This window comes from Anolis carolinensis, chromosome 3 (genome assembly GCF_035594765.1).
Source record: "Anolis carolinensis isolate JA03-04 chromosome 3, rAnoCar3.1.pri, whole genome shotgun sequence".
Taxonomy (NCBI): Eukaryota; Metazoa; Chordata; class Lepidosauria; order Squamata; family Dactyloidae; genus Anolis; species Anolis carolinensis.
The window spans coordinates 140,691,167-140,763,255 of record NC_085843.1 but is presented as its reverse complement, the minus strand read 5'-3'; the positions used below and the strand labels follow the sequence as shown (position 1 = coordinate 140,763,255).

At 39.1% G+C, this 72,089-nt stretch overlaps 2 protein-coding genes and 1 long non-coding RNA gene across 6 annotated transcripts; 1 reads left to right on the top strand and 2 right to left on the bottom strand.

The window, feature by feature from the left end:
• Positions 1-3,667: 3,667 nt before the first annotated feature.
• Positions 3,668-18,802, bottom strand: commd6 (COMM domain containing 6). 3 transcript variants are annotated; one of them, XM_003218658.3, is made up of 7 exons: positions 18,697-18,802; positions 14,325-14,383; positions 11,894-11,959; positions 11,605-11,681; positions 10,057-10,225; positions 7,606-7,758; positions 3,668-4,195 (listed from the first exon to the last, which is right to left on the bottom strand). In XM_003218658.3, the coding sequence occupies exons 1-7, from the start codon at positions 18,734-18,736 to the stop codon at positions 4,145-4,147; spliced, it is 615 nt and encodes a 204-aa protein (XP_003218706.2). In that variant the 5' UTR covers positions 18,737-18,802; the 3' UTR covers positions 3,668-4,144. The 3 variants fall into 3 exon arrangements, with proteins under 3 accessions (XP_003218706.2, XP_062831637.1, XP_062831638.1); XM_062975567.1 differs by lacking the exon at positions 18,697-18,802 and adding an exon at positions 18,564-18,639; XM_062975568.1 differs by lacking the exon at positions 18,697-18,802 and adding an exon at positions 18,337-18,355.
• A 3,187-nt stretch (positions 18,803-21,989) lies between these two features.
• LOC134297600 (uncharacterized) lies at positions 21,990-23,257 on the bottom strand. The gene is made up of 2 exons (XR_010004394.1): positions 22,404-23,257; positions 21,990-22,335 (listed from the first exon to the last, which is right to left on the bottom strand). It is a non-coding gene; the product is annotated as an uncharacterized LOC134297600 (long non-coding RNA).
• A 10,738-nt stretch (positions 23,258-33,995) lies between these two features.
• Positions 33,996-62,384, top strand: uchl3 (ubiquitin C-terminal hydrolase L3). Of its 2 annotated transcripts, XM_008106889.3 has the most exons (10): positions 33,996-34,202; positions 34,606-34,617; positions 41,138-41,266; positions 43,555-43,711; positions 44,850-44,935; positions 47,507-47,554; positions 55,836-56,045; positions 59,102-59,177; positions 61,644-61,702; positions 62,171-62,384. In XM_008106889.3, the coding sequence occupies exons 1-10, from the start codon at positions 34,161-34,163 to the stop codon at positions 62,252-62,254; spliced, it is 903 nt and encodes a 300-aa protein (XP_008105096.1). In that variant the 5' UTR covers positions 33,996-34,160; the 3' UTR covers positions 62,255-62,384. The 2 variants fall into 2 exon arrangements, with proteins under 2 accessions (XP_008105096.1, XP_003218705.1); XM_003218657.4 differs by lacking the exon at positions 55,836-56,045 and having other exon boundaries at positions 34,002-34,202.
• Positions 62,385-72,089: the final 9,705 nt, after the last annotated feature.

The window sequence follows — 72,089 nt, the reverse complement described above, 5'->3', positions numbered from 1 at the left end:
CCAATCAAATTCAGATTGCATGGACAATATAGGGCTTGAGTCGCCGAATTCGGAGTGTTGTCCTAAAGGTGATTCGCCTCAAGGCAAACATTGTCATATCTCACCCAAAGGAAAAACCAGGACACCTCAGGAAGGCGCCCTGCAGAGCCTGTCAATTATGGCTCATCACCAACCATCTCTACTTCCACCTCTGACACCCCAAGGCATATCTAAAATCTGTATACGTGACAGAAACCCGGACATCCTTGATTGCTGCCATTAATCCCTTTAGAAATCGGTCTAGCAGGAATTAATCCGATCTTTCCTGCCCTGTCACTTCATTGTTTCAATAATTCCCGCCTTCTCCTTCCTGATTGGCTCGAGTAGAGACAAAAAGCAGCTCCCTATTGGGCCAACAGAGCAAGGCGGGAAACGAAAGCCCGCCTCGTTCAACCTTCTAGCCTATCAGCGATCAGATGGGCGGGGGAGCGGGGCGGGAAATTCAAAGGGCTGTCAGACTGAAACTTTGTATAAATATGGCTTTATTTTGATTATGTGGTACCCTAGTAGACTGAATGATCACTACTAGAGTCCTCTTCAGCTGAATTGCTCAATAAAGACTCCTTGGCGGAATTTTCCTTAAACTTTGGCGGACCTTCTTCATTTCGGCTTCAGGTTGTATTGCGGCTCATATTTTCCTATTGGCTCCGCCAAGGTCCGTTCTCTCAGGACCGGGTCGGGTCTCTCCTTAAGGGCCCGATCCCCTAAAACGCGGTTGACAACAGAATCAGCCAGGCCTTGAAACTGCAAGGCTTTTCAATGCTAATCAAGGTGATTAATTGCAACTTTCACACTTGCCTCCAACAGACAAGAGTTCTTTCTCCCACCCTGGACCTTCCACAGATATATAAACCTCCTTTGCCTAGTTTCCAACAGACCTCACAACCTCTGAGGATGCCTGCCATAGGTGTGGGCAAAACATCAGGAGAGAATGCTTCTGGAACATGGCCATACAGCCCAGAAATCTCACAGCAACCCAGTGATTCCGGACATGAAAGCCTTTGACAATATAAGGAACCATTGTGCTGGATTAACCAGCATCAGAATTTTAGAAGCAGGAAGAATGAACAACTCACAGATTGTCTATAGATCCAAATGCTTTAAAACATTATTTGTCCCCTTTAAAAACCTATAATCTCAAAAAGAGTGGATCGCTTTTCTCCAGCTGGTAGCTTAATTAACAATTAATCACAATGAGAATAGGGAAAGAGAGGCAAATGAAGCTGGATACGCTACTGCTGCTGCTTTTTCTTGAAGTGTTATGGCAGATATTCCCAGATGGGATCATTTAATTGAAAGGAGTGGAATATTACCAGACACCAATCTAAGCACAAAGAACAAGTCACGCTATCTCCTTAACAGCGTATAACTAAGCCACGTGGAGACTCAACAACCCTAGCAAATAGGGAACCAATAGTCGTACTAAACAGCTATGATTTCTACTGCAGTGTTGGAGCAGAACTGGAAGTCTTTTTTCGGTATTATAAAACCCCTGGCATTTGAAGTCTAAAACAATAATTTCCTCCAGGTTCGATATTGGTATAGTGATAGACACAGGCTTGACACAAGTCCAAAATGGGCATTCGCAAGGTCATATGAATATATTTGCCTTCAGAATAACATTTGTCTTTTCATTTGAAATAAGGCATTTGCCCTGCTAAGAGGCCGAAACTGCCACTATACAATGTAAGAGTGGCTCATTTATCAGTGGGAACAATGAACGGCATTGTTAATGTACACAGACAAGAGCAGCACTGTCGACGATTTGCAGAAATAAGAAGAGGAATATGAATGCCTGACAGGAGGAAAGACTCGTACTTTTGCCTTGGAGTCTTGGCATGGGCAGCTAGCCAGTCAGAGTGGAAGGATAATTGCAGATTTTAATTGGCCCCATCCGTGCAGCCTAACAAGACTATGCGTAGCACAGCAAATTTCTACAGCAGGACAAGAGAACCCCTGTGAAGGAGAGCAGATGTATTGTTGATGCCTATACAGACACTGCACTTGTGTGACCACAACCATTGAAGGATGGGAGCATATAGGAATTGAGACATAACTCTCAAATTACAATAGTATCTCAACTTAATTGCCAGATCAGCACACATGACTCATCTCAGTCTGGAGGAAAATTATAAATCAGGAAACAAGATCAGAAGTCACCTTGACAAGGAGTCTGCAGTCAATTCAGTGCTTGGGTTGCTGTGAGTTTTTCGGGCTGTATGTCCATGTTCCAGAAGCATTCTCTCCTGATGTTTCACCCACATCTATGGCAGCATCCTCAGAGGTTGTGAAGTCTGTTGGAAACTAGTCAAGTGGGGTTTATTTGTGGAATGTTCAGGGTGGGAGAAAGAACTCTTTTCTGTTTGAGGCAGGTGTGACTGTTGCAATTGGCCAGCTTGATTAGCATTTAATGGCCTTGCAGCTTCAAAGTCTGGCTGCTTCCTGCTTGAGGAAATCCTTTGTTGGGAGATGTTAGCTGGCCCTGATCGTTTCATGTCTGAAATTCCTCTGTTTTCAGAGTGTTGTTTTTTATTTACTGTCTTGATTTTGGAGTTTGTTTTAATACTGGTAGCCAGATTTTGTTCATTTTCATGGTTTCCAACTTTCTGTTGAAATTGTCCACATGATTGTGGACAATTCAGTGCTCATTTCTAACATTTCATACATAAGCTGCCTGGTCAGAATCTGGCATGGATATTTTAGGGACTGGCCAAAAATTTCCCTTTCCAGATTCAGCCATGTAGTTCCACACTGAATGCTATTTTGACTCGAGAAGACAGGGTCCCTACATTTACAGAATTAGGTTTCCATAGAATACAGCCACCTTTAATAAAACCTGGCCTCGAGGCCAAAAAAACTAAAAAAAAACCTACAAAAACAGTCACACATGTGCCCCTTTCATGGTCAAACAAGGGTGTATAAACATAAACAAGATGTGTGGAACTCAGGATAATCGGGGCTACTGCTGGAAAGGAGGACATAATGAATATTTACACAAGTTAATTAATGGCTTCGGGCACAATGGGCATAAAATTATTAAATACAGGATGACATTTACAATACCACAAGACTAATTAAATACCACTTTATAAGAAGAGGTATTCTATGAGGAAGTAAAATTTTAAGCTACACACTTACGTTCAGGAAATACGTCTTAGATGTTATCTCCAACAGTCAAACAGGGACAAGAAATTTGATTATTACTCGGATTCCAAGAAATAGCCATCTATCACTAACAGCATGAATCCCTAAGTTTAAGAAAGTATTTAAGGCTTGAAATCTTTGCATTTCTCTGGAACTCTGAACTGTTCTTATTCTAAATGTAAGGAAAACAAAAAGGTACTATTTGACTTAATAAATGTATATGTTCCGTGCTGCTTCATTTACAGGTCAGCAGGAAGCCGTGAACTTAGTTTGAAGTATTCAGACCTGTGAAAATCTAACCACAGCCATAAATAATCCTTACACCCACTTGTGTACCTTTGAATGCCAGCCCAAATTACTGTGTGAAATACCAGTTAGCAGTAGACAGGTACATTCATATACACATGCAATTTTAATGTTACTAAGTAACATGAACCTCCCCATGAAAGGCCACAATAAATGAATGAGGATAAAGGTGCAGTAATATTTTCCAACATTTTATTTATTAGATTAAATATTCTTTAATTGTAGAATGGAATGTTGGCTCCGCAAGCTATTTTTCATAGGCAACGTATTAGTCATATGTTATGCACTCTTCATTTACTTATAAATACAGAGAGTACTAAATATTTAAAACAAGATATAAAATGGACCGTTATATCCCAACATCTATCCTGTGCAACCCATATCATTGCATTCTGGTGGAAGTTGTGTGCTCCCTATTTCTGCTGTTAAGCAACACATTCTTGAGTAATAGTTAATAAAAGGAAGTGTCTTTACAGACTGGCTGTGGATCTTCAGATATTTTTTTTCCAAATAGGTATTACATAATAGATTGTCAATATCATGAAGACAATTGGAATGGTGATCATCTTCCATATTTTTCTTCAACAAACACAATTAACTTTCATCGGTAAGACCAAAGCACTCATTTGACTCATGTGAACTATTGAGGTGCTGTTCAAACCGTCTCAAGAATGCTTGCCATCTCCTTGAATTGACTGTAGAAGTTCTAAAACAGAAAGCAGACAAGTACATATAAATATTGGCATTAACACAATGAGCTATTGTACTCTCTGTGCTTGGAATGTACATACTAGTTCAAAACTTCACTTTGGCCCATTTTACACTACAGCACATTATGCACATCAAATCTCTCTCTCTCTCTGTCCACATGTAAATTCACTCACGTTTCAGAAAGCAACCCTGGTGCAGAGTTATATGTGCATTTCATGTTATTTATTTGTCAGAAGCAAATTGAGGGTACAGTTATAATATATATATGTTTTTTAAAACACAAAAGTTAAAACTTGACATTATACTAGATTTCTTTGGACCAGAAGCTGGCCAAGAGTGCCTCTGATGTCGCGGTGAGAAGGTCCTCCATTATGTATGTGGCAGGACTCAGATTACATTGTAGTAGGTGGTCTGTGGTTTGCTCTTCTTCTCTACACTCGCATGTGGACTCCACTTTGTAGCCCCATTTCTTAAAATTAGCTCTGCATCTTGTCGCACCAGAGTGCAGTCTGTTCAGCACCTTCCAAGTTGCCCAGTCTTATGTGTGCCCAGGAGGGAGTTTCTCATCCGGTATCAGCCATGAATTGAGATTCTGGGTTTTAACCTGACACGTTTGGACTCTCGCTTGCTGGGATGTTCCTGTGAGTATCTTTGTAGATCTTAGTAAAGCTGTTTCTTGGTTTAAGGCATTGGCATGCTGGCTGGTATCCGAAGAGAGGATGGGGCGGAGATGTCAATGCCTTGGTCTTTTCATTACTGGCTGCTATTTCCAGGCAAACATCTGGTGGTGTAATGCTTCAATGGGAGTCCTTCCCAGGTAAATCTCAGGGCTCAAGATGCTTGTCTGTTCTTAAGATGAAAAGCACACATCTGTGTTTTAGATGGATTAGGAATCAGCTGGTTTTCCCTGTAAAAGGCAGTAAGAGCACCTAATGCTTTGGAGAGGTGTTCAACCATTTCAAAGCTCCCTACTTGAGTGGTGATAGTACGATTGTCAGCATAGATGAAACTCTTTGTCCCTTCTGGCGGTGGCTGGTCATTTGTGTAAATGTTAAACACTGATGAAGCAAGAACACTCTCCTGTGGCAGGCTGTTCTGTTTTCATCATTTGCTTTTTGGATCCTGGAACTCAGCAAAAAAGCTCCTATTTTGTGGCAGATTTCCTATGAAGCGGGTGAGGTGGTAGTCCTTTGTGATATTATATATTTTTCTCAGGAGAAGGTGATGATTTACAGTATCATATGCTGCTGATAGGTCTATGAAGCCACCTCCTGTAATCTGCTTCCTTTAAAACCATCTTCTATGTTCTAAGTCAAGTTCAAAACTTGTGATGTGCCCCTTCACATGTCCACATCACAAAACTTGTAATGTGCAGCTAAACATTTCATGTTTAGCTCAAGCCATTAACAATTTCTAAACTCATATCTCTTACCATGATTGAAAATTATGGTCATAACACTAAATAACACACATTTCAGTCCCTCAAATGTAAATCACAGACCACTTATTACAATGCAGTCTAAGCCCTCCTACATACACTATGGAAGAACTTCTTACACCAAACACCAGAGGCACTCCAAGAGCTATACCAATGTCATTTGGGAGGAAAAAATCCAGATTTCTTTTACAAAATTTTAGAAAAATACAACCTCTCGGTGGCCAGCTACTGGTCAAAGGACATTTAGTATAATGCCAAGTTGTTGTTGTTGTTGCTTTTAAAACTTTTTGTGTTTTCAAATACATTACAACTTGTACCCTCAGTTTGCTTCTGACATGATAAATAAATAAGTCCCTCAAATGTTAGCCCTGTTTCTGGGTATATTTGACCTGCTGATTCCAAAACTGGGCTGCTTCCCAAGGGGCGAGGCCTCAGTCCAGAGAAGTAGGCCACGAGCGCTGCTGCAGCAGCGATCGCGGGACGCTTCCTCTGGCCTCTCCCTCTCCTCTCGCAAGAAGGAAATCCCTCTCGCAAGAGGAGAGGGAGACGCAGGAGGAAGCGGCCTGCGATCGTGGCCTTCTTACCTGGGCCCAAGTGCCGAGCGGAGGGAGGAAACTTTTCCCTCAGCTCAACGCTTGGGCCTTTAGAGAAGCGCTAGGCATGTCGCTAAGCAGCAGCATGCCTCACGCTTCCCTGGGTCCAAGCGCCTGCCGGAGGGAGAAGTTTCCTCCCTCCACTAGACGCATGGGCCTATAATCGGGTTATCCGATTAATCCGGGTAACCCAAGTTGCAGTCCGCCCGTTTACATCAGATAACCGGGGTTCTACTGTATATCATTCTTTGTTCTCAGGGAGTTTCTGAGAAGATGAAGGGCAGTAAATATCTATACAAATCATGCATGTTTAACTACAGTAGAGTCTCACTTATCCAACACTCGCTTATCCAACATTCTGGATTATCCAACGCATTTTTGTAGTCAATGTTTACAATACATCGTGATATTTTGGTGCTAAATTCGTAAATACAGTAATTACTACATAGCATTACTGCGTATTGAACTACTTTTTTGTCAAATCTGTTGTATAACATGATGTTTTGGTGCTTAATTTGTAAAATCATAACCTAATTTGATGTTTAATAGGCTTTTCCTTAATGCCTCCTTCTTATCCAACATATTTGCTTATCCAACATTCTGCTGGCCCATTTATGTTCGATAAGTGAGACTCTACTGTATTAGCAAAATGACAGGTGTGAGGCAGGAGGGGTGGGGATTTACACATACTCTTATAGAGAGATCTAATATATATTATTAAAAACGGCAGATACAGATAAGGCCTGATCGAACAAACTGTAGTAATTGTTCCCAAGACTGGATACTGACCTGCCACGAATACAGACAGCACTGAGCTGCATTAAGATGGCAAGTAGCAAGTGGGAAAAAGCCACCAGGAAAAAAATGCATCATACGGTTAAGATGAGAGAAATATAACCAAATACATAAACATATTTATGTTTATGAAAAAGGTATTTCAGCAACCAGTATTTCTACTGTATTGTGTTCATACTGCTCAAATCTCCTTAGCCTTCATGTTAATTTAGAAGTTAATTCAGCTAGAAGACTGATTAATTTACCAACAATTTCTTAATATGCACCATCTGATTATTTAATAAATGTCAATGATATTTTCTGCTTCCCATAACATTTTTCTCACTGGTGGGTGATCATTACATAAAGGCTGAAATCCAACACTTAGTTCTAACTGAAGTAGACCTATTGAACTAACAGGGTTTACATAAGTGTAACCATTTAGCAATTCAATGAGTTTAGTTGGTAATAGGAATTGGATTTAGACTGGAGAATCAATTAAGCCTACACTGTGACATGTTATGCAGTTCATTTGTAACAGTGTCAGAATGAATGCCAGCCTTTGAAAGAAAGCAAGAAATATGAAAGATGACTACTAACCTGAAACTGTGAGACTGTCATTTCAAATGTTTTGCTTGTGATGTGTCCTGAAGCGTCTGCCACCTTCATTGCGATGGTAACATATGGGGATTTCAGAGATTTACAGTTGTCAGAACTGACTGCCATCCCCAGTTTCCACTGAAAATCAATAAGCTGCAAACAAAAGCAGACATTTCAGATGTTTGCTCTGGCAACTGGAATCATTTAGAATTGCTAAAATACACGGTGACATGTTGCAATTCAACACCTAACTGTTGCTTGGCATTTCATGAGTAAGACGGGCTCATTCGCTCCTCTCAGTTTCCTTTCTTCATTTACTGGATCACAGCAATCCAAGATTTGCCAGTTCAGATATTTTGTGGGCTATACCAGTGTCATTTGGGAGGAAAAAACCCAGAATTTTTTTTACAAGATTTTAGAACAATACAACCTCTCAGTTCCTGGACAGAGAAAATTTAATAGAGAAAGACCCCAAATCCTTATAAATAGTTCATTACTGAACTTTTAACTGAGCAACGGGTAACTTTGGCTATTACCCAAAGGCATTTTAGTCAAAATGGTATCCATCCTATAGAAGAGAAACAATATGACAACAATGACAAATTTCTGAGAAACCCCAAGGTCTCCTTGGGTACAGTTTTAAAGTCACTGTACATTGTTCAACATGGAAAATCTCCATTCTTCACACAATTCAAATTTTTTTTCACATTATTCAAAATGTATTTCTAAAATATGTTTGTAAAGATTAAGACGTCTGATAGTTTGTCTTCTTTTCACTAAACTATTTCCTTTGTGATCTCATCCCAGTGACTGCAATATATTTTGTAGACTATAGTGCAATTTACTTCCCATTTCTCTTTATAAAGCTCTTCCCCATCTGCAAATATATATTTGAGTGCCAGAAGACACAACCATTTAATTTAGTTGAGTTAGTAATCCTGCTGGCATAATGATTAAACAAATCTTGAAATATATGCCTTGGGTTTTAGGTCTCAAACTGAGTCCATGAACCTAGCTAGTCTATCCTCAGGCGAACATTTTGTTATGTTTTCTGAGGCAAGGAGCAATTAGAATCTGACTACACATTTGCTGCAAGTGTGTAGTAAAATGATTAAAAGCATAAACTGAATGTGTTTCATTGAGCCGCAGAGATCAAAAGCAGAAAAATTAAAAACAATATAAATCCACCCTCCATCTTGATGGTTTTAAGCATAACAGATTCTCTGTCCTGAAGTGTGTGAGTGAGTGCACAAACACACACACACACATATACAGGGTTAGGATTTAATTTTAATATATGTGGATTTCCTTTGAGGATCTTTAAAGTTCAGTGTCAGGTAAGATTCCGTTTGGATAAGGTCTGGGTTTTAGCAGAGCAGGTCAATCACCATAAATCTTGCCAACCGGAAGCTTAAGAGCTCAAAGCCTGGGTCAGGATAAGCTCCTGACCTTTAGCCCAGGTTCTGCCTACCTAGCAGTTTGAAAACAAATGTGAGTAGATAAATAGGAACCACATTAAAGCGGGCAGGTATTTAGGCTCAGTGTTTCGATCAGAAAAAGGAGGACGTTTACAAACAAAGAAAGCTCTTCGGCAGGAAGATGGAGTAACAGTACTGCCGGTAACCAGAATCGAGCACAACATCCAAAGATGCCAAATGATGGGAAAGCCTATATATAGCTCTATCTGTTGTCTGTCTTGTCATTGTTATAATCGGCATTGAATGTTTGCCATATACAGTAGAGTCTCACTTATCCAAGATAAACGGGCCAGCAGAACATTGGATAAGCGGAAATCTTGGATAATAAGGAGGGATTAAAAAAAGCCTATTAAACATAAAATTACATTATGATTTTACAAATTAAGCACCAAAACATCATGTTTTACAAGAAATTGACAGAAAAAGCAGTTCAATACACAGTAATGTTATGTAGTAATTACTGTATTTACGAATTTAGCATCCAAACATTGCAACATTTACTACAAAAACAATGACTACTAAAAGGCAAACGACCTTGGATAATACAGAACCTTGGATAAGTGAAGCTTGGATAAGTGAGACTCTACTGTATGTGTTCTGAGATCCGCCCTGAGTTCCCTTCGGGGTGAGAAGGGCAAAATATAAATACTGCAAATAAATAAATAAATAAATAAATGTCAATTTCAACAATATTTAACATACAAGTTTGAATACACTGATCAACAGACTGTTTATGAAACACAGTTTTGCTCAAACCAGAAGCAGTCAATGAATGCTTTTTAAATTTTTATCTAGCAGTTTTATTCAAATTCCAGAAAACTATAAAGTATAATCCAAGAGTAGTGATTTTTTCCCTTTAGTATAAGCAGGAAATAACTTATTGTTCAAAATGTTCAATACATCTAGATATTTTACTCCAGTGCTCTAAAAAGGGTATTCCAGGGGTAGCCTTCTATCCAAAAGAACTATTTACCTGTCCAACAGCTACCATATGTTTTGCATCTTCTGCTGCTGTGAGAGATCTTCCCTGTTCATTCCAAACATGCCGAATAACCTGTATAGCTTGTTTTGGCAGGCCACCAGCTGCACTGCTTAGCTTGGTGGACAGTTCTTCAGATGAGAGTTCACATTTTGCTGCTGTGCTATAGAACAAAATGAGAGCGGGGAGAAGGGATGGCTCTGATCAGCTTGATTTAAAATAGAAAAGATCAGCCTTTTAAAGTTTTCTTTGGTCAAGAGAGATGAACACATAATTTAGCACTTGTTAAAATATTATTACTCTAAAAAACTTTCCATCATAAAAAAACACTTTTTATCTTGATACTAAAAAATCACTATGTCTTTTTAAATACTTTTGTAGCCTAATGCAGAATGTTAAAGCAGACTTCATTGTTCAGCCTGAACAAACAGATGCATTCTATGCTACATTAAACACTTACATGCAAATACAAGTGGCGAGTAAAGATCAATTACAGAGATCAGGTGTCTTTCACAAAAGCTTTTAGGTAATTATAGACCTTCTTCTTGAAATAATTCAGTTTTGACACCATTGCCTCAGTTTATCAGCTGTCTAGGGATCTAACCCATGACACTCTAGTCATCAAAATACTGGAAAAGCATATGCATTTTAAAGGTTTATGTGCTTATTTATGTACACCCACATTTCTCAGATTGCTTTCATTTAGATTAGTTATGGCAACAAGCGGCTCCTAGCTGCTCTGAAAGATCTCTTTTTTACTGTGAAATATTTAGTTTTGTAAGACCTTAGTTGCAGTAGTAACAGCAAAATACCAAGTGGGAAGCAAGGCTGTATATATTCAAATTAGGCTGGATCAACACTGACAATATAATGCAGTTTGAGCAGCATTATATGGTCAGGGTAGACTCATATAATGCTGTTTGCAACCAACAAAATAATATGAGTCTACAGAGTTGTTGTATGTTTTCCGGGCTGTATGGCCATGTTCCAGAAGTATTCCCTCCTGATGTTTTGCCCACATCTATGGCAGGAATCCTCAGAGGTTGTGAGGTATGGAGAAACTAAGCAAGGAAGCTTAATATATCTGTGGAAGTTCTGGGTGGGGGGAAGACCCACCCACTGACAACATTATGCAGCTCAAACTACATTATACGGCAACATAGATGCAGCCTTAGACTTTCATTATTCTGTATTTTATTAAGACAAAATGAAAGAGGAGACCTTAGAAATAACCAAAACAACTGTTATACCTCAGTACATGAGTTCAAACCATTAAACAGATTTGTTGCAAACCAGGCAAAATTTTCCTTTCAAAATGTTTTTAGTGGGGAAGCAGAATCCAGAAACATAAAATATTTTTAATTTACAGAAGCATGGGTAACAATACAATTTTAAAAAAATTGTCAGAGCATAAAGATAAAATTCTTAAGTTTGTTATTGCAAAAGCGCTTCCTTCTATGCCATTTTGCTACATATAGAAGAAAGTGTTAGGGATGCACTTCTTGAGCCATCAAAGTGGTAGGAAGGGTAGCTTCTGCTTACCTGAATACGAAGGAAATAGCATTTACTACCTTTGCCAGATCACTAGCAGCTATGTTAATTCCTGCTGCTTGAAATCTCTAGGAAAGAAACAAAATTCATTGGGTTGCAACATAAGACAAATTAGAGAAGTGGTTAAAAATTGGCCTAAAACCAACTAAAAGTCCCAGCTAGAGTAGATAATTTGAATAAATGAATTTTACGTAAGTAGTCAGCAACAATTTGTTGGATGTACTCGCAACTTCACTTTGAGCAATATTGTTTTCATTTTGCTGCTAGCTATTCACCTTACCTGACATAGCTCAATTGTATTTACAGCTGGGATCTGACATTGCAGATATCTGATAATTTGTTCACACTAAAAAAGGAAGAGAGAAGCAATTTTCACTGGTTAAAAAACTGTAAGTATAACTTGAACAAATGTTTATTCTGGAAAGCCACTGTAATCCTGTGCTTACATTTGATCAGTGAAAAGATGGTAGATGATTTCCCACTTTGTACATACCTAATTCTGGAACTCATATTTAAAAGGTTGGCTTCTGATTCAGAAAACCCACATGGTGTTTGCTCTGTGCGAAAATTAACAGCTGACAATCTGCTAATTGTCGGCTTCATAGCAGAAAAGAAACTTGCCTAATCAGCTTTAAAAATCTGCTCATGCCTACATATTTTAGTACATTATTCAATCAAATTAATTGATTAATTAATTAACTAATACAACAATTGCAACACTTAAAGTTGAGAATCAAAGGCCAATTTTTGGCAACTGTGTCTCTCTTTTTGACCTAAAACACTAATAAGGATGCCCTTTCTTTCTGTTATAAGCTGTTTTTATAGGTATCCCACAAAATGAGTTCATATTGACATTTTAGGAAAGTCTAATCAGATTAATGTAACGGGTGAACAGCCAACTGAAATTACTACAATCAGTTAACAACTGTAAATGTATATTTTAACCACCATATGAAGTATTGTGACAGGTTAGGTTTCCCCTGATGTTAAGTCCAGTTGTGACTGACTCTGGGGGTTGGTGCTCAATCAAACAATGTAACACCTATTAAAAACCTTTGGCTTCCAATAAAATATTTTACAAGCCATGCAAGTGGTTTTGAAATAAAAGTCAAAAATCAAATAGTAATTTCAATGATTTACGGGAGATTTTCCTTTCATAAACTACCAATTCATCCATTCAAGTTTATCAATTCATAAAATTATCCTTTCATGTCATTGTATCATAATGCCATCCATATACATGGCGAACAAAATAACAAATGAACAATACCATCCACATGCAGGTTCAACAGTAGGTTTGTAATCCAAAAAAAGGCGCAAGGCAAAATTCAGAAAAAGGGGATATGGAAGCATGGTAAATTGGAGGAGAAAAGGTGTTATTCTATGATCTGTTATATCTGCTGAAGTTACAGTGAGGTACAGAGCTTTGTATTGGCTTGTAATTAGGACAAGAAGCTTGAAGAGGCAAGAGATGATGTAATGATTGCTCTTTGAATGAGAAAACAGCACTTACTAGGAGACAGGAGAAAGGAAATTGCAGAGAGCAGGAGAAATAGTGAAAAGAAATGAGATTTTGAGATTGATAATATTTGTGACCAGTACTTTGAATCCAGACCAGAGACATATTGACAGGCAACACTATTCCTTGTATAAGATGTTACAGTCAGCAATCTAGCTCCTGTATTTTCAACTAACTGCAATTCCACGTTGAGTTCCAAAATGGTTCAGTTTTGAGCACACTGCAGTGGTCCTGTTGTAACTATGTTATCTATTTTCCAGGAAAGGCTTTAGCAAGTAGAGAAGCTGAACCTAGACTTTGTAACTCCAAGCCACAGAGTCCACCTGCCTTCCTATATGAGAGGAGGATTTAAGAGTACAGTAGAGTCTCACTTATCCAACATAAACGAGCCGGCAGAACGTTGGATAAGCGAAAATGTTGGATAATAAGGAGGGATTAAGGAAAAGCCTATTAAACATCAAATTACGTTATGATTTTACAAATTAACATCATGTTTTACAACTAATCAACAGAAAAGGCAGTTCAATACACGGTAACATTATGTAGTAATTACTGTATTTACAAATTTAGCACCAAAACATTGCAATAGATTGAAAACATTGACTACAAAAACATTGGCGATTAACAAACTGACTTCAAATAAAGATAGAATTGCACAAAATGAACTTATAGTAATGACATTGTCGGAAATTAAATCCGTAAAAAGTTCAGTTCTTGCTGCCTAGAGAAACAGCTGTGGATCCAAGAGGGAGGCAGATTGCATTGGATAATCCAGAACGCTGGATAAGCGAATGTTGGATAAGCGAGACTCTACGTTACATCCAAATTATGTACTGTATTTAGGAGAGCTCAACCTCATCCAGGACAAATAACTTACCCAATTTGCACATATGGGAGCCACCTGCCTGAGCCTCTATTTATTGAATTCAGGTTCACTTTACAAAGGCTGGATCTATACTACCAAATAATGCAGTTTCAGAATGTAGTTTAACTTCATTGAACTGGATTATATGAGTTTACACTGGCATATAATCCAGTTCAATGCAGTTAAACTTCAATGACAATTTTTCTTTTGTGAAACGAATTTCTAGAAACAAAGGACCAATCAATGTAAGCTAGATAACACAGTGACATTTTAAATATTTTATAATGTAGTGAGACTTAAAATGAAATACAGACAGATGTTACTTACTAGTTCTGCAAATAGATCCTGTGGTATTGTCTTAATTATATCAGTTGTGTTACCAAAATCTATAACATAAAGATATTCTGCAGTTAGGAATAAACATTTTAACACATTACTCAATACAGGCAAGACACTGTTTTAAAAAATGCTGCTACATGTACCTTCAGCTTACTTAAATCTACTAAAGAATCACTGAACAAAGACTATGAATCCTTAAAATTAGTTCTGGACTATCAGATATTTTTGATCTTTGCAGCTGACAGCACCTAGCATACAAATAGGGAGACTGTGGAAGTACTCTAATTTCTCTTGTCTTCAATCCTTTGCATGTGTATGTCTGTAGAAAGAGAGATTCACAAGCAAGTATGGGTAAACATGGGAAGGCTATTTCAGGAGCATTGAGATAAAATGTTAATTGTACACAGAATTCTACCGAGTCCAACCAATTTCATCTACTATAGGCTGTCCCTGAGTTACAAACATCCAACTTACAAACATCTCGTAGTTCAGAATGGGACTGAGACAACAGGAAGTGAGAGAAATCTACCCCTAGGAAGGGAAATTCACTCCTGAAAGAGTTCTCATGGGGAAAGGGAGTCTCCATTGAAGTTTTATCACCAATCCGTGTTTCCACAACAAGCCAATTTTTTCAAAATCCAATTCTCACAAGGACAGAAAGTGAGGTAAAATCTTCTGAACAGGGGCACAGACAGAAAAACAAAATTCACAGGGGTGTTAACCCTTCCCTATGCTATCCAAAGTTAAAAACAAAAATGTAGCTGGAGTAACACTTTAAAAATGGACCTGTGCCGATTTATATACAAATTCAACTTAAAAACAAAACCTACAGAGCCTTTCTTGGGGACTGCCTATATTTGTAACCCTCCAATATCTTTTCATGGTTTCTTCCACTATTTTGCTAACAACAACAACAGAGGGCCCTTCTGGTACATGATGCCAAAGAAATTGGGGAACGATGTACAAAAATACAGATAATAAATGTTGGAAGTGTAAGACTAAGGAAGGCTCATACTTTCACATGTGGTGGACTTGTGAGGAGACAACAGCCTATTGGAAGAGTATTCATAAAGAATGTCAAAGAATTCTTTAAAAGGACTTTTCTATGAGATCTGAATACTACCTACTTGGAATGTTTGACACAGAGTTCTTTATTGACCGGAATAAGGAAAAACTATTCACTTATTTTGTTACAGTGGGGAGAATGGTCTTTGCGATGGATATAATACCAGACACAAAGACTTGGTTACTCAAAGTTACGGAGATAAAGGATATGGACAAATTAACATCACTCTTAAAGAAGAATACCGGTTGAGGATTAAAAATGACAGACTGGTCTGCTTTTGAAGAATACTTAGAGAAGAAATAAGGATTCGAAAGGGGAAAAAACAATCTTCACATATATATTTCTTTTTTGGGACTTAAAACGGAAGAAAGAAGCATGGAAGTCACAAACTTAACCCCTTTACCCTCCTCCCCTTGTCTTTCCCTTCCCTTTTTTTCTCCATCTTTTCTTTTCCTACTTTTCTTTACCTAAAGTGTCCTCCCATTTTTATGTAATGAAAACTTTTTTCTTTCTCTCTCTCTCTCTCTTTCTCTCTCTCTATATATATAAACAGAAGGTCCTTCCACACAGCCATATAACCCACAATATCTGCTTTGAACTGGAATATATGAGTCCACACTGCTATATGTGCCAGTTCAAAGCAGATAATGTGGGATTTCATTCAGCTGTGTGGAAGGGGCCAGACAGAGGGGAAAAGGCTAGTTGTACATTGTAGCTGACAGTTGTCAGTATCCTCTAGCATGGATTCTATGAACATTTTATGGCTTTTCACGTCACTATTTTGTCATATTGCCTGCTGAATATGGTTACCTTTACAGACTTGGAATTCTAGCCATGTTTTAAGGTATTACCTAAAAACACAGTCCCCATCTATACTGACCACTGAATGCTTCTTAGCAGGGTGTTGGATTGGATGGCCCATGAAGTCTTTTCCAATTCTATGATTCTAATGCAGTTTCAAACTGGTATTGAAGAAAGTGATTTTGCTCTGCAGATGATTACATAGGAAACGAATCTGAGGCCTGGATGGAAATTACACAAAACAAGGAGCACATGAAGAGCTTTCTTTCATGCTCTTTTGCGGGAGTTTACTGTCTGGCCACCTCAGTTTGAAGCAAGAGTTGCTCTGAACTGCACCAATAGGTTAGTGTAGGTAGGGCCAAGGAAGGTTTGTAGTTTATTGCAATTGCTAACTGAGAATGGCTGGATTGTGTCATCTGGATTACTACCATCTGTTCTTTAAAAAAGACAGCAAAAAAACCTACTTTATCCAGAATGCTATAGCTGCTTGAATCAATGATGCACTATAAAAGTTTGAAACTATTATTCAACTTCTGTGTCAGAATACGAAAGAACGCACACATCAGCTAAAATGAAATGTTCAATATATGTAGTGTATATATGTAATGTATTTGCACAACACAATATATGTCGTATATTTGCACTAATTTTGAGCATTGTTTATGTAATATCAGAAGATGCAATGTCTTTCAAATTCTAGCAAAGCATAACTTTTTGCAAGTACAATTGTTTCTTCTATAAAGAAACTAGACAAAAATAAGCTTAGTTGATATGTTTATGTTTTTAAATATTGTGTTTTAATGGTTTAATTCATATTTATTTGTTATCAATTTTAGTTAATGTCATGTATTGCTTTTGTATGTCAATTGCGGCATTGAATTTTGTCATGTTGTACACCGCAGAGTCCCCCTTGGGCTGAGAGAGGGCGGTATAGAAATGCAGTAAATAAATGGACTAAAAATATTGGCAAGTTAAGTCAAATATTTTATTTATTTATTTCATACATTTGTATTCCGTCCTTCTCACACACACATACCCGGGGGGGGGGGGGCACATAGGGCGGCTTTAAAACCTGCAGATGCCAAAAACAAATAAGTTATAAAAAACAATAATTAAAACATCCATTATAAAATATAATTTAAAATTGCACAAGTCTATTATAAAAATATAAACTTAAAGGGATTTATTTCTACAATAAAATTTATTATTGTTCCGTTTTTATGACAAATTTTAAACTTGCATCTTACGTTGAATCTCTGTTTTGTGTATTTTAATATGTATCTTGTGGAAATATGTTTTAATATTTATTTTAAAGAAAGTTTTTAGGTGAATGTGTGTTTACAGTGTTGTAACCTGCCTCAACCTGTGGAGAGAGGCAGGGAAGAAATAGATTTTTAAAAAATTATTATTACTACAATATTGTTTTTATGCCATCAACATGCCAATTTTTTGTGAAATACAGGACAGTTTTGTGTTGAGTTTACATTGCAAAATCACTTGCCCGAGAAAACTATTAAACTTGAAGGCACTTGCACAGATAAAGATGCATGGAATTTAATATAAACTGCTACTGACTAACATGAATGGGATCAGTTTGTAAACATTAACACTGATTGTAGAGATATGGACTAGCCAATGTTTGCCACATAGTACACATCACAATTATTTCCAAATTAAGGAAGTGATGCCTTCGGTGCCTTGCATAGAAAGAAGCTGCTCTGAAATCCTGCAAACACGATCAAATGTTGGGCTGTAAATGGTCAGTGGCTACAAATTAACAATTAATAAAAGAACTGACACCTAGAAAGCAGTAAGAAGGGTCAAGAAGAAAACAGGAAAATTCCAGACAGAAAACAACCAGGGCCAGTTAACACCTCCCAACAAAGGATTCCCTCAGGCAGTAAGCAGACAGTCCTTGAAGCTGCAAGGCCATTCAATGCTAATCAAGGTGGCCAATTGCTACATTAACACTTGCTTCAAACGGACAAGAATGCTTTCTTCCACAGATATATAAACCCGTCTTGCCTAGTTTCCAACAGACCTCCCAACCTCTGAGGATGCCTGCCATAGATGCAGGCGAAACGTCAGCAGAGTATGCTCCTGAAACATGGCCATACAGCCCGGAAAACTCACAGCAACCCAGTCAAAAAGTTCTTTCGCCAGCAGTTTTGGAAATAACAGCGATACAGATGCCCTATGCTCGCAGTGGTTCCCATTCTTTGGTGCTCCAAGTGTTTTGGACTCCAACTCCCAGAAGCCCCAGCCAGCTTGGCCTACTGCCAGGAATTCTGGGAGTTGAAGTCCAAACCCCTGGAGGGCGTTAAATCAGGATTAGCTCCCTTTATTACTCTAAATCTCACTCTTGGGTAATTGTGCAAAGAGCGCAGGCTTATCTCTTTCTTTCCCACTCTGCTTCCGCATCATTTATGTCGCGCTTTCATGCCAAGTGTGGTTCCTTTGTTCTTAAACCAATTGGCTTTTTGGGAAACTCACCCCAGGGATCGGCCAGCGTCCCTCCCGTCCCCGCAGCCATTGAGCTGAAGGATACGCCCCCAGCTCACCGCCCTCAGTCCTCATTGGTCAATCTGAAGCCACGCCTACTCACGCAGAGCAATCGTATTCTCTCGAACCTTTCTTCCCATCCAATCAGGAATTATATTTTCTTTCCTTACGTGATTTCTGATTAGGTGATGACAGAGGGCTAATCCCGCCCTTCCGTGTCGCTAGTGTTGAGTCCCGATTGGCTGCTTTGGCCCGAGGGCAGAAAAGACAATCGTGATATGGGTTAATGTTACGGCATGCTGGGATTTGTATTTTGGTGAGGCACCGGCATTCTTTGGCGGCAAAGGCTGAAGGCATTGCAGGACTACAACTCCCATGATTCCCTAGTGGTGTTACATTTCATTCTTTCTACAGTGTAGATTCCCCCAGTGCTGACTTTTGTGTTTCTTTGTTAATTTCTGCACACTTTCATGGATACCATCTTGGATACCTCCCAAGTTGACAGTTACTTTGATAATTGTTCAAGTTGTAATGCCAGGTTTTTAGCTCAAATTCCAACACTGGCTCTTGCTAGAAATAGAAAGTGTAATCTGAGTTGCTGTGAGTTTTCCGGGCTTTATGGCCATGTTCTAGAAGCATTCTCTCCTGACGTTTCACCCACATCTATGGAAGGCAGCCTCAGAGGTTGTGAGATCTATTGGAAACTAGGCAAGTGGGGTTTATATATCTGTGGAAAGTCCAGGGTGGGAAAAAGAACTATTGTCTGTTTGAGGCAAGCGTCATTGTTGCAATTGATCGCCGTGATTAGCATTGAATGGCCTTGCAGATTCAAAGCCTGGCTTCCTGCTTGGGGGAATAATTTGTTCGGAGATGTTAGCTGGCCCTGATTGATTCATGTCTGGAATTCCCCTGTTTTCTGAGTGTTGTTCTTTATTTACTGTCCTGATTTTTGAGTTTTTTTTAATACTGGTGGTCATATTTTGTTCATTTTCATGTTTCCTCCTTTCTGTTGAAATTATCCACATGTTTGTGGAGTTCAATGGCTTCCCTGTGTAGTCTGATATGGTGGTTGTTTGAGTGGCCCAGCATTTCTGTGTTCTCAAATAAGTCAGACTACACTGTATCCGAGTACACAGAGAAGCCATTGAAATCCACAAGCATGTGGACAATTTCAACAAAAAGGAGGAAACCATGAAAATGAACCAAATCTGGCTTAGATAAAGGTAAAGGTTTTCCCCTGACATTAAGTCTAGTCGTGTCCGACTCTGGGGGTTAGAGCTCATCTCCATTTCTAAGCCGAAGAGCCGGCATTGTCCATAGACCCTTCCAAGGTCTCATGGACAGCATGACTGCATGGAGCACCGTTACCTTCCCACCAGGCAGTACCTATTGAACTACTCATATGCTTTCAAACTACTAGGTTGGTAGAAGCTGGGGTTGACAACAAGAGCTCACTCTGCTCCCTGGGTTCAAACTGTCTTTTGGTCAACAACTTCAGCAGCTCAGTGGTTTAACTGGGCTACTTGTATTAAAAAAACCCTCTAAAATCAGGACAGTAAATAAAAAACAACACTCTGAAAATGGGAATTCCAGACGAGAATAAATCAGGGCCAGCTAACACCTCCCAACAAAGGATTCCCCCAAGCAGGAATCAGCCAGGCTTTGAATCTGCAAGGTCATTCAATGCTAATAAAGGTAATCAAATGCAACATTCACACTTGCCTGAAACAGACAAGAATACTCTCTCCCAACCTGGCCTTTCCACAGATATATAAACCTCCTTTGCCTAGTTTCCAACAGACCTCACAACCTCTGAGGATGCCTGCCATAGATGTGGGTGAAACTTCAGGAGAGAATGCATCTGGAATATGGCCATACAGCTCGGAAAACAGACAACAACCCTGTGATTCCGGCCATGAAAGCCTTTGACAACAGAAAATGAAATCATTTGTAACTCATCAGGAAATCTTGATAGACCCTAAACCTGACAGCTTGCTTTTGGATGTCACCCAGTTTGCAGCACTGCCAATTTCAATTCAAAATTCAAAACTGAAGTCTGCAAATAAGAAACAAAGCCAAATGAGAACTCATCAGGAAACCACAGTAGAAGCCGCAAAATGCAGCAATGTGTTTTTAATGTTGTCCACGTTCCGATGGGTAGTTTTGACTTAGAATTCCCAAAGGGGCCTCTTGGAAGAAGAAGAAAAAGAAGGATACGACTACCATTGCCGGACCAAGGGGAGTTATTTTCATGTCAGGATAATAGACCCCAGTGGAAATGGCTTGTGGTGGAGAAGAGACTCGAGTGCCAGCCTTCAGCTTCTTTCCAGGGGCAATGAGGACAGTTCCTGAGTCTCCACAGAAGATCTCTCCAGAGGAAAGCCCCTTCCACACTGTTCCTATATCCCAGGATATAATCACAGATTATTTTTTTATCCCAGATTATCTTGCAGGGGAGACTCATATAATCCAGTTTAAAGCAGATAATCTAGGATGAGATCCTGGGATATAGGGCAGTGTAGAAGGGGCCAAAGACTACAACTTTGCAAAAACGTCTTGCATTTTTCCCTCTTCAAAATACAATCATAATGCAACTTAATCAAAGAATTGTTGCTGGAAAGTAACAATTAAAACTAACTAGTTATTGGTAACCACCAGTTATAGAAAACTCTGTCAGACCTCTGCTTCATATATAACTGCACCCAAATGAATTGAGCAACTGTTCATTTATTGCACAGTAAGGCCCCTTCTACGCTACCATATAAAATCCAGATTATCTGTTTTGAACTGTGTTGAATGGCAGTGTGGACTCATATCATCCAGTTCGAAGCAGATGGTGTAGATCAGTGGTTCCCAAACTTATTTGGCCTACCGCCCCCTTTCCAGAAAAAAATTACTCAGCGCCCCCTGGAGTAATGTTTCTACCTTTTTTTGTAAAATATAGTAAAGAAAGGTGTAAATTAGAAACATTGAAATTTGAAATTATGAAACTATTTTTTGAACTCAGAATAGAAAGGTAATATACGGTAGTTATTCATCGCCCCCAAATGCACCTGTGGCCATCACTGCCCCTTTGGATCGCTGCAGCGCCCACCAGGGGGCTGTCATGCCACGAGCAGGCAAAACATTACCTGCTGCCCTGTCTCTTTAAGGTTCCAAAGGGGCGGAGCTTAGCCTTGGCTCCTGCCAGCCTGAAATGGCAGTTATTTTTGTCAGTTAGAATTTGTCAGTTGGTGAAGCACTGGAAGGAAGTGTAGGAAGTAAAAGGATCACAGAAATTCACGTCACGTTGGAACTGTATTCAAATTAGATTAAAAAGCCATAGACTACAGCAATAGAGAAAGCCATGTCAACAACACTGCATTGAAGTCATCTCAAAGATACAAAGAATCCAGTCATAACAAGACTTTATACTCTGTGGCAATATCTATCCAGAACTGCATAGACTCAAAGATTTCTTTCCTCACAAGAGACTTCATAGTGGCATCAAGAGGAAAAGAGATCAATTTTGTCTATTAATAAAATATTTTGTTTCACAACTACAGTCTCCAATCTGTCCTTCGTGCTATGAGTCCTTCCAGTTCATTTAATTAAGCATGGAGGCAGAACAGTGAATTTCTTTCCTTTGACCTTCCCAAGTAAAAGTGAATTTCTTTCCTTTGACCTTCCCAAGTAAAAGTGAATTTCTTTCCTTTGACCTTCCCAAGTAAAAGTGAATTTCTTTCCTTCAAGCTTCCTGAATAAAAGTGAATTTATTTTCCTTTGAGCTTCCCCAGTAAAAATGTATTTTCTTTAAGCTTCCCAAGTAGCAGTTGATTTCTTTCTTTTGACCTTCCTGAGGAGAAGTGAAAACTACCTCAGAAGAAGAAGGAGTTAAGCAGCCATTTAGACTGTAGAGAGAGTGCAGTCATAGAGGGCAGCGCCATTTTGAAGGAACCTGAGGGAAGCCCTTTCGGAGGAAAATGTGGCTTTCAGGACCACAATAGTTATTTTTAAGTCTAAAAAGCTTTAAGTCTCAGTAAAAGGACTGAGAATCTTAAAAGTTAGTGATCACTTTATTTAAGGGACTATTAGTAACGGACAGCAACAGGAGAATAAAAGACCTACATTCCAAAGTAACGGAGAATAGGCTATTCAGTCCTTTCTGTCCAAAAGCAATTCAGTCTAATATAAAGTGACACAAACTTCAGAAGACTTAAAGATGTCTGCTTCTTCCTCACAAAAGAGCAGAATATCTAAACCTACCTCAAAAATGTTGTCCTTCTGGCAAGATAAACTAGATTCCTTGAAACCTAAATATCAGAAGTCATGGCAGAGAATTTTAGATATGAGTCAAGCAAGCCATCGCTTTAGGCAGCAGAAAGAAATATTAGATTGTAAGGAAAGATTACAACATCAATACTGTGAGTGGATAACATATTCAGATAATATAATCTCTTTGCTTGAACATATGAAAACATCAGAATCTTTAAGTAATAAGGAAGAAATGTTGTCAGAGAGAGAGAGAAGGGAACTAGAATTTGATACTATCATGAATGATTTATCTAACAAAATATCAGGTCAGGCAGAAGAAGATCCTGCCTCCCTTATGGAAACTGTTGATGAAGAACAAGTGCAACACATGTTTAGTAAAGACACAGATACAAAGTCAAACAGGTCTGTGTGTACATTAGCAGGCAAATCAAGATCATCTCACACATCCCATAGAACAGAAAGAACAAGAGGGACTTCTGTTCATAGTGGTTCTTCTGGCCAATCCCTTAGTCTGGTCATAAAGGCTAGGGCCGAGGCAGCTGCCGCAGTAAAACAAATAGAGTTTCTTAAGAAAAGACAGCAAATTGTTGCAGAGAAGGCAGAACTGGATGCCGCAGCTGCCGCCAAGCAAGCAGGTATGGATGCAGAAAATAAGGCCCGTCAAGTTAAAACTGAAGCTGCTCTAGCAACGTTAGCACAGGTTGCAAAGGCTGAGGTGTTACAAGTAAAGGCCTCAGTCCTAGAGCAAGGTCTCTTAGGAAATACATTCCCTCCAGATGTTACAACAGAAGATCCTGTCACAAAAGTGGATTCTTATTTAAATACCCAAATTATCAATATTGCAGCCCCTCCTGTGCTAACAAGAGAAAGTGCAGTAGCAAATAATTCTTTTGTATCACAACCAGAAATTATAGAGGTTTCTGCACCCAAAGAACATTATTTGCCGTATGCAGAAGTAGCAAGTCAAGCAGCAGTTCCATTGCATGATATATCTCAAACCAAGTTAGAGCACAGTTTTCCAGTAGACACACAGGACTCAATACAGTCAAACTACACAATGCCAACAACTGCATTCAGTCTCAATCCCAAAGCAGCTAGTTGGGTTCCAGAAAACCCCCAGATCCAAACTAACTCTGAACCAACTTTGCAACAGTCCTCAGTCCCACTTGATATTTTAAATTACACCTCCTACAGAAACCCAAGAAGGGACTTAGCAGACAGAGGCATTCAGAAATTCTCTGATAAGCCAGAGGATTATATGTTGTGGAAGAATACATTTCAGTCAGCTCTCAAGCAACTAAAATTGCCTGTAGAGGAAGAGTTAAATTTATTGATCGCTTGGTTGGGACCTGCTTCTTCCATACAGGTGAAGAGAATTTATGCAGCAAACATAAATAACCCACATGCAGCCTTAAATCGAGTGTGGGACCGTCTCAATGAACGTTATGGATCATCTGCACAGATAGAAACGTTGCTTCTGCAAAAGCTTAAATCGTTTCCTGCATTTACAAAAGGGGAATATGAGAAATTATGGGATTATGCAGATTTGCTTGAAGAATTGGAGGCAGCTAAGGGAAATCCAGATTTACCAGGGCTTGCATGTTTAGATCAATATTTAACACAACAAGAGATTATTGATAAACTGCCTTTCTCACTGAAGGAGGTATGGGGCCGGGAAGTTTTCTCTTATAAAGAAACTCATCAACGGAAATACCCACCATTTACACATTTAGTGAAGTTTCTCTTAAGATCAGCTAGAGAGAAGAATGATTTGCAAACGGGGTTCCCTCTTTTATATCAAAGTAATAAAAAGGATAGGAAACATTTCATAGAAACCAAAAGCAAACCACAAGTCACAGTTAGAAAAACTGAAACCAAGGTCAAATCAGTTGAACATCACACAAAGACATCAGCAGGAGTAATATGTCCAGTACACCAAATAGCACATGATCTGAATAACTGCAAAGAATTCAGGAGCAAACCTTATGAAGAGCGTTTAACCTTTGCCAGAGATCAAAGACTTTGTTTTAAATGTGGTACTTTTAGAAACCACATAGCCAAGGAGTGCAGGAGAAAAGTGAAATGTCAAGAATGCTTTAGTGAAAAACACTGCTCTGCACTACATCGCGAAACAACACCTCATCAGAAAGAAAAGAACTCTGAAAAGTCAGAATGTATTCTTGTGGAAACACCACAACCTAAGGAGATTAAGATAGCAACATCAACTTGCACAGCTTTGTGTGGAGAAGCAGGAAAAGAACGAACATGTCATCCTATTTGCTTGGTAGATGTCTACCCTGAAAACTCTCCAGATCAAGTTAAACGCATGTACGTTGCCTTAGATTCTCAAAGTGACACCTCCCTAGCAACACCTGAATTCTTTAACATCTTTCAAATTCAATCAAAAGAGGTAGAATACGTTATGACTACTTGTGGTGGAGATCAGGTCATGGTGGGGAGAGTAGCATCTGGATTCGTCCTCCAAACTATTGATGGCATGAAACAATTTAGGTTACCAGCGTTCGTAGAATGTCAAAATATACCTAAAGATGAAAGACAAATTCCTACGAGAGAAATAGCTATGAGTCATGCACACCTAAGATCCATGGCACATAAGTTACCAAGGTTCGACCCTGGCGCAAAGATTCTTTTGCTTATTGGTATAGACTGTCCAGACTTGTTTTCAGTTAAAAAGCAAATAAAAGGTCGACCAGGAGCACCAATAGCTCAAGAACTAGAGATAGGCTGGACTATCCTAGGTCCAGTATGTTTAAACCGCAAAAGGTTGCCTTCTCATGCTCGAACCTTTTGCACAGGCTTCATGCCAAATGGACGTCCTACACAGATGTTAGATTGTTTGAATCACATCCAAATACGTTTCCAAAACACCGAGAGTTTAGAATCTTCAGTAGTTAGGACTACAGATCATGACAACCTAATAGTTTTGTCCAAAGAAAATAATCAACAGAAGGAACTTCTTGTAGGTTTCCTCTCACATGCAAACAGTGTTAGCGCCCCAGAACCAGCAGGCAAGTCATATATTATCAAATATGAAGAAAACAATCATACTGATAATAGAAGTTCAGAGCAGCCTAGTGCTTCAAAGTCTGTCATAAAAGAAGATGAAATTGAAGATATGTCCACATCGCAGACTGCATTTCAAACCAATTCCTCAACTCAGAGGGTAGAATCAGATATACCTTTTGACCATCTGGAAGCTCAAGAGTCTGTACAGCAAGCTATAGATGCTGCAATGATATCTCCAATAGTGCAACCACCCACCAATGTTGGTGTCGACATTTTCGCCCTACCAGCAAAGGTTACCAAAGAAGAATGGATGACTGATCACAAAGAGACTTTTAATTGTCTAAATCATAGCCAAGTACAACTTCAAAAGGACAGTGAGCATAATATAGATGGCCACAAGAACACTGGAAGTGATCCTGCATTATCACAAATGATAGTGAGTCATACAAACTTCCACTCTGATGTCTCAGATATGTGTAATCATTTGCAAGCAGAATATATGACCTCACAGGCTACCACCAATCGATTAAGAGCTGAACTTGCCAAAGAACCCCGAGAAGTTGCTGTATATGAGCAAGAACTTCAAAAACCTTCGGAGACAAAGTATCAACTTGAAGAAGCTCATGGTCAGCTAAAAGAGCAGAAACAATTATCTAGTAAAAGGCTATTGGTCAAAGAACAGCAGGTTGCTGATCTTCAAATAAAGCCTTCATATTCTGAAGAGAAGCTAAAGAAGATAGCAGCAGTTGTAACCAAACTGCAGCAACAGCTAAATGGAGTGAAGCAGCAGTGCCAGGATCAGCGGAGCTTTCGAAAGAGTGCCCAGCAGAGAGCGAAGGTGTTGGAGTTGAGACAAGAGCTTGTACCAGTCCAGGGGAGCCTGAACGGGTGTTGCAGCATCGCAGAGGACAGGTTTGTTTTCCATGTTCCAGAATTAAAGGTAAGCTTTGACCGAAGAGGATTTAGTCCACATGAAGGAGGATCACAAGGTCATCAAAGTGTTGGACTTTGGAAGGCCAACCACATACTTCATCCCGCCATTTCATCCAGATCAATCTGCAGAGATTGTAGGAGAGCTGAAGGATGAAACACCAGAGAAAGTCCAAGGGATGATGAATCTACGAGTTAGAACAGTTATAGTTTGTTTTAGATTAGTTGATAGTTTGTATTAGTTATTTGTTATTAATAAGGGGGTAAAACTTATTGATAAGTTTTAGGTGGGGAGTGTCATGCCACGAGCAGGCAAAACATTACCTGCTGCCCTGTCTCTTTAAGGTTCCAAAGGGGCGGAGCTTAGCCTTGGCTCCTGCCAGCCTGAAATGGCAGTTATTTTTGTCAGTTAGAATTTGTCAGTTGGTGAAGCACTGGAAGGAAGTGTAGGAAGTAAAAGGATCACAGAAATTCACGTCACGTTGGAACTGTATTCAAATTAGATTAAAAAGCCATAGACTACAGCAATAGAGAAAGCCATGTCAACAACACTGCATTGAAGTCATCTCAAAGATACAAAGAATCCAGTCATAACAAGACTTTATACTCTGTGGCAATATCTATCCAGAACTGCATAGACTCAAAGATTTCTTTCCTCACAAGAGACTTCATAGTGGCATCAAGAGGAAAAGAGATCAATTTTGTCTATTAATAAAATATTTTGTTTCACAACTACAGTCTCCAATCTGTCCTTCGTGCTATGAGTCCTTCCAGTTCATTTAATTAAGCATGGAGGCAGAACAGGGCGGTAGCGCCCACTTTGGGAATCACTGATGTAGATTATCTGCTCTGATAATCAAGATTATATGGCAACTAGCTTGGGGACCCAGCGGTGCCCCGGTCATTTGAGAAAGGTATTGTTTGCCTGTGCTCGAAGTTTAGTGTAGATCCAGTGTCAGCTGGGTTCAGTTGGTGCAGGGAACTACAATTCCCATATACAAGTTCCTTCATACACAGTCCATCCCTCTCCCAACACCGCCCAGATGTAAAGTAAGTCATGGGGGCTCTATTTCTGTGGATGCAGGTGAACTATAACTCCCTTTTCGTTAAACTTTGCAATATGTTGTATTGGTTATGGGGGCTCAGTGTGCCAAGTGTGGTCCTGGTGTATTATCGGTAGGGTTAGAAGTGCTCATTCATTGCAGGTGAACTATAAATCCCAGTACCTACTACTTCCAAATGTTTAGGGCAATTCCCCTCCAAAACCCACCAGTATTCAAATCTGGGCCTATCAGGTATGCATGGCCAGTTTGGCCCAGACCCATCAATGTTTGGGTTCATAGTGTTCTGGGTGTAGGTGAACTACAACTCCTCTAAATTTCCCAGTAGGAGTCACAGTGGTGTGTCTTGATGCAGGGTGAACTACAACTTCCACCATGTGGAGTCAATCCCCAAACTCCTCCAGTAAGTTTAGTTGCTGCTCAGTTCTGCTGTGATGGTTATGCAGACAGATTTGAAAGGGAAGGGCAGTGGGTGGGGCCATGCAAATACCACAGCAGTGGAGAACCCTGGGATGCCTGTCTGTTGGGGAAGAAAAAGCAAAATCTAGGATAAAATGGTCCCCAAATGAAAGCATTCCTTGGGTGGTGGGTCATAGTGTTTGGGGAGGACATTGGCAGGGGCTGGGCTACATGTTCATGGAGCTCGCTGTAACCGCAATGTCAGTGCAAAGGGGTGACTTGCTGGATTCTGAGCCCTGGGAACTGTAGCCTGTTTGTGTAGGCTGGAGGCTGTCTGTGTGAGCGGACACCCGTGCCACATACACACATACGGGTTTTCGTTTTTATTATGGATTTAGAATTTAGATTAGATTTAGATTTAGATTAGATGTAGAAGGGGCCAAGACATGAAAACTCACTGGGTGACCACACTCTCTCAGCCTCGGAAGAAAGCAATTGCAATCCTCCCCATAAGAAACCCTGTGATAAATTATTCCAGAACATAGACATTTGTCTCCTGTCTTCCCAAGAGATTTGCAGGATTTTTCAATTATGATGTTTATGGAATTTTCCAGAAGTCAAGAGTGACCTTTAAACATTTTACTTTATGTTTACACTCCTTGAACTATATTCAGAAGAGTGAATTAATACTAGATCTTTGTCATCGATGCCTGAAACACATCTGCTGATTTTATATCTTTCATTTAAATTCTGTTCCTGGGATCAAAAAGGTTTCATGCCTTTGGGCCCCCTCTACACTGCCATATAATCCAGATCATCAAGGCAGATAAACCACATTATCTGCTTTGAACTGGGGCTCCTTCTACACTGTTCTTATATCCTAGGATCTGATCCTAGGTTATCTGCTTTGAACTGGATTATATGAAGGCCCTTCTACACAGCACCTAAAATGCGGAAGAGAGGGGTGGTACATGATGCTGGTGGTAAATCCGCGCTGTTTCACTGTAATAGACAAAAAACACGAGCTAAAAAGGTCCCCTTTTATCCCGATTCGAACTGGAAAATGTGCATATTCACATCAGTGCACTCACGCAAAACACGTGATCCCACCTCCCCCCAGTAGAGACTGCTTCAGTGGACTTCCAGTTTTTAAAAGCCTGAAACAACTGATCAGCTGATTGGGCTGTGAAACGGACAAACAGCTGGTTTAAAGGAAGCACGAATTTAGAGCAAATAGAACTCTCTGATACTCCTTATTTTAAACTTTGTAATATCAAACAGAATTTGAATAAACAATTGGGGGGGGGGGAGAAAAATACAGCTGAAGTGTTTTTTAGAAAAATTGTTATGTGCTGAACCTCATATACACACATGCACATTTGCTTGTACATATATTAAAATATTCGCATGTTTTAAAAAAACTATCACTTAACGGAGTTATTTAAAAAAAAACTTCTGGTGGATGTCCCCTATCCACCCCCCGTCTTGTTTTGATACAGAGAAAACCAGTGACTGAAAGGTCTGTGTGGGGACCTGCAGTAAGGTCCCAGGATTTTTACCCACCTTTAAAACCCAGATTTTTGCACTGTCTGGAAGCAGCTTGAGGGCCTTTCCACACATCAATATAACCCAGAATATCAAGGCAGGAAATCCCACAATATCTGCTTTGAACTGGAATATATGGGAGTATGGACTCAGATAATCCAGTTCAAAGCAGATATTGTGGGATCTCCTGCCTTGATATTCTGGGTTATATGGCTATGTGGAAGGGCCTGGGTCTCCACTGCCAGATAATTTGGGATAAACAGATAATCCGAGAGCAGATCCTGGGATATAGGGCAGTGTAGAAGGGGCCCAAATTATATGAGTCCACACTGCCATATAATCCAGTTCAAAGTAGATAATATGGATTTTATATGGCAGTGTAGGGCCCCTTCTACACTGCCATATAAGCCACATTAGCAAATCAGATAATCCAGATTATCTGATTAGAACTGGATTTTATGCGTCTACACTGCCATATAATCCAATTCAAAGCAGGCTCAGGCTGTGGCGCAGGCTGGAGAGCAGCTGCAATGAATCACCGCAATGAATCACTCTGACCAGGAGGTCATGAGTTCGAGGCCCGCTCGTAGCCTATGTTTGTCTTGTCTTTGTTCTATGTTAAAAGGCATTGAATGTTTGCCTATATGTGTAATGTGATCCGCCCTGAGTCCCCTTCGGGGTGAGAAGGGCGGAATATAAATGCTGTAAATAAAATAATAAAATAAAATAAATAATAAAATAATCTGGATTTTATATGGCAGTGTAGAAGGGGGCTTCTGAGCCTACTGTAATACAATGTAATACAATATCTCTTGGAAATGTTTCTAGTCCCTTCTACACTGCCATATAATCCAAATGATCAAAGCAGATAACTCACATTATCTGCTTTGAACTGAATTATATGAGTCTACACTGCCATATAATGCAGTTCAAAGCAGATAATTTGTATTTTATACAGCTGTGTAGAAGGGGCCTCTGTGGCATTTAGCAAATCCGTGTACATCGTTGACACAAAAAGCTTACCGCAATGCAATAAAACATTCCACAGGTTATCTGACATCTGACACATATACACACACACACTCACTGTGGTAAGGACTCCAAATATGAAAGGCGGAGACATTCCCAAACATCTGGTTACAGTCATTGGAAAGCCATAATTGGTTTTGATTCCTTCATGTGTCACTTCACTCCATGCTTGAAGTGCGCATCTTTCCTGCACATTTCACCTGCTGTTACAAACACTGCTGTCAACTGTCGTGACTCAGCCCTGATGCAAAGCACATCACCTGGGAAAGCTGATAAAGTATCAAAAAGATTGCTGGCATGTATTAATTAAAATGTATTCATTAAAAATGAATTGTCGGGAGGAAGTTATGCTGTCAACAGCTATTAACCAGAACAATCAGGTAATGCAGTCTTCTGGTCAGTATTGACTACTGGAAACTGAGGCAAATGACAGGATGAATCATTTATTAAAAGCACAGCTGATTCCTTTGGAACGTATTGCCTAATGACAATGATTAGCTAATACAAAACGTGGCAAGGATACCTTTGGTTTAGTCACATTTGTTGAGTACCTTGAAGTCATTTCCCACAACCATACAAGACTTGGTAAAATCTGTTCAGAAGAGGTTTTCCATCGCCTTCCTCTGAAGCTGAGAGAGTGCCACTTCTACGTTGCCATATGATCCAGATTGTCAACGCAGACAATCCACACTATCTGCTTTGAACTGGATTATCCAGAGCCAGCCCTAGGTATTTTTCAAGTGTAGGCTAACAGAATTTTGGCGCCCCCTCCCCCCAAACCAATCACTGAAAAATAAAAGCGTTGGATAAGCGAAAATGTTGGATAATAAGGAGGGATTAAGGAAAAGCCTATTAAAATCAAATTACATTAAGATTTTACAAATTAAGCACCAAAACATCATGTTTTACAAGAAATCAACAGAAAAAGCAGTCTCGACTGTGCCCCCATATGTTTTGCGCCCGAAGCGACCCCTTAATTTGCCTCATTGTTGGACTGGCTCTGATCTGAGTCTACACTGCCATATAACCCAGTTCAAAGCAGATAATCTGGATTTTATATGGCAGAAGAGAAAGGACCCCAGTGGGATTCATGACTGAGCAGGGATTTGAACCCTGGTTTCCGGAGTCACATTAGTTTTATCTTAAATTTAGCTGTAGCATGAATAGGAGCAATACCTTGTTTCAACACTATATAGGAAAATGAATCACAAAGGCCCTTCCCCACAGCCATATAACCCAAAATATCAAGGCAGAAAATCCCACAATATCTGTTTTGAATTGGGTTATCTGAGTCCACACTGACATATATTCCAGTTCAAAGCAGAACGTCTGGGATTTTATTCAGCTGTGTGGAAGGGGCCTACACTGCCATATAACATCCAAATTATCTGCTTTGAACTAGATCATATGGCAGTGTAGACTCATATAATCCAGTTCAAAGCAGATAATGTGGATTATCTCCTTTGATAATTGGCTGTATAGAAGGGGCCAAAGAAAGCAATGCCTGCATAGTCAAAAGCAATATACCGGTGTAAAAGACTCGTGAATTTGTCATGCTCAATTTGTGAAATTACGAGACCTACCTGACTGCCTGTTATTGGAAACAGAGAGTATATCTACACTGTAGCATGAATGCAGTTTGGCACCACTTCAAACCTATTTGGTTGAATGCTATGGAATCATTAGAGCTTTAGTTTTACAAGGTTTTTAGCCTTCTCTGCTGGTACCTCACCAGACTATAACCCCTAGGATTCCATAGAATTGAGCTATGAAAATGGGACCAAACTACATTAATTCTACCGTGTAGATGCACCAAGAAACCTTTGCAGGTGGAAATTTGTTGTGCTTGGTTTGATCCAGCCACAATTTTCATCTCAACATGAAACACATACATTCCCTGCTGACAGATATGTTAAAAATAACTATATATTAAATATCTCTGTTGGGAACTATTGCTTATTTTACACTACACTTGTAGTTGGGTTGCTGTGAGTTTTCCAGGCTGTATAGCCATATTCCAAAAGCATTATCTATGCCCACATCTATGGCAGGCATCCTCAGAAGTTGTGAGGTTTGTTGGAAACTAGGCAAGTCAGGTTTATATATCTGTAGATGGTCCAGGGTGGGAGAAAGAACTTTTGTCTGTTTGAGGAAAGTGTGAATCTTGCAATTGGCCACCTTGATTAGCATTGAGTGGCCTTGCAGTCTCAAAGCCTGGCTGCTTCCTGCCTGAGGGAATCCTTTGTTGGGAGGTGTTACCTGGCACTGATTGTTTCTTGTCTGGAATTCCCCTGTTTTCAGAGTGTTTTTCTTTATTTACTGTCCTGATTTCAGAGTGTTTAAATGCTTGTAGTCAGATTTTGTTCTTTTTCATGGTTTTCTCCTTTCTGTTGAAAATGTCCACATGCTTGTGGATTTCAATGGCTTCTATGTGTACTAGTTTGACATGGTGGTTGTGAGAGTGGTCCAGCATTTCTGTGTCCTCAAATAATATGCTGTGCCCAGGTTGGTTCATCAAATGTTGAATTCTCTGATTGAATTAGTCTGCTGTGCCTTTCATGTTCCTTGATTCGTGTTTGGGCAATGCTGCGTTTGGTGGTCCCTACATAGGCTTGTAATTAGTAACCAAAACTGTATTTATTTCAATGGGGTTCCTATTCAGAAGGCAACCCCTATTGTTTTCAGTGGGCTTTGCTCTCAGGTGGGGATTAAAAATCCATTCATTCCAATACAAACTGCGCCCCCTAGAGGCTTAAAGTGAGCCCTTCTGCTCATGGGCAGACACGCCTCCCTCGTCCAGGGAGTGCGGGACAATCTATTTACGAGAATAGAGGGGGCGAATAAGAAAGAGGCCCCATGCCTAGAAAGGGGAATATACCTTCTCCTCCCTCCCTGATATTATTGAAGACATTCTACCAAATTTATCAAAATGAGGTGACAGGAAAACCACGTTAAACCAAAGGGAAGGCGAAGGAAAGTTTTTTGTGATTATCCTCCTCCCCCCGCCCCCCGTCCTGTTCGGGATTGGTACAGCCCACGTCGTGTTCAGGCGAGCGGGGCGGGGCGCAGGACTTAGGGAGGTGTGCTGTCAAGAAACGAGCCAGTTCAGGGCTAGGCTGCTAGTGGCGCGCGGGAGGACGAGGGACGGCGCGAGCCTCCAGCACACTTTTCCCCAACGGGCTTTTCACTTGCTCCTCGGAGGCGCGAGACATGGAACCCCACCGCTGGCTGCCGCTGGAGGCGAACCCTGACGTGAGAGCCGGGGAGGGGGAAGGGAAGGGAGGAGAAGAGAGGAGGGAGGGGGCGTGGCTTTCCCAGCGCGAGGCGGTGGCACGTGTGCATGGGTTTCTATTGAAGGGACCCTGAAGTATTGGAGGGAGAAGGGGGGCAGTGGGACGATTGACAGTTGAATAAGCCAATGAAATGCCGCAGTTTGGTGCTTACATTCAGATGTGTTTTGTAGGGTCTTTCAGCAGTGTGGCCCCACTTGTAAGTGCCACAGCTCAATGCTGTTGGCGTTGTACAGAAGGCTAAATAGTACCTCACAAAACTGCAAACGTCCCATGGCATCTCAAAGTGGTGTTACAATCCTGCAGTGTGGCTCCCATGAAAGAAGACATGCTGTAACATTTGTCTCTGTCTTCCTGTTTTTCAGGTCACGAACCAGGTGAACAACTTTTTCCTGTCCTTACCTGTCAGCCAGATGGCACCTCTTCTTCTTTGTGAGCTTCTCTGGGTCTTTTGTTCATAACCTTTTTGCTGTGTGAAGGAGGGGAGTGTAATTAAGGAATTAATGTGTTAAAAGGGGGAATGGAGGCTCTCCAAATGTGTTGTTTGGATGACCAATAAGAAACTATATTTTGGGTAACTAATGGCGAGGTGCTCGGTTCACACCTCTGCAGTGGCATCGCTAGGATTGGTGTCTCCTTGTGTGGGAACTCACGTTGTCACCTTCCCATGGATCTCTATAGCAGAAAATACCACAAGATTGTACCTAAAATAACATAATTGACAAAATCAACACATGTTGTCAAAGGCTTTCATGACCGGAATCACTGGGTTGCTGAAAGTTTTCTGGGCTGTATGGCCATATTCCAGAAGCATTCTCATCTGACGTTTCACCCACATCTATGGCAGGCATCCTCAGAAGTTTGAGGTCTGTTGGAAACTAGGTCAGTGAGGTTTATATAACTGTGGGAGAAAGAACTCTTGTCTGTTGGAGACAAATGTGAACGTTGTAATTGGCCAGTTTGATTAGCATTGAATAGACTTGCAGCTTCAAAGGCTGTCTGCTTCCTGCCCGAGGGAATCCTTTGTTGGAAGGCATTAGCTGGCCCTGAATGATTCTTGTCTGAAATTCCCCTGTTTTTGGGGTTTTGCTCTTTATTAACTGTTCTGATTTTAGAGGTTTTTTTTAAAATACTGGTAGCCAGATTTTGTTCATTTTCATTGTTTCCTCCTTTCTGTTGAAATTATCCACATGCTTGTGGATTTCAATGGACTCTCCACAGCATTGCCCAAACATGAATCAAAAAACACGAAAAGCACTGCAGAATAACCGTACCAGAGAAGTCCACAGATATATAAACCCTACTTACAGTGTTTCCCCGAAAATAAGACAGTGTCTTATATTAATTTTTGTCCCCAAAGATGCTCTAGGTCTTATTTTCAGGGGATGTCTTATTTTTCCATGAAGAAAGAATTCACATTTATTGTTGAACAAAAAAACAAACATTTATTATATACTGTACAGTAGTTGTCATCACAAACCAGCATAACCAGACAAACTGTGAAACCTATCAAGAATTTCTTGCTACTACCATGATTTCCATGTACAACAATCTATGGTGCGTACATTTACCGATCCTGCATGCTCTGGTGTTCTGTTCAGCAGGCATGCTTCCAAACAAAAACTTTGCTAGGTCTTACTTTCAGGGGAGGCCTTATATTTAGCAATTCAGCAAAACCTCTAATAGGTCTTATTTTCTGGGGCTGTCTTATTTTAGAGGACACAGGGTATCTAGTTTCCAATATACCTCATGACCTCCGAGGATGCCTGCCATAGATGTGGGTGAAACATCATCTGGAACATGGCCATACAGCCCGGAAAACTCACAGCAACCTAATTTATGTGTTAAAGGGGGAATGGAGGCTTTCCAAATGTGTTGTTTGAATGACCAATAAGAAACTATATTTTTTGTAACTAATGGCGAGGTACTTGGTTCCCACCTCTGCAGTGGCATCACTAGGATTGGTATCTCTTCGTGTGGGAACTCATGCTGTCATCCTCCCATGGATCTCCTGCTATAGCAGAAAATATCATACCTAAAATCCCAGAAAAATTGACAAAATCAACAACTACATCTATAAAAAAGCAGCCACCCAAACTGTAGTGTTTGTAGATGACACCATGTGATTCGAAGTGTCATTGAAGTATGATAATAATGACAATTCTGATGAGAGCATATGTGCTTTAGAAGGTTCAAAAGGTTAATTATAGACCTTTAGACATGTGAGTATATTGATATATTACTTGCAGACTTGACTTACAGGCAGTGTTTTGTGAGTATAATCATATCTGTAAAAATGTATAGACAATCATTTTGGTGTCACCCCCTGTTGATAATGTCCCCCAGTGTGGTTCCCCTCTAGTGATACACTGTACTTCTGTTCTGTATTAATGCATGTATGTGTGTGCACACATTTCCTGGTGCAAATAAGATTTTATTTTGTTTTCAAAAAAAGAGGAAAAATTAACTCAAATACACTATTAAAAAAGGGGGAAAGAATGGAAAGATAATAATACTTTATATTCTGCCCTATCTCCTTGTAGGGACTCAGAGTGGTTTACAACAATTTGGTAAACATTCAATGCCGTAAGGTGCTGGACGAAGAAAAAAATAACCAAAACAACCCAAGTCCCACAAAACAAATCAACATCCACATTAAAATAACAAAGACATTACCAAAATTGGGAGATAATAACAAAATTACAAATTCTAACCTAACTTAAGGAAAACAAACCAAGAACAAGACAAACAAGATAAAAAGTATGAAATTAGTTAGAATTTACAAGTTTAAAGGCTAGCAGACCCAAAGTGACAGATCTTTTCTGTTCCAGGATAACTTTACATGATATAAAGATGGGAAACATCACATATAGTATGTAAGTTACAGAGCCATGTTAGTTAAATAGTTCTACATATGAGTCTATTGTATTGTCAAAAACATAGAGGGGAAAGGGAGTATTGGTATACATATTCTTTAGTGTAGGGAGGAAGTGAAGTAAAAGAAAAAAGTTCACACTGTAACATTTTTTCTAGCAAGAGCAACAGATTATCCTTCAGGGTCCATATTGATTTCTTTTATCTTCTTATATTGTCTCTACTCTTCCAACTCTCTTCCTTTTTTATCCATTAACTCTATTTTTCTACTCTTGATGGCAGTCAACTATATACATATCTTAAAGTTAATTTCTTTTGTTAGTAGATTAGTAATATACATGTAAATATTTATTATAATTATCATTCATGTAGATCTACACATAATAAATCTTATATAAATGTATATATCTATAGTATTGACTTTTTGAAGTTAAACACTTTTCTACTTTAACTTGGAAGTATTAACTCATCAATTTTTAAAAACCTTTTTGCTCTTAGATATACACGTTATATGGTATATACACATGAATTGTTTCATAATACTTTTTGTTCACAAATGTGTGTGTACACATTTCAGTATGTGGTGTATCTGTTTGTTCATTCCCTCCCTTTGTGTCCTGTCTCACTACCAAGGTATATGTTCAAGAATATTATAGCTAATGTTTCAATCCACACTTCACAATTATAGTACCAGGATTCCATAAGATGCAGCCACAGCTGTTAAAGAGGGATCCTAGTCCTATGTAATAATAATAACTTTATTTTTATATCCCGCCCCATCTCTCCGAAGGGACTCGGGGCGGCTTACATGGGGACCAGGCCTAGTAAAACAGAATTAAAATATAGCACCATAAAATACATTGCATTACAATAAAATGAAAAAAAAAATTATAAAGCATCATAAAAACATAAACCATGTAAATGACAACGCCCAGAATTTCTGACCATCAATCATGTTGAGAATGATGGTAATAAGGGGGGAGGGAAAGGATGTGGAAGCCTGACCTTTGTAGCTCTCAGTTCGAGTGTTTTAGATTAAAGAATGCCATTGCTCTTTCTGAAATCTGTCTTTATTCTTTTTCTAGTAAATCAGCACCTTTATATGTTAAAATGAGGTGGTTTGCGAATTAAAGTGTTATCATCTGGAAGTTGAATTAATAAAACAATATGATCTGACAGTATAATCTGATTCCCCCAACCTAGTCTGATGGATGTTCTTTATGGGTCAGCTTACATTTTGCTGAAGCCCTGTTCATGAGTATTGTATAACTTTATAAACTAATAACTTTACTAAAGTTTTCAGATATCCGTCACATTGAATATCTGCTTTGTGTCAAACCTTATAGCCTCAATAATGTCTTAGTTCTGTGACTTCACTATTTTGGCCCATAAAAGGTAAAGGTTTCCCCTGACGTTAAATCCAGTCGTGACCGACTCTGGGGGTTGGTGCTCATCTCCATTTCTAAGCCGAAGAGCCGGCGTTGTCCATAGACATCTCCAAGGTCATGTGGCTGGCATGACTGCATGGAGCGCTGTTACCTTCCCGTCGGAGTGGTACCTATTAATCTGCTCACATTTGCATGTTTTCGAACTGCTAGGTTGGCAGGAGCTGGGGCTAACAGCAGGCGCTCATTCCGCTCCCGAGATTTGAACATGGGACCTTTTGGTCCGCAAGTTCAGCAGCTCAGCTCTTTAACGCACTGTGCCACCAGGGGCCCCATTTTGGCCCATACTCACCATTAATAGTTTCATCCCATTTTTCTTCTCCACATTTATCTTGATAGTCATCATGTCATTTCTGTAAACTGTCATACCTATCAGACTTCTCACTTCATCCTGGATGATCTGTCTTAGGTGACACAGGGAAGTGTGCTTCTGTAATTCTTAGGCAATACCTTAGTTTTGTAGTGCTGGACAGCAATTAAAAGATGATGGTGCTGATGTGGGCAGATTAATTTTGGCAATGTATGCACAAGGAATGAGGGTGAGGAGTAAACTTTAAAAAAACAAATTGCTACACCTAGAATACTTTGCTTGCTAATTTTTATTTCCATTAAGAATGTATTTTGTCCAAAACTTTAGTGGGAAAGCTCCTAGTTTACTTAGCAAAGTAGCCTTCCAAAACCTGGTATCTCTCAGATATTTTTTAACTTCCATTTTCCCTGGTCATTAACCATGTTGGGTAGGATTGATGTGAATTTTGGGTCCCCGATAGATCTCAGGATATCAGAATGAAGAATGCTGGATAATAGAGTCGAGACTCATGTGTCCTTTCAGGTTTTAATCCTCAATTCCCAGTATTCTTTGCATTGGCTATGCCAACTGGGGTTACTTGGAGTTGTGCTTCCATGTTGTTTAAAAGATACACAATTCCCACTCCTGGTATAGAGCCATAAGAGAGTTACAGTCTCGAAAGCAGCCTCTAAAGAAGCTGAGATCAAGAATTTAATTAGTACTTAATTACTGAGTACATGAATAAATAATAAGGTCTTTTTGGTAGGGTGCTTTAATCTGTTTATCTCTGGGTTGTGCCGGGATTAGAGAGACATTCTCAAGACTTTTCCAGAGAAAGTGAAAGAAGAATAGAGTTGACTATTCAGATAATTATGAAGTCATTGATTCTTTAAAGCATTCTCAAAAACCTAGTGTGTAACCACATTTGGTTCATGAAGAAACTTTCCTGTAAGTCTGTTGGACAGAATACTTTCACTTTCCAGAGAACAATTATTGTTTAGGTAGAGCCATTGTACATTGTACATTGTACATCATAGCACTTCATAAACAAAATTAAATATTAAAATATCCCTGCACAAAATTATTATTCCACTTCCAGTTAAGAGATATAAGAATGTGTGGATAGAAAACCATGGATAATCTGACTGAACAGACAAGGTTAATATCTACTCAAGAACCTGATTACAGCTTAGGATGAGAATTAAGGACTAAGCTGAATACTTTGTGGAAAATATGAGTTTGTAGTAGTTATTTTGATTTATGTACTTCTCCTGTAGGCTATATTTCAGAGGAAGGACCTGGCAGAATGAACCTCTGAAATATAGCCTTGTCTAAGAAAGCTGTATACAATTCGTAAGTGTACAGGTGACCTGAAGGCATATGCCCGGCTGCTCACCCTCACATGTTGTTCTGGGTAGTATTAGGAATCTGCCAGCCCGTGGAACTCACAGCACTATGATCAGTCTTGAAAAATCTTTCCTTTGGAAATTAGATTACCTAGACTGAGGCAGTGTCACAGAAAGAAGAGGGTTAACCTTTTACAAGTTTAGTTAACTCTCCATACACAGCAGTGAGGCTTACAAAAACACACTAGACTTCCCATTGGTACCAAAGTAAGGCTTTTGGCTAGACAACTATCATGTATGGGTCTTTTGTTATGAGTTTGTGTGTGAGAAAGGAAATACAAAGAAATATCTGTATTCTTCCTTTATATGCTTCACAATATGCTTTAATATGATACATTGCTTAATTGTTAATATTTAAACTATTTATGTTTTTGTCCGTGTTGGCTTTTAAACTTCTTGTATCCCAGGTTTGGGAGTAAGATAGAATATAGATTATATGATTTACGTTGAATGTTGTTGCTCTTGCTTCATAGGTGCTAAATAGTTCTTGAAGCATTTATCCTGGCTCAGTCTTGTCTAATGCTTGGTTTTTTTATTCTAAACATCAGATTCCAACATGCAGTTACAAACGGCTTAGGCAGCTTTCTGTAATTCATAAAGGTGGAGAAAGCAGCTCCCAGATTCATAACTGAATTTCATTATTCTCTGGCTTTCAGCCCCAGTCAAGATGACACTTTGCAGTTCCAGAAGCAGAAAAGATAGAATTCAAGATTGTTTTCTTATTTGTCAAAAGTTAGCCTAACAGTATTCCTGCTCTTCTTAGCAGGGATACAGTATATTCCTAGATTAAAAAAAAACAAAACGACATTTTTATCTTAGTGAAAATCTTACTAAAAGTTTGAGATGTGAAGTATGTATTGACATATATTTTTCTTTTTAACAGTTTCTGAAACAGCTGGGGATACAGCCCAGCTGGCAATTTGTAGATGTGTATGGTATGGATCCAGAATTACTTAGCATGGTGCCAAGACCTGTCTGTGCTATTCTTCTTCTTTTTCCAGTTACAGAAAAGGTAAATATTTGTAACTCTCTGACATAGCAATCTTCCTGATTACAAAAACTTTCTTTTGGGTTTTAGGATTGAGACACCAAAATGAGACATCAGTCTGATATTTTGGATCAGGGAAACAAGCAGTTTCTGTCATTTCCCTCACTTTCTTTTCTCATGTGCCCATTCTGGTGAAGATATCTTTGTTTCTTAAGCCACACTTTCCCATGATATCTAGACTGGGGAGGATTTGTTCTACCCTCATTTGAATAGATTCAGGTGCAGCTGAAAGGCTGTAATCAGGGACCTTAGCAGTAGAAAGATACTGTCAACCTTTTATGTAGCAACCTTTGGCTGCTGTTAAGTCCTTTTTACAATTTTTACAAGTGCATATGAAATAAACAGCTTATGTCAGAGATTTGAAATTCTGATTAAGAGTGAAATTACTTGCTTTCGTTTTGAGTGAAATTGCTATATCATCAATGTGTTATCATACTCACTGAATCTCTCCACCTCCCCCATTGCATAATGTGCATTAATCATGTCTTTGCAAATAGATATGCGAAAAGTTGCTTGTACCCACCCTCATGTACCATGATAACTATCTTTGTGACACAACAACTTGAAAAATAGTTTTTTTGTGTGTAGAAATGTCCTGCCTGGTTACTTAGATACAATTCTTTCCACAGAAGTGGCAACTTTGAAGCCTATATTAGTGGTAGAGTCTGCTGTTGTTGGATCTACACACAGTGATATTTCAGAAGCTTATTTCTATGGAGGCTTATATTGACTGACAATATAGCAGGGTTTTTTAAAGAGTTGCTTCTGTAAAACAACACAGATATACTAGTGTGTTGACTGCCAGTATGGATAGAAGGCATTGCTGGCCAAAGCAAGTATTAATATGTTCAGAGTTTCTAATAAGACTGTTGTTGGTGTGTACCTTCATTTCTGACTCATTGGCAACACTGAGGTGATTATATCAGTGTTTTCTTGGGGGGAAAATGTCCATTGCCTTCTTCTGAATCTGAGAGAGTATGGCTTTTCCAAGGTTACCCAGTAGGTTGCCATGGCTGAGCAGGGATTCAAATCCTAAGCTTAAACCACTACACTATACTGCATGTGTGGTTGCTTAATCTGATAAATTTAAAAGTATCTGAATTAGTAAGGTGGCGTCTTCTATTAGTTTGATAGCAGATCTTTTAATATTTAATATTTATTTTTAATACAAGTACATAAAAACACCAAAAATGAAACTGTCTAAAAAAGAAAATAGTGGGTACCTCTTATTTGATAGTACTTGCTGCAGTATGTGTTCATTATCTTACTAAGTTTTCATCAGTGTGATTGGTTTTATGGACAATCAATTACATCTGTGTAACAGTATTTGAATTTGATGACAGTCCAGTTTTTAAATACTGAAATCCAGGGGGGAAATTGAAGCTTGATACTCCTTTCATTGAAAATGTTTGAGAAGGTTATGCACCTGTAAAACTAGTTTTGTTTTGTCGGGGTTTTCAATAGTATCTTATCTTCCTCAAGTAGGAAGATAAAAGATCAAAACCTTTGATTTAAGTCTAACGTGTTGCAAGACTCCTGACAATGTTGGACTTCCAGTGGCAGAATAAATGAAATCCAGCCAGAGAGAAGGCAGTCTTTCCCCTGCAGCCTGCCATACAGTTGGCTTTCCACATTTTATGGGTTTAATGTTTGATTGCACTATGTAACAGAATTTGAAATTTTTTCTGTTCCTGGTTTGAAAGTATTATTTTCTGTTTAACTGTGTTATACTTACTTTGAAAGAGTTCTTACACCTAAGAAATCTCATTTTTGTGGCTGCTACACACTTTGTTGAATTGGTTGAGACTTTATGAAATATTGATTTCAAAGTATAGCAGAATGCAGCATGATGTCCTGCAAAAACAAAGATTTTGCAGTTTAATAAACTTTTTCTATGTTTTTATAATGGAACCAATTAGGAAATGACATTTATAACCCAGGAACAAAAATCATGATACATAGTGTTGTTCATGGAGTTTATTAAAGTGCTTTATCTAGGAATTTCTAAGCAGAAGTTGACCATAGCAGAAGCTGGACAACCTAGGTGGTCATGCTGTACCATTAATCCCAGTGAATGTGAAGGACCGAATATACTTCAAAAACTAGACCAAACTTTATTCCTATTTAATTTATTCCTATTTAATTTAATTCTGGCATGGGTTGGTTACGATTTTGAAATGATTTTTTAAAAATCAAAACTTCAAAATACCTTCTTTTCTAAATTGAACCTTTTTTCTTTTTCACCTTTCTAGTATGAAACTTTTCGAACAGAAGAGGAAAATAAAATAAAAGCTGAAGGACAAGAAGTGAAACCAACAGTGTATTTCATGAAGCAAACAATCAGTAATGCCTGTGGAACTATTGGACTGATTCATGCTATTGCAAACAATAGAGATAAAATTACCTTTGGTAAATGCTTAATTTATATATTTTTTATTTATTTGAAGGATAGGTGGCGCTCCTGAACTGCCTACCATTCATGATTAAAGAAAACTAAACAAATAAGCAACAGTTTACTGTTTTGGATTTTAAATAAGGAGTAGATGAATGATGAGTACCAAATCTTGTGTGAATTACTTTAGTTAGAAAAATGCCGTCTTAATGCTGAACATGGACTGTGTAAAAGTTTCATTTAGTATAAGGATGTTTGTCACTTGGCTTACAAACAGTTCATGTGAAAGGGGTTTAGGAGTCTTAGGGGACCACAAGCTGAACATGAGTCAACAGTGAAATGCAGTTTGGCTACAAAAGTCAATGTGATTCTAGGTTGCATAAATAGGAATATAGTGCTGAGATTGAGAGAAGTCTTAGTCCCACTTTATTCTGCTTTGATCAGACCTCACCTGGAATATTGTGCCTAGTTCTGAGCATATTGACATATTTTGGAACACGTACAGAGAAGGACAACCAGATTGACCAAAGGTTTGAAAACTGAGCCTTGTGAGGAATGGCTGAGGGAGCTGAGTATGTTTAGCTTGGAGAAAAAAAAGGTTGAAAGGGGACATGATAGCCATGTTTAAATATTTAAAATGATGTCATATTGAGGAGGGGGCAAGCTTGTTTTCTGCTGCTCTAGAGACTGGGACACGGAGCAATAGATTCAGACTAAAGAGATTCCACCTAAACATTAGTAAGAGTTGTTTGATGGCAGAATATGCTGCCTTAGGGTGTGCTGGAGCCACTTTCTCTGGAGATTTTTAATCAGAGGCTGGATATGGCCCTCTGTCAGAAGTGCTTTGAATGTGTATTTCTGTGTGGCAGAGGATTGGACCGGATGGCTCTTGGAGTCTCTTCCAACTCTTAAGATTCTAATACAGATAGTTCTGTAATTACAGGCTTTTAATGCTTTAATTTTGTTCCTGTTTTTATATTAAGGTAAGAAGATATTGGAATATTAGTACACCTTATTGTGTTTGAGACTTTTCATAATTTACTGCATCTCAACACAGTTTGGAACTTCTTCATGCATTGATTTATAAGAGGTAATAAAATGTGAGTAAAATAATGTAATAAATTTTAACAGTTCATATTCTTTAATGTGTTTTAGAAGCGGACTCTTCTTTGAAGAAGTTCTTAGATGATTCGGTACACATGAATCCTGAAGAGAGGGCCAAATTCCTAGAAACCTATGAAGTTAGTATTTATTTGCTTAATTTCAGTTTATCCTCTATGCTTCTTTTTACTTATAATTAAAATTCTATATATTTAGGCCAATTACTGTTAAATAAGATAGTTAGGCAGGTAGTGTTAAGCATTCATCACACTTTTTGGGATTCAGATGTTCTTAAAGATATCAAACAGCTAAAATATAGTTGCTTTTTATTTAATTAGTAAAATTCTTATGTAATACCAGAATGAGAACTTGCACAGTGTAGTTGCTTGAGAGCTGGAAATGGTCCTGGGAGAGCAGTGCTTCAATTCCAGTTTCGCTGTCAAAACCCACTAAGTTACTTTGGATAAGTCACAGTCTGAGTGTTCTCCTGGACTCATCGCTGAGCCTGGAGCCCCAGGTCTCAGTGGTGGCCAGGGGAGCATTCGCACAACTCAGACTTGTGTGCCAGCGACACCCCTACCTTGGGAAGTCTGACTTGGCCACGGTGGTCCACGCTCTGGTTACATCCTGTTTGGATTACTGCAATGCGCTCTATGTGGGGCTGCCTTTGAAGACGGCCCGGAAGCTCCAACTAGTATAACGGGCGGCAGCCAGATTAATAACTGGAGCGGCATACAGGGAGTGCACTACTCCCTTATTAAGCCAACTCCACTGGCTGCCGATATGCTACCGAGCCCAATTCAAAGTGCTGGTCTTGACCTACAAAGCTCTAAATGGTTCTGGCCCATCTTACCTGTCCGAACACATCTCTTCCTATGAGCCTTCTAGAACCCTTAGATCATCTGGGAAGGCCCTGCTCTCAGTCCTGCCAGCCTTGCAGGTATGGCTGGTGGGTACGAGGGACAGGGCCTTTTCAGTGGTGGCTCCTCGGCTGTGGAACACCCTCCCCAGCAACATTTGTCAGATTCCAACTGTCCTGGGCTTCAGAAAAGCCTTAAAGACATGGTTGTGCACGCAAGCATTTAATGAATGAGAACACTGATTTCACATGGTCTGGACTAAGATTTACGTATGAGGATTTTGGACAAATGGATTTTAACTTGGATATGTTTAATTTTGTATAATGTGTTTTTATTCTGTAACGTTACATTGTTTTTATATGAACTGTTTAGTGTATTGTTTGCAGACATTGAATTTTTGCCTATTTATTGTAAGCTGCCTTGAGTCCCCTCGGGTGAGAAAGGTGGGGGTAAAAGTGCTGTAAATAAATAAATAAATTCTACTGAACCCAATATTGGCAGATGCTTAATTAAATCATCTGCCTCCAAGTCCGAAGTAGTACTGTAATTCCCAACTACATTTAGTTCCAAGTTCCTTAGATAAGCAGCCATTTACTTTGATGAAAGAATGTCCAGGTAGGACAGCAGTTCCTTCACATTCTGCCAAATTGAGAAGAATAAGTATACTTCCTCAAATTCAATAAGACCAACAACTCCAATAACTCTGTCCTCTTCATATAAAGTCCAATGTTAGTCAAGTACACTTATTTTTTGTTCCTGCTACTACAAGCCCTTTAACTGGAGGTGGCAGTAGTTTAATCAAATCACATTACAAGTCTAAGCAGCATTACTAAACGTCAGCCCTTTATTAACATGTTGCTTTCAATTAAAACTTTCAGTTCAAATGTCTGAAAATACTGAATCAAGATACTCGTTTCCACTGCAACACATAACATATACAGTAGTCAGTCTATGAATTTATTGTTTATGCCTAATGGCAGCTTTATATGACTTATATACATTAATAGCATCTGCATATTTCACTATGTAGATTATCAAAGCACGACCTCAACACTGGCTGTAGTCATTAATCTTGATCTTTTATTGTTTTATAGTACTACAGAATATGAAAACAGACATACGCAAAACCCTAACTTGTTCTAACAGTGAGTGGTAGTGCATACTCATATATGTTAAATCATGATTTTTTACATTTCAGAATCCTGAAGGACCCTGATATTTTTATATGTCTTGTTGCTGTTAAATCCCATCAAGATGATTCTGATTTATGGTGACCCATCACAGGATTTCTTTGGCATGATCAATTCAGAAGAGGTGTGTCTTCTGGCCCCATCTGCACTGCCATATAATGCAGTTTCAGAATGCAGTTTAACTGCATGGAACTGCAGTATATGGGACTGCAGACTCATATAACAGTTCAATGTAGTTAAACTGCATTCTGAAACTGCATAACATGACATTGTAGATAGGATAGGGCCTCTGATGTTGAAGAGAATAATCATTTGTTTTTTTGTATTCCTTCGAATTGTTTTTGACTTGCAGCAAACCTAAGGTGAACCTAACAGTGTTTTCTTGGTAATATTTGTTCAGAGGGGCTTTGCCTTTATTTGGGTCCAAGAGAGTGTGACGTGCTCAAGGCCACCCAGTGGGTTTTCATGGCTTAAACCCTGGTCTTCCACACTCCTAGTCTAACTTTCAATAACTATACCATACTCAAGTTCATTGTACTCCTTTTTAAAAATATTGGAATTTTAAAAACATGTTAGCTATTAAACGACTTGATATAACATTGATAATGGCATAATATGTACAGCACAACATAAAGACTAATGTTTATTCTTGAAATTTCAGGCTATACGTGTTACTCATGAATCCAGTGCCCATGAAGGTCAGACTGAGGTACTGAATTTTACTTTTATTAAACAGAGTTTTCAGTAGGAGTAGTTTTGTGCTATGTTAAATAGATTTTTGGAAAATTAGCTCTGATCTTTCAGGAAGCTGCCATTGCCACTGTGGTTCTGTCAGAAATATTAAAAATTAACTAGGTATTTTTAATTACAAAAAATGTGACTCAAGCACTGAAAGGGTTAAATAAGCTAGCCTTGCCCTGAGGAGAGGGAGTAGACCGAAGCATAGTGGGCCAAAGCTAGTGTGGTCATGAGGAGTGTGAGAAGGCCTCAGTGTGAGAAGGTCTCAGTGTGTGAAGCTCCAGTGTGAAGGCTACTGTGTGTAAAGCTATTATGTGCAGCTCCTGTGCAGTTCGGTGTGAGAGCAGGCTATGTGAGAGCAAAGCTAGAAGCTGTTTATCTACATGAGAAAGAAGCCCAGTGTGGAAGCCCTTGTGGCACCCAGCCCCATCAGCATGGAGGCATAATTGGGCCAACATTCCTTATCCTCTTTCCCAATTCCCAGAAGCCCCAGCTTCAGCTTCCAGGCCTACTACAAGTCCAGCACCATCTTGTTTGCCTTGAAAGAAATAGGGCCAAGCTCCCCACAGCTTACACACCTGAGCTGGAGGCCTCCTTTTCTGAAGCTAAGTCTGCACAATTGACTTTGCCGAGCTGCCAGTGGGTGCTTTAAGTAGTCAAACAGATGTCGAGGGCACTGACACTACTCAGTCTTGTCTAGGGAGCTCTGGTACATTTCATCCAAACGATGTTCTTCCATTCTGTGCTGGAAAACAAAGTATTGGCCTTAACTTTTATTTCCAGCGAATAATGGATGTACACCATTCATAGTGTATGCTGGCATGAAGCTAAAACATACACATAGATAATTAGTAGTGAAATGAGCTACTAGAGCAATGTCTGTTCTCTCCTCTGTTGATAAGCTTCTCTTTCAATAAGAAAAAAGTTTCTTCTTTCTTAGAGCATCTTTGTTCTATCATAGTAACTTAACCTTTCTTGGTATTGTTATTCCTGGTGGAGAGACTGAAAAGGCCTATCTTTCCTACCTAACTGAAAGAGTGGGTGGAACAACCCATCTAAAGGCTACTCATCCTTTCCTTAGTAAGTCATGTATTTCAGGTAGGGCCAACATTTCTGTTTTCCTGTTGTGTTATATTGGATCAAAGAAAGAGCAGTGAGCTACAATGCTTGTTCACCCCATAACCTGCTGGGTGATGGGATGTCTACTCACCCCATAGCTTGTTGAGTCACAAGCTACTGTCTGTCTACCTTTGTCTGTGTCAGATTCCCCATTTTGACAAAGATAGGTTTTATAATTGTAGAGAATGATTAAGAGCATATAACTGAAACATGGCAATATCTGTCAAAGCACTGCAGGAATATTATCACTGAGATGTTTTGTTCTTGTGAAGACATAACAGTATTTTCTCAGAGCAGGACTATTATCTCTTACTGATTGCCTCCTTGCCTCATACTTTTTTAATGTCAGAAGCAACTTGAGAAACTGCAAGTCGCTTCTGGCATGAGAGAATTGGCCATCTGTAAGGACGCTGCTCAGGGGATGCCTGGATGTTTGATATTTTACCATCCTTGTGGGAGGCTTATCTCATGTCCCCGCATGGGGAGCTGGAGCTGACAGAAGAGAGCCCACCCACTCTCCCCTGATTTGAACTGCCGATCTGTTGGTCAGCAGTCCTGCTGGCACAAGGGTTTAACCCATTGTGCCACCGGAGGCTCCTGCCTCGTATTGTCATAGTAGTATATGTTAAATCTGAGCATACAGGTTATATCGGAATATGTGTAGACTCCCCACCCCCAACTCAAAAATACTAAGGTAACGAGTGTGTGTATGTGTGTTAATGGGTAGCTTTGAAAAAATTTGGTTTTAGTAATTTCTGAGTAGTTCTGTCTACTACATTTTCAGTTTTACTGCAGTGTTCATTAGCTGTGACCCAGAGACTTTCAACAGGTACTGATTTAGACATAATTATTTAGTGTGTGGATGTATGCATATATGTGTGCGAGAGTATGTGTGTGTATATTACATGCCATTCCTGAGCTCTGACGTGCTCTGTTTTAGCAGAAGAAAGCTGGGCAGCACTAACAAGTATTGCAGTAAAACTGAAAAAAACTAGTTGTTTACTAACCTTAGCATTTACTACTAAACAAAAGCCTCCCAAAGAAAATGCACTTGCTACTTATAGTAACATACTATTGCTATTTAAAATAAAAATATTAAATATTTTTGTAACACATTAGAGTTTTGTGAACATTTGCATACATTGTTTCATATATAAATTTTTAGTATAAGATAACTTCAAGAATAGGTTTAACATCCTCAGATTGAAATGGTATCCAATGGTCAATGTTTTTACTGAAGGATTTTTAAACAATCAACATCTATAACCAGATTATCTTTATGCATCAGTTGAAATAATAGTATGAGAGTATTGTGTGTATTAAATCAAATCTCTTTTTACTAATATCTGTTTTCTGATAAAATTATTTCTGTTTGTTTAATAATTGATCAGTTTAACAATGGGAATACACACTTTGCTGTAGGTAAATTTAGGTTTAGTTGTATTTAGTTAAATTAGGCCTAAGCACAGGTTGTTTATTGAATACAAACATTTTGTTGAAAAGGGTCATTTAAGAACCTAAGGACAGCTTGGTTTGTCAGAAGCAGTTTGCTTCTACCGGTAGGTCCAGGGAACAGGACTTTTCACTATATTAACTCATTCTCAGATATAGTTGCAAAATTTGGGAAACTTGTAACTTCTTAGACCAAATAGTGAGTAATTATTGCATTGGATCCCAGCTTTCATTCTCATGATAGTGGCAAGCTATGAATGGAATTTTATTTAAAGGATAATTCTGGTTGAAAAAAGGAGACACCTTTTCCTAATACTGTCTCCCCCCTTTAATCCCTGTACCCACTGCAAATATGCTGGAGAACTTCTGGAATAGTGGGAGTGGGCTGTTGGGAGATGGAGGGAATTAGCAGAAAGTCTCTAATGAGATTTCTATTAGGAACTGTGCAAACCAACATATATTTATTGAGTTATGCTTTGGGATCCCTTAAGTGTGCGCAACACTACACAGCAACCCAGGCAACTGTGCATAAACATAAGTGTACATTTTAATGTAAAAATATAACACTGGAAATCTTTCCAAACCCCAAATATCTGCTAACAATGGTTGCTGTTTAATTCAGGATCTGGAACTAGCTCCCAGGAGCCCTGATCATTGGCCAAGGCAGCTGAACTTTCTGTGAGTTGAAGTCTGAAATACCTGGAGATTAAGTGGAAATGTTTGTATTAATTTTAATCAATATCTCTGGTATGCCACACAATCAGGAGGACTGAATCTGCTCCAGTTTATCAGAGCAGATGATCAATTATCTTTGTTCTGTGGATGAAGCCAAATATCCAAGAATTGCCCACTTCCATCCTACTAACTGTGGAATTAAACTTCTGGCAAAATAAAGCATGAGTTGATATTTAGCTGTAACTATTCCACTATGTTTTTACAACCCCCTAGGGCATTTTTAGGCCTAAAAAAGACCTTTTAAAAATAGGCAGTGGATAAAAAGTGACCTTTCTGAACCTAATATAGCCCATGGAATCCCAAAGTATAGCAAAAATGCCCCCAAGCTACCTCTAGTTCACAGGGCATTTGGTGGGAATATGCCGTTTTTTCTGGGTTGCTGTGCAGGCTCAATTTCTAAGTTCTCCTATGGGGCTTTCCAGGTGTTTTGGACTTCAGCTCCCACAATTCCTAACAGCCCCAGGTTTAATGGCTGCTTATTCTGCTCCAACATGAGGTACAGTTGCACAGTTGAAGCAAGATAGAAAAAAACCCCTGCCAACCATGTGCTAGACAGAGTGAACACGTGAAGGAAGGAGGAATCAGTGGGTATGGACAGAAAATTAGTTTGCGGGATCAAGAATTGACAAAGCAGCAGCATTGTGTGATGACAGTGAGCATGCAAATCTGGCTGACCTCTGGAATGGGGAGATGGCTAGGGAGGTGGACACAATTGCTCCTGAATGCCCCCTCTCATGGAGTATAGCCAAACCAGCCCCTTGGTTTTCCAAGGAGTTAGCGGCAATGAAGCAAGAGACTAGAGTGACGTTGGGAGAGAACTTGAAGTGAATCTGACTGAGCACGGGCTAGAGCGTATTTGAAAGCCTACTCCACGGCAATGGAGGCAGCAGAGAAATTGTTCCTTGCTGCCACCATTGTATTTGCTAGGAACTGTCCAGCTGAGCTGTTTCGAGTAGTCAGAAGGCTATTACATACTAGTCCACAAGGAGAAATCACTGACCATTCAGCAGCTTGCTGTAAAGAATTTGCAAGGCTCTTTGCAGATAAAGTCGCTTAGATCTGTTTTGACTTGGATGCTGTCATTGATACAGTTTCAATGGATTTAACTTTGGCTCCTGCTTGTCCAGTGTTGATGGATACCTTTCAATATGTGCAACTTGAGGATATGGACAGGATCCTTGGAGAGGTGAGAGCTACCCCATGTATTCCAGATCCTTGCCCTTCCTGGCTGATCGAACAGGCTAGAGGGGGACTGGCAGAGTGGGTGAAGGTGGTGGTCAAGGTCTCCATGAAACAAAGCATAGTTCCAACTTGCCTAAAGAAGGCAGTTGTGAGACCTATATGCAAAAAGCCATCCCTGAACCCCTCTATAATGTATAGTTATCGGCCAGTGTCCAACCTTTCCTTTCTGAGCAAGGTTTTGGAGCATGTGGTGGCCTCCCAACTCCAGGGATTTTTTGATGATATAGGTTATTCAAGATCCATTTCAATCTGGTTTCAGGCCTGGCTATGGAACAGAAACAACTTTGGTCGCCTTTGTGGATGACCTCTGCAGAAAGCTTGGGGGGGGGGGGGTTCTCCTGGATCTCTCAGCGGCTTTTGATATAATTGATCATGGTATCCTTCTGGGCTATCTCGCCGGGATGGGACTGGGAGGCACCATCTTACAGTGGCTCTGTTCCTCATTGGAGAGTACTGGGAGACTCCTGTTCGAACCCCTGGCCAGTGACCTGTGGGGTTCCTCATTTTGTCCTCCATGCTGTCCAACTTATGCATGAAACCTCTGGGAGAGATCATCCGGAGTTTTGGAGTTTGGTACTACTTATATGCAGATGACATCCAACTCTACTACTACTTTCCATCTAATGCCAAGGAAGCTGTCCTGATTCTAAACCAGTGCCTGTCATCAGTAATTGACTGGATGAGGGCAAACAATTTGAAACTTAATCCAGACAAGACAGAGGTGCTCCTAGTCAGTTGGAAGGCAGATCATGGAATAGGGATCCATCCTGCGCTGAATGGGGTCACACTCCCCTTGAAGACACAGGCCCGTAATTTCGGGGTCCTCCTGGATCCAGTATTGAATCTTTCTTCTCCCTAATTCCTTAAAAGCATGTGGTAGTCTATGTGTGTTGAAATACTTGTCACTGTGTTTCAGTATAACATTATGGCCTCTTTGAGAAATTCCTATTCTCTGCTTTAGAGAATAAGGCCCTTGCTATCAGGTAGATAGGTTTTGAAATCCTTGTCCTATCATAGCCAAATATTAACAGTTGCACAGTGGCATACAGTTTGCTTTGAAATTCTAATAGCCTGCTAGATTAAGCTTCAGCATGCTAAAGCAAAGTTATAGAAGCAACTGGGGCCAAGGAAGTAAACCTTTTTGTCAGCATCTTCTTATTCAGATACTATTACATTAGATAGTGGGTTACAAGTGCACAATTCCCTATCATTTGTTTGGCTCCACTCTGTTTAACAGCGGGGATCCATTTTCCAGTTGCCTTGTCTGGGAAGTGTGTGTTCCGGCCTCAGGGACCTGTTTCCCAACCACAGAGGTGATTTGTGTAAAATAAGTTGTCTAAAGGCCTGATTTTATCACTTCTTCTAAGGGCACACTGGAACCATGAGTTCAGATGCAGTAATGCTTTCCTTTGCAGTATTCAACTTGCTATATCTGCTCTCACTAATTGGGATCTTATTTGTACTGTATTCTAGCACTAACAGTTTGGTAGCTATAGTATTGAACCTTTAAGCCGCTCAGAATTATTAATCTTGGTTTACGTATGACTGATAAGATTGTTTGAATGTCCCTTGAAAAATAAATATAATTGTCTATCAATCTATCAGCATTTATATCCTGTTTATATGACCTAAGGGTGACATACAAATAAACACTTAAAACAAGTCAGTAAATGTATTTCGTGCTGAGGTCGAGAGAGATAAAGATAATGTAATTAATAGACATGAAAGCTATTAGTTTAGAAGATATGTGTGTGCGCACACATGTATTTTGAGAGTAAAATAGGTATTGGATTAATGCATTCCTCTCTTGTGCAGCTTTATGTTGGAGATGACAGTAGATTCCCAAAGGAGGCAGTGGATAGCATTTTAGTTGTGCTTCTAAGAAATCTGAGTTAGTGGATAATTCTAACATGATTAAAACAAAAAACAATTAAGTTGGAATTCACATAATTTAAATTACATCTAAATTACAGAAGTTAGACATTGGGATCATATTTTGATTTTATATCTAAGTTACCTGTTCTGTTTCTGCTTCAACAATATAAAATGCAGTGTTTTTTTAATGATTGACCTAATCTGTTGTCTCGATGGAACACGGGTTGAATTCCTGATCCTTGTTTTTCAGAGCAAAGTACACATGCTATAAAAGTTATTTCCTGTTGAGTGTTAATCTGACAAAACCAAGTTTCATCTGGCAAGCTTATTTTTTATTATTTTTGGGTAAACAATTCCTATATAAAGGACATAAAACAAAGCCTTTTCCTGGCCAAGGAAGCCTAAAGTGTTAACAAATGGATGTTTGACATATCTTTGCCTTGGCATTTCAGTTATGAGTATTCTGAGCCTCTGGTCTGATAGGTGTTCATTTTGCAACCTGCCTGCATTCCTGTCAGTTAAAATATTCTGTCTCTGAAAAACTGACAGGCATCCTCAAACTCTGTCCCTCCAGGTGTTTGGGCCCTCAACTCCCAGAATTCCTGACCACTGAACAAGCTGGCTAGGGCTCTGGGAGTTGGAGGCCCAAACAGCTGGAGGGCCATAGTTTAAGGATGTCTGGACTATACAAAGAATCTCTTTTAGAGAGTCAGGTGTTTCATAAACTTTGGTGCCTGGTTCAGGTGATGGTGGTTTAGGCCAGGAATAGTCAATTTGTAACCTTTCAGATAATGATGAATTGCAGCTCCCACCAACCCTAAAAGGCATAACTAGTAGTAAGAGATGATGGGAGTAGCAGTCCTATGATAGCGAGAGAGCCGCAAGTTGCTCAGCCCTGGTTTAGATGTTTGTGAATGGGCTGTAGATGCTTGCATTATGCCCTCTTATTAAATTAAATTTCCTCCGGACAATTAAAACAAAACATGATCAAACAGTGGTTTGTTTTCCTTTTTTAATCTGTTTTGAATAGAAGATCCCCTGGACTTGGCAAAGGGTGCAGGTAACTTGTAATTGATCTATGCATATTTAAATGGGAAATCTGTTATTTTCAATAGTGATGCTAGTATCAGCAATGCCACCTAGGCCCAAGGCAGACAAAGTATTGCCCTTCAAGCATAATTGGGCAGCAACTGTTCCTGATCCTTGCCTAGATTGGTTAGGACTGATGCGAGTTGCAGTCTAATATTCCACACCCATGCCGATTTAGGACCATCATCAATAAGTTTCCCCAAGACTATATGTAGTATGGGACAACAAGCATTTAGAATTCTTCTCTCCCAGTTTTGTTTTCCTTTTTGCTATACATCATTTTGAGAGATTTTACTGTAAAATATGTAATTGTGTGACTTCACGTTTAAGAATGCAGGCCTTTTTGTGTGTACTTTGTGTGACGTACACCATTTTGAACAATTAATCTTTTGAAGGATATTTACCTGTAGAAAACCTGAGCAAATATATGCCTAAATTATTACCCCAATCGTAACGTAACAGAAGGGTTAGAAAGATACTGGAACCTTTTGTAGGAGTATCATACAAAGACTGAAAATGCATTTAGTGGTAGTTTGGATAGATTTTGACATTAGGAAAACACTATTTTTGATCTAGTCCATCTGTTCTATTCTTTAAATAACACCAATACACCCTTAGACATAAGATCTTGTAGATATCTTCAACAAAATGGCTAATCTACCCATTAGGATATAGATATATATATAATGAGTCATAATATAGCCCCATGTAAAGTTTGTCTTCTTTTAATATTTATATAGTCTTCATCATCCCTGCTGCCCTCGCCATCCTCACCACAGCTTCAGTACTTTAGCCACTGCAAAATGAAGGCTTCATCTTTGCGTCGCTCTGCATCCTTGACACTGGTCAGATGTGATAATGTAGCCCCTGTAAAGGCTACAAGCCCACCTGTCTGCCTTCAGCGCTGGAGGCCCACAATACCTTTATCAGCTATTGGGCTCCACTGTGTTGTAAGTGTAGTCTCTTTTCCGTTTCTTCTTATACGGAAAACCTATTGCTTCAGCATTTCAGCTAAGAACTGCTTCTGTTCTCTGAATTCCTTTCTGGACTTCTCTTGGTGTAGGATGCTCTGAACCGCAAGGCTTTGCTGTCTTATATCTTCAATAAAAGCTCTCTCAAATGAATATCAACACCTAAGAAAGCTGGTTCTAACAAAAATGATTACTTGTTTGATATCTTTGTCCTATCTATTATCTGGTGCTTTTGTCTTATTGGTGTTTCAGTGGGGCTTGCAAACTTCTCATTCTGTGCCAAATCCATTTCCTTCACATCTGATTTAAACAAAATTTCATCAGTCATTTTGCTTTATTTAAAGCAAATACTCTGAGTGATTTTGAGTCTTATCTTCAGTAGTGGTATTGCTTAAATGTGCTGTTTTCATGGCAACTTTATTCTTTTGACTTTATAGCTCATACAGTAATTCTCCTGGTTAATGGTAGAAAGTGTCAATTCCTTTATTCACTACTCTTGCACCTTGTTTTTGTCTTCTTTTGAAAGTGTTTTGATTTGCTCTAATGAAAGAACACTTTCCTGCAATGTAATGGCTTTCATAACAGGTACCTACATTTTTCTTTATTCTGTACACTTATCATGTATGCAGCTATTGTTTCCATTCATTGCTCTGCAAAAAGAATTGCAGCAGTTGATCTCTGTTAAATTTTCTTAACAGATGTAAAAACTTTGCCTAAACCCAATTTCTAGTTAAACTAGAGCAGATCCACTGAATCAGTGGAAAGATCATGGTCATGATCATCATTTCATCTTTCTCCTAAAACCATTTTCAAAATGGTATGCAACAATTAAATAGTAATAAATCCACATAAAAGACTTACAGTAAAATATCACCATGGTTAAAGTACAGTGAAACAGGGACAGAATTTAAATTATTAAAAATATAAATTGAAAGACAAAAGATAAAAAAGAAAGAGCACAGAAGCTTTGCAGTCAGTTCCCCAGAGCTTCTCAGAAAAAAAACCCATTTAACTTTGTCTTACAATTGATGCCTTTCTGTACAGCAGTTGATTCAGTAGGTGAACTCTAGTTCTGATTTTGGCATTTGGCTGCACTTCTATAAGAAAAAAGAAATCCTGTTGGCAGGAAGGACTACATTTCAGGAAAGCAATGACAAAATTTAAAGCAAATACTTGAGACATAGATGTATCACTAGCTGATTCAAATAATATTTCTCCTCAGGATACAAGGCTAAGTTACTGTATTGGTGTACATATGCAAGGTTTGTTTTGCAGTTTCATCTGAAGCTGAAAATATTTGCACAAATTAATACTTCGGGGGTGTGGGGGAGCAAAAGGATAACAGAAAAGACATGGCAATGTAGAGTTTTGGAAGGGATGCCCGTTGAATTTTAAGGAATGACAGTAGGAAGGCTATTACTTCAAGAGAGCATGGATGTTTTTATGGTCTTACATCAAGCAGCTTGTTTAAAGTAATTTTGCCCATACATAAAGTAACTTTTGCAGTTGGTAGGTTACACAACTATCTATTTTATGCTTGCACTCCTTTGTAGCATGGTTTACTTGTGTTTATCTTAAGTAAGGCTAACATAGGACTGGAGATGACTGATAAAGAGCATTTTAGGCAAAAATGATGCCTGGAAGAAAAATAAAAGTTAGGTTGGACAAATGTTTAAGGTCCTTGAAGACAAAAACTGCCCATCTGTAACAGACTGCTCAAGGCTTCTAGTGCAGTTTAGTGCCCTAATTTTGTAAAGACAGAACATGAATTTGAACTGGGTTGCAAGGTTCCCTACAAAGTCCTGTAAGATTTGGAGCGTGATTCCCCATCCCATCCCACTCTTTAATTCTTAGAATTTCTGCTTCTCTTGAAGTGCATCATCTTGAGAATATTTTTCTCTCTTTTTCCTTTTTTCTCTTTAGAGTTAGTTTTTGTTCGAGATTTATTAATCCTTTAGTATAAGGAAGTATATATAGTCAAACAACTTACGAGTTAATATTCAAGGCAAGGTCATGTGTACTTTCCTCTCATTGAGCCACTTTCAGTTTTGATGTGCATTCTCCCAAACTGTAATTTTCTAAACTTCTCCCTTTCCCACTTTGTTATTTTAGGGGAAGGGTTAGATAGGATCCCAAGCATCTTAAGGCTTCTTATAGGGAAGGTATTTAGCCTTCTGATGTTTTTCAATATTTTTCTCCATTGCAAGTTTTCATGCTTTGCCAAGGAGCTCTGTACCAGATAATATCTGGACACCTGTAGCAAGATCTCTATTCCAGATTTGTAGCAATTTACTAGCATCTTGTTGACATAATAGTTGACTTCTAAATGCTAAATGTTTGTTTTTGAACAATGATATTTATCACTTTATTACTGTGAATATGGGATGTCTCTTGCTAAGTTATAAGAGGTTAAAAAATCTAGGAGTTAACCTCAAGCAGTTCTAAGAGCTATTGTCATGAACACCAATATGTACTGGTTTTCATTAAACCACTACTTAGGGAAGCAATTGTATACGAGTATAGGTATCATCCATTACAAACTTGCCTTAGTTAATTTTTTTGACATAGTCCTTCTGTGTTTTTAGTTCTTTTGTTTCTGAAGAGTTGTCCTCCTTCATGATATATTATATGATTTCTTTTTTTGTGTTTTAAAACATAATTTTATCAGTATTTGGTAACCTTAAACTTAGACACATACTGCTTTCTGTTAAGAAACGACAGCTCTGACATGGGGTTCTGAATCTATAAGTTTAAAGGCTAAGTCCTTTCATGTTCAGTAGATTTGCTCTCAGGTAAGTATATCTGTTTGCTGATATATTTTGTCAGATATATCATCTGGAAACCCCACCACTTATCCCAGAATTGTTACTCTGGAGGACAGTGAAGACTTCGAACTTCACATGGTCAGACATATTTGTCGTATTGTCTCTGGTGCTGAGGCTGAGTCCCAGCTCGGGTTACTTTTCCCTCAATTTGTGGAAACAGCATCAAATGTCTGCTAATGTCTTACGTGTGTCTCACATTCCTTCCTACAGGCACCAAGTATAGATGAGAAAGTAGATCTGCACTTCATTGCATTAGTTAATGTTGGTGGCATTCTCTATGAACTAGGTAAGAGCAATCTTCCTGAAAGATATAGTCAATTGTCTACAATCTATTTTTTTAAAAAATATTTCATTTATAGTAATTTGTGTGTAGAAGTAATATTATACGTCATTAAAAACTTACTCTTTAATGAAATAAATAGCATAGAATACAAAAATATTGGTACCCTAGATTTTCAGAGTAGAAGGGAGTCATGAAGCTGACAAGCAAGGTTCAGTGTTTAATTCAATATTTGTTTCTTCTTTTTGCATGTATTTCCTCCTTTCTTACACCATCTGTGACAAATTTAGGATTTTTGGTGTTTGACATGTGGGATACTGTTTGTAGTGTTCTGTATCCTGATTTAGTCTTTAAATGACATGGGAAGCATTGGATTCAGGTGTGACCAAGATTCACTGCATTCTTTTGGGGAAAATGGTGAATTGTCCCCCACTGATATGTATACCTACGAAATGTCTTTAAATAGGATGAAATTGAAATACATTTGACTATTGCTGCAGCAAAATACTATCAACTGATATAGAAATAAGTTACCATTTTTAATGTTTCGATAAGTAGTCCTGAAGAGTGTAGCCTCAACAGTGCACTTTTAAATGTCAATTTCCAAATATTCCGGAAATTATATCTCTCTGAACCCCGAGAGCCTTTCCAGGTAGTCTTGCTTTTGGATGCTGGAAGATTTTGCGAGCATAACGCTATAGCCTATATAACGTGCTGTTTATATTTATAGGCAACAATTTCGAGAAGCATTCCCAGAATAAACCTGGGAACGGAACCAAAAACTTAGCTTGTAAAATGTGGGTGGGTCAGCTCAAAGTCTCTGGAATTTAATCAAAGTTGTTTAATGTAGAACTTCCTCTTGCATTGTCACATGCACGCAGACCTTTGCAGTAAGATTAGCCCATGATGGATTAACGTTGAATGAATTTATATGAAAAATGTAAACTGCATATGAAGACTGTTTGGCTTTATATATGCAATAGAGTGATGCTTACAAAAGTAGTCATATCTAGAACAATAGCATCATGATAATTATATTGAAATATAACTTCAGACAGGATTATGAACAAGTGATCAATGATTATTAAATTATAGTGACAGAATTCACCTTACATCTACGGATGTAAAATCACAAAGGGGTCTGATATATACTGTAATGATGCTGTGATATCACATGCCATTTAAGAGTTTTGATTTTTCACATGTAATGTAAATTTATTTCCTATATATGTGTTATATGATATTATGATTTTTGTAAATTTAAATAAGGAGTTATTAAATATTGAAACTCCATTGTGGCTTTTGACCCACCTTGTACTTTTAAATTCTGAAAATATAAAAGAGGAGGGTTTTTTGCAATTGTGGTGTGTTTGTGAAATTAGAAGCACATAGCTTCTACCACTGGAAATTTAATAGCGCTCTATAAGAACTATGTCTGCCATAGTACGATAGTTCTTGTGGCTGTGACATGGAAGTCTTTTAATCTGCTACTTCAGGCATTTATATGTGAAACTACCCAAGAAATTCAATGGGTTTCAAATTCCAGCAGTTAGAAATATTTATTTTAAAAAGAGAACAGATACAATACCTGACTGTGCTGCTAATGTGTATATTGCTATATCAGGATGGATTAAGTACTTTATTATTTGTATCTATATAGGTTTTCAATGTACAATAAAAATATCTAAAGGCAGTGTCATACAAGTTTTATTAATACTGGTGTATCCCAGTCAATGAAGTAGGCATGTTCTCATATATTACTTCTTTAACAGAAAACTTGATACCAGAGGGAGAAATTATGTAGAAAGATAGGGATGTGTTCTTATGAGACAAAAGGAGAGCATATTTGGGGCAACTTTTTATTTAAAACTAACAATCACATGTGAAACTAAAATAAACAAGTCAGGTAAGTCTTGCAAAGTAAACAAAACCATTTTTGAACCTTCTAGAGACTACTTGAAAACTTCCAGAATGAACCCACGGGTTTTCTTTCATTGGCCTCCAATTTTTATTATTTCCATTTTGTTGGCCAGACTTACAGATCTATGTTCCTGAACATGTTGAAGTAGCTGGTAGGACAAGCTAAGCTGCTGTCTCCTTTCAGTGCTATTTAGCTGCTCAATAAGGGGTTCTGGAGGCAGATTTTATTCAACTTGCTGGTTGCAGGTAGAAACACACACAGCTACCATGTGCTAAAATGAAATACTGTTATTTCCTAGTACAATCTTCTTCATTGTCCACCCAATGCTATTGTTAAAAAAACAAGGAATAAAGAAGTTTGGGAGGGCATAAAAAGATGGTGTAATAAACATTTTTGTCAGATTGTTACCTGAGGTATGCTTGTATTATGGAAAACAATGAGGTTTTGAAAAGAGTATATCACCTGTAGATATAACATCAAATGTTCTCATTATTTTTACTACCTAATGTTTCTGCATAATTCTTAATTAAGTCTTTTATGCATTCTGATAGATGGACGGAAGCCTTTCCCAATTAACCATGGGCAATCAAGTGATGACACCTTTTTAGAGGTATGCATATTATGTGCTCAAGCTTTATTAGGATTGCTTAAAGCAACAGTAGAAAAAATGTGACCCATGGTCACATGCAGATTCCTAAGCACTCCTACTCCGTACATTTCTCAATTCTCAGAAGTGTTTTCGAATGACTTCTTGTTGGATTAAAAAAGAAACACTTCTGGGCCTACATCAGCCCATCGAGGTTAAAATGATCTACACCCTGAGGGGAGTAGTTGAGGGCCAAGGCTGGAATATAAATATTTGAATAAATGAATATATTGTATATACATATATGTACAGGGCCAGTTGAAACAGTAGCATATCATTTCATTGAAGAGTGAATTGTTAATTGAATCCTTATTAACTGCAAGATGTAAAATAAAATTGTAGACCAGCAATAGCTGGATTCAAATACGCATATGTTTGCAGAAATGATAATGATCAACCATACACCTTTATCTTTTTATGTTCTCTTCCCAGGATGCAATAGAAGTGTGTAAGAAATTTATGGAACGTGATCCAGATGAATTACGGTTCAATGCAATTGCTTTATCGACAGCTTAAATTATTATTTCATGGTTGGAGGAAACTTGTTTTGATATATTACAATGCATCTTGCCATAAATCAGTGATCAAATTTTGATACCTCTCTGCTAACGTATGAATACGTATTAAACTTCAAGTTTGTCCTGTATCTCTTGTTAGCTTTTCCTTCTCATTTTTTAATGGTTGCATGAATATAGACTACAAGAGTAAACATGAGTGAACGCTTGAGTGTGAATGCCAGTCCAAATAATTGTGAAAGTCCCATTATGGTTTTTGCTTTTTTGCTTTTTCTAAACAATTTTTATTCAAGAAAGGAAAAAAATAAAATACACATGCATTGTAGATATATAAAATTACTAAAATTCCACAACTGCATACTATCCACTTACACCTAAACAAGTGTGTATGAAGACTTCCAACTCTATCTGATGGCTGTCATGTCTCATTAGTCTACAGGCAGTCTGAGTTACAACATCAGACTTAGAAATGACTTATAGTTAAGAACAGGGGTGAGGCAATAGGAAGTGAAGGAAACCTACCCCTCAGAAGGGAAATTCACTCAAAGAATTATCGGGGCAAAGGTTTTATCACCAATCCTTGTTTCCACAACAAACCAATTTTTTCAAAATCCAATTGTCACAGGGACAAAAGCAAGGTGAAATCTTCTGAACAAGGGCTATACATACATATATACATACATACTGTACATACATACATGAATGATTACTCTTGATTTAGAATTGCCTGGCAAGAGACCAAAGGGGTGACCGAAGCAACGCTGGCTGGACACATTGCACAATGATCTGAAGACTGCTGGCATATCCCATGACCAATCAGGCACACAACCAGGTGAAATGGCACCAACAAACCAGTAAAGCGGACCCCGCTATCAAGCGGGAAAAATGCTGGAAAAAAAGAAGAAAATATGACTGGAGTTACACTTCAAAAATGTTCCTGTTCCATCTTACATACAAATTCAACTTATGAACAAACCTACAGAACGTATCTTGCCTGTAACTTGGGGACTGCCTGTAATACATTTAATTGATAATATAATCACACTTTTTGAAAACTAAGCAATCAGAGTATATTTGATACATATTATTAGAGTAGCTGAGTAATCTTGGGTATGATTGGCATAATTGGAGAAGGCTTCACCACGGTTGAAGAAATTGGTGGAAACCTGATTCAGTGATTGACATAATGTATTTTTTAATTTGAGTGTGCCAGAAGATAGATCAGGACCTTACCACGCACAGGGGCGGCTGAACCATTAGGCGAATTACACTTTTGCGTATAGCGCCACTTGGGGATTGGGATGCCGAGAGAGAGAGAGGCGCGAGCCAGCAAAACTGGTACACGACACACACACACACACACAAGAGAGGCAGCGCCGAGAGAGAGGCGAGACAGCAAAGCAACAAAGGTTGGTGCCATTCAGCTCCCAGGGAAGCCATTCTACAAGTGTGTGGCCACAGCCAAGAAGGCCCTCTTCCACGTCCTCCACCCAATTCTTTCATACTTCCAACTGTCCTGATTTGGCAGAGACAGCCCTGATTCATAAGTTATTAGCCCTCTGCTTCAACCGCTTTCAAATGTCCCAGCTTCTCCTCCTTAGTTCATCCTTGAGATTTAGAGACCAAAACATGTGATGGTACCTGGTGATGTCATAAAGCATTATATACACACACAACACATTTTCTTTTCTTTTTTTAAGGGAGATTATGACAGAAACCATGAAGGGGCTGTTCCCAGATCAAGTTGACATGAATAAATTATTCCTTCTCACCTACATAGGGAGATGGGACCAGGAACATACTGGTAATCTAGCATACTTGGATGGAAAACCACCAATGAATACCGGAAGATGTAGGCTACCAAGCACAATCTTTAATTTTCATAACACATGTTGAGCTCAACATTGAGGCTTTGGTCACTTATGGTGTTATTTACAGAACTACTTGCAACATGAAAGATGTTGGAACATGATAAGAGGGAAGCTTTCTGGGCTTGAGGTTCATGCACTGTCTTGACAGGAATCATGATAGCAACACACTGGGAGGAAACGGTCACTCTCCGTTTCATAGTTCTTTCTTCTGCTTAATTTAGATTTCATTTCTTTCTTGTCATGTCCTATAACACACAACTTCATGTATTTGTTGATCTTGATCTGCATTTTTGTATGCAGGTGACATTAGATTAAAAAATACATAATTGTAGTTCACTTGTAAATGCAGTTTTGGGGGGAAGGCAATTAGCTGTCATTTTAAAATGTATTTTTAACTTTTTAGTACAGTACAATTGCATTGCTTTAATTTATATTGTGTCACATTTGCCACCCCTGCAATAAGAGACCAGACAACAGTGTAGATTGAAATATGTCCAACTTTTATTTAAAACATCTGAATTAACTTTTTGTGACTTGCAACATATAACTAAAGACCCAAAAATCTTTTTACCCCCTTTACACCTATCCCTTCCCCCTGCTCCCCCTTCTCCTCTAACTCTAACCCTCCCTCCTCAGTTCCCCATCCCCTCTTTTTACCTTTCACTAACTCTCATATTATCTCTTTTTTTTTTCTCCCCCGCTCCCCTTTTTCTTTCTTCCTTTCCCCCTTTCTCCCCTTCTTCCTTCTTCTAATTCAGATTTCAGTACTTTCCTCTGATGGCGTAGGATATCCTTCATGCATTTGTTGATCTGGTGGGTGCTTTTCACCAACTGTTCAAGCATTTTTGTATGATACCTGATCCATTCGTTTTCCGCTTCTAAACCAGCTGGTGTCTCGGTCATGGCCTGACTGGGCTGGGAAAAACGACAAATCAGGATCATTGTGTTAACTTAAGGAAAAAAAGAAATAGAGGTTTATCAAAATGGCCATTTTGTTTTACTCTCCCTATCTTTGTGTCTCTTAACAGAAGCTTGATGTGGGGATAGTAAGCATAGAAAGCACAGACTAAAGTGTAATTTTCTCAAAGTGTCGGTCTGCTGTTAAATACAGGGAGGAGACCTGTAAAAAGTGCTGTAACCTTTTTGTAAGGTTCTTCTTCTTGCAGGCGTAGAGAACAATGCAAACCTTTTCATTAGAAATATGCAAATTAAATAAAATATGTGAGACACTCAAATGGGTGGATCATACCGTTCATTGTATAATGCATACATATAAATCTTACCTTAATGTTTTTAATGTGTTTCCATGAAATGCAGAGTCTAGATATTGCAATAACTGTGACTAGTAGCACTGCACCATGAATAAACATCTCTAGGGTCCTTTCTGTAATGTCTAAGCTAAAAATACCATGGACATTAGATGGATCTCTCTTCCACAGTTGCTCTCGTTCCTCTGATGGCAAATCAAAGCCACTTGTTGCCCAGGCTGGTTTTTCATAACTGAGAACGTTCTGCAGGAAGACTACAAGAGAAGCACATAAGAGCAGCCTCCAAGAAACATCCTTACTGTATGGTAGTCAACCAGAAGTACTTCTGTTAGAGAAGCTTCAATATGAGAACATCAAGCATGGAGAAATTCTATGAGGTCATAAAGGTCTGCTGATCTTAATAAGAAGTCTATGATGTCACGAATACATCAAGGGAGCAGCCCAAGAGAGAAAAAATTCTTGCACATATTAACATATTGCTACTTGTAAATGACAAACAGTTTGGGAAAGTATGTTTCAAGTTTATTTGATGCTTAGACCATAGGTCTTTCACATGCAAGTAGATCCACCAAGTGGATCGCCAGCACATCACAAGGAGCACACTCCCTGATCCAAACAGGAACGGGCACAAGCCGTGTTAATGAAGGCCTCCCCTGCCTCTCAGGTCATTTCCACCCAAGTGGAATACCAGCACATCGGGAGGAAGCACACTCCCCAACTCAAAGAGGAACTGGCACAAGCCATGCCAATGGAGGCCTCTCCTGCCTCTCAGGTAGTTTCCACTCAAGTGGATCACAAGTGCATCAGGAGGGAGCAGAGCCGGCCCAATGTAATTTTCAAGTGTAGGCAAACAGAATTTTGGTGCCCCCCCCCCAAACCTTCAGGGTGAGAAGGGTGGGACACAAGTATGGGAAATAAATAAAATCAGGACAGTAAAAAACAAAAACAAAAATGGGAATTCCAGACATGAAACAATCAGGACCAGCTGATGAAGGTGTATTGGGAAAATATAATACTTGTATTGGAAAATATATATTGAATGTAATCATGTTAAAGAAATAGATATAGAGAAATGTAATCACCAGCAGATGTGTGCTAGTCTTAGAAATACTATGCTCAGCAAGATAACTACCTGCCCGTAGCAAGACCAAAGTTCACTGAAACATCTGTTAAGTGTCAACAAGAACAGATAAAGTTCCATGCTAATGGACAAATTAAGGCTTTTTGGGATGTCAAGATAAGACCTGGCGCCATGAGGGGAGTGTTAATAGGTCACTAACAGCTGAGACAACTGGAATTCTCCTTAATTAATGAGCACCCCTAATGGGTGAGACGAGAATTCCAATGCTAATAGGTCTTTGACAGCTGAGATAAGGGGATTCTCCTTAATTAATGAGAATCCCTAATGGATAAGGTGAAGATTCCAAAAGATAACGCCCTAATGGAGGGTTAGAGGTCTTGAAAGCAGTCTATATTTTAGGAAAATGCAAAGTTAAGCCTTTAGTTAAGTGCCCAGTAAGACTTTTTTTGACATTAATTGGTGATTGATAATACCAGTGTGACCCAGTAGATGGAGGAAAAAGGGTATATAAGAACTTGTGATCCTCAGTTATGGTATCTTCGCTTTCCTGATGACAGGAGAAGGTCTTCCTTTTCTTTATTGCTGTATTCTCACTGGCCATTGAGAATGAAGACGTCATTTTTTCTACAGCTTCCAGGAACTCTCTTTGTCTCATTGCCTCAAACCTTTGTCTGCCATTTCACAGCTAACACCTCCCAACAAAGGATCCCCCAGGCAGGAAGCAGCCAAGCTTTAAAGCTGCAAGGCCATTCAAAGCTAATCAAGGTGGTCAACTGCAACATCCATACTTGCTTCAAGCAGACAAGAGTTCTTTCTCCCACCCTGGACATTATTCCACGGATATACAAACCCCACTTGCCTAGTTTTCCAAGAGACCTCACAACTTCTGAGGATGCCTGCCACAGATGTGGGTGAAACATCAGGAAGGCAGGCCTAGCACGGGCTGGAGGGCGGGCCCAGCACGGGCCGGAAGAAGAGGTAGGCCTTCCTGGAGAGCTCGCTCGCTACCAAACAGGCCTTCCTGTTCAGCAGCGAGCAAGCCCATGGTCCCTGCCGGGGGGGGGGGGGGGGGGGCTCGACGGCGCTCCCGGGGACCATGCGCTCCAAGCGGGGGCTTCATTGGCTTCCATGTTGGGCTAGGCCTGGGAGGGAGCATACTCCCTGATGTAAACAAGAACGAGTACAATTCATGCCAACAGACCTCTCCTGCCTTCCTTTCCATAATGGCCAGGGACGCAAGGCGCAGCACAACATGTATTTTATACATATGTATGGGGAAATGCAATAATAATCAGTATTCCATTTTATAGTTATGAAATGATCCTATATTATCACATTCCTCAGCCAACATAAACATTACAAACTCAATAAGCTAGTACTCAACACAGAATTCATGGCTTTACCAGATTTATTCAATGTAGGGAATCTTGCAGTCTGCAATACTCTGTCACTTTCATTTCCAGATATGGCTGTTCTCCTTATTAATGATACAATTTGTAACCATTACTATAGATGGGCATTTGTAAATGAAGTCAAGAAATTAGTATTTTAAAGAAACTTATTAAAATAACACTGGTATGGAATAAGGAGAACCACGATCCAATAGCTGGTCAGAGTTCTCTAAACATGATGCACCCCTGAACAGTTATCTAGTTTTATAGCTTCTGTCAGAGGGGACAGGACATGAGCCCAGAGCACATTAAACTAGGTAATGGTACAGGAATTTTTTAACTTCTAAGCTGGAAGTCTGAGAAACCTGTTGATCTATTCAAGCACTAAAAAGAACGGAAATGGCAAGTTAAGGTACCCAGCCTTAAATTCCACGACATGTAAACAGGAAACACATTCTGCTGCCTTATTGGAGTTGCTTTCAACTTAATGTCTTTTTTCCTCTGGTCTCTTGGGCCCAATCAGGTTTCTGTGTGAATGTCCCTTTCCTAAATTTGAGCCACCTCCAAAACAATGTATTTAATAGCTTTATTTTTAAAATTCCCAATATAAGGAAATTATTATTGCTCTTGGCTACTCGTGTCAGAGGTAAGAATATTGCTGCATTATAGCATTCCATATGCCAACAGTTTACAATAATATGTCCAACAAGAATTGTATGTTCTAAAGTTTGACTGTGGACAAAGTGCTAAAGCATTCCTGGTGCAAACACTTCCTTTCAGGTGTAATTGAAGGACCTTGTGAAACAACGTTCCTGCCACATGGGGGAAAGAAAAGCCTGGAAACCCCATGATGCTGGGTAAAAGTGAGGAACTGCCTTCTTAAAACACAGTTTCTAACTGATTTTATGTTATCTGATGTTTCTCTTTAGGACTTATGTTTGCTGGCAAGTCACTGTGCAGCATAATACATGCCTGTCCCTGACATCTATGAAAAGAGGGAAATCCAACTGTCCTTGGCTCGCCTGTGACTTCTAGTTTTCAATATGTTTGGCCTAAAATATTTAGGCATTCTGAGAAATCAGACTTGCCAAACATCAAACACATGGGTGCCATCTGATACTCACTTATCTCTAAACCAGGGGTCCTCAAACTTTTTAAGCAGCCTTCAAAGAATGAGCCTCCACCACACTCCAGGGCAAAGATTTCAACTGCTGAACAGCTCTCACAGTGAGAAAGTTCTTCCAAATGTTAGGTGGATCTGTCGTTGGTTAAGCAAACAAACCCAAAGGGTGTTCACCAATGCTTCCTCTTCATCCTGGAAAGAACTGATGAGTGGAGTGCCATAAGCAGGGTTCAGTCCTGGGCCCGGTTCTGTTTAACATCTTTATTAATGACTTAGATGAAGGGTTAGAAGGGACTATCATCAAGTTTTCAGACGACACCAAATTGGTTTTGGGGTAGCCAATACTCCAGAAGACAGAAGCAGAATTCAAAACGATCTTAACAGATTAGAGAGATGGGCTGAAACTAACAAAAAGAAGTTCAACAGGGACAAATGCAAGATACTCCACTTAGGCAGAAAAAAATGAAACACAAACATACATAATGGGGGACGCCTGACTCGACAGCAGTACATGTGAAAAACATCTTGGAGTCCTTGAGGACGACAAGTTAAACATGAGCCTACAATGTGATGTGGCAGCTAAAAAAGCCAATGGTATTTTGCAGGCATCAATAGGAGAATAGTGTCTAGATTCAGGGAGTCATGCTACCCCTCTATTCTGCCTTGGTCAAACCACACCTGGAATCACACTGTGTCCAATTCTGGGCACTGCAATTGAAGGGAGACGTTGACAGGCTGGAAGGTGTCCAGAGAAGGGCGACTAAAATGATCAAGGGTCTGGAGGACAAGCCCTATGAAGAGCGCCTTAAAGAGCTGGGCATGTTTAGCCTGCAGAAGAGAAGGCTGAGAGGAGACACGATAGCCTTGTATGTGCGGGGAAGTCATAGGGAGGAGGGAGCAAGCATGTTTTTTGCTGCCCTGCAGACTAGGACGCAGAACAATGGCTTTAAGCTACAGGAAAGGAGATTTCACTTGAACATTAGGAAGAACTTCCTCATTGTGAGAGCTGTTCGGCAGTGGAACTCTCTGCCGAACTCTCCATGTGGTGGAGACTCCTTCTTTGGAAGCTTTTAAGCAAGGGCTGGATGGCCATCTGTCAGGGGTGCTTTGAATGTGATTTTCCTGCTTCTTGGCAAGGGTTGGATTGGATGGCCCACGAGGTCTCTTCCAACTCTATAATTCTGTGATTCTATGATTCTATGTTCAGTTGAAAATACATTTAAAAGAAAGTATACCTTGATAAAGTGGGTAACCTTTTTTAATGAAAGGAAGAAGAGAAATATGCAAATGTCCACTCTCCAAAGAGCAAAAGAAAAAATCCCTTTGGCCACATTTTTAATTATTGGCATAAGTTAGCTTCTTTGTGCTTGGAGAACATTGTGTAAAATAACACCTATTGAAATGTTTAGTCCTACCGATGTTTGCAGTGTCCCTCTTCCTTTCTCTGTCCTAACCCGCCCTTGCCTATAGCCCCCATCTGGCCCTTTCTGGTTGCTAAGGGGAAATGCAAGTCAGATGTCTCAGGGTGACATCTAAGTAAGCATATATGAACCAAGCTTTCACTTTTTCATATTTACTATAAAATTAATGGCTCTTTATTAACATTTTAAATTGGATGCAAAATAAATGTTCCACCTTAGAGTGCTCTTATTAATTAAATAGAGATTACTGGATTACAATAAAGCATTCTACCATGCACCTTTATTCCCAGTAAGCTTATTAAAACAAGGGTTACAAATCATTATCTTACTCAGAGTATGTTTGAAGATGGGACATCCTATCATCATATTTTACAGCTAGGGCAACTAAAGCATAATAAAAGCAACCACATTGTGTTCTTCGCTAGGATATGAAACAGGATGTTAAAATTCCTAATTTACATATACTGCTCATGGACGGATTTTTCTTTTTAAGTTTTATGTATACTGAATTTGCAAACACAAGAGAAAGTTAATATAGGCTGAGTATTCCTTATCTTGAAATCCAAATTGTTCCAAAATTGTCCATGCCGGTGGCTGAAACAATAATAAAGGAACATGAAAGGCACTGCAGACTAACTCAGCCAGAGAAGTCAGCCATAGCAGAGCACCTGATGAACCAACCTGGACACAGCATAATATTTGAGAACACAGAAATGCTGGACCACTCTCACAACCACCATGTCAGACTACACAGAGAGGCCACTGAAATCCACAAGCATGTGGACAATTTCAACAGAAAGGAGGAAACCATTAAAATGAACAAAATCTGGCTATCAGTATTAAAAAAAAACCTCTAAAATCAGGACAGTAAATAAAGAACAACACTCTGAAAACAAGGGAATTCCAGACAAGAAACAATCAGGGCCAGTTAACACCCCCAACAAAGGATTACCTCAGGCAGGAAGCATCCAGACTTTGAATCTGCAATGCCATTAAATGCTAATCAAGGTGATCAAGTACAACATTCACACTTGCCTTAAAGAGACAAGAGTTCTTTCCCCCACCGTGGAAATATATAAACCCCACTTTCCTAGTTCCCAACAGACCTTACACTTCTTAGGATGCCTGCCAAAACATCAAGAGATCAAGAGCCTGGAAAACTCACAGCAACCCAGTGAGTCCGGCCATGAAAGCCTTCGACAGTACATAGTACAGTAGAGTCTCACTTATCCAACACTCGCTTATCCAACGTTCTAGATTATCCAACACATTTTTGTAGTCAATGTTTTCAATATATCGTGATATTTTGGTGCTAAATTCATAAATACAGTAATTACTACATAGCATTACTGCGTATTGAACTACTTTTTCTGCCAAATTTGTTGTCTAACATGATGTTTTGGTGCTTCATTTGTAAAATCATAACCTGATTTGATGTTTAATAGGCTTTTCGTTAATGCCTCCTTATTATCCAACATATTCGCTTATCCAACATTCTGCCGGCCCGTTTATGTTGGATAAGTGAGACTCTACTGTATTGCTTTTGATGGTTCATTGTAAACAAACATTGTTTCACACACAAAAATATTAAAGCATTGTGTATAAAATTATTGTCAGGCTATCTGTATAAGGTATATGAAACATACGGACAAAGCACAACACATATCATTATGTAGATTAA

Excerpts from the sequence above, each read along its gene's own strand:
- commd6 (XM_062975567.1), bottom strand. The coding sequence starts at position 18,627 with ATGATGCGGAAGCAGAGTGGGAAAGAAAGAGATAAGCCTGCGCTCTTT. Across the intron at positions 14,384-18,563 it reads CTTTGCACAATTACCCAAGA|ATTTTGGTAACACAACTGAT; the intron begins GTGAGATTTAGA and ends TTTATGTTATAG. Across the intron at positions 7,759-10,056 it reads ATATGGTAGCTGTTGGACAG|CTTATTGATTTTCAGTGGAA; the intron begins GTAAATAGTTCT and ends TTTTGTTTGCAG.
- uchl3 (XM_008106889.3), top strand. The coding sequence starts at position 34,161 with ATGGAACCCCACCGCTGGCTGCCGCTGGAGGCGAACCCTGAC. Across the intron at positions 41,267-43,554 it reads TTTTTCCAGTTACAGAAAAG|TATGAAACTTTTCGAACAGA; the intron begins GTAAATATTTGT and ends TCACCTTTCTAG. Across the intron at positions 43,712-44,849 it reads TAGAGATAAAATTACCTTTG|AAGCGGACTCTTCTTTGAAG; the intron begins GTAAATGCTTAA and ends AATGTGTTTTAG.